Source organism: Artibeus jamaicensis, unplaced genomic scaffold, assembly GCF_021234435.1.
Source record: "Artibeus jamaicensis isolate MK-2021 breed Jamaican fruit bat unplaced genomic scaffold, CSHL_Jam_final contig_444, whole genome shotgun sequence".
In the NCBI taxonomy this organism is placed as follows: Eukaryota; Metazoa; Chordata; class Mammalia; order Chiroptera; family Phyllostomidae; genus Artibeus; species Artibeus jamaicensis.
In genome coordinates, this window is record NW_026521831.1 from 5,302,074 (window position 1) to 5,374,162 (window position 72,089).

A 72,089-nucleotide genomic window follows, 5' to 3' on the forward strand; every position below is an offset into this window, starting at 1 on the left:
GCAAGGGCCAGGTCTCTGTCCAGATGGTGTCTAGATTAGACATTCACGAAACCATTGCTGGCAAGTCTGAAAAGAAAACCGTTAAAACGAAGGCAATTCCATGGCTCTTTTTAAAATGTTTCCTATGATCTAATGGGCAGATGCGGCTGAGGAGGGACCCTTCCTTCCTGGTGCCCAAACCGCAGCAGCCACAGAAACGGATGAGAACACACTTCTGATCCACAGCCACTAGTTACTGAGGCAACACGTTTGTGTTTGTGTGCACACTATTTACACAAGTTCCTCTCCTTTTTCCCCTCTAACAAAACAAGAATTATTTTAATACATATCTTTCCAACTGGCACTAGAAGGCACAACATTTGACTAAGTAACTGCTACAGGGCCAGACACTTAGATTTTCCACATGGGAAGTTATTTAAAAATTTTATTTTTTAGATTATGGACACGCTCCATGTCTAGGTATCTTGATACTGGATATTAAAAGTAAATGTTCTGTTTTGACTTTTAGGGTATGGGAAGACCTTTACAATTTCAAAATGGGTATTAAAGGAAAGGACTTTTAAGTCAATATAGTCCAAAGGAAGGTAACTCAGATTTTATCAAAATCAAAAAAAATCAAAGCAGGGAAATTCAGCCTGGGCCTGCACGCAAACTTTCTGCTGTGTTTTTCAACTTTTTCTTTTTTGTTGACAAAGGACCACCTTGGAAAAGCCTGGCTCGAGCCATGTGGATGACAGAAGCAATGAGAGACTTTGGACCTTGTCAAGGAAGGTGGGCCACCGTGCTGGGGCGGAGTGGCCCCCTCTATTATAGAAGAACTTAAAGACGCAGGAAGAGGACAAAGTGATTATTTTAAAGGTCGTGGGTCTCGATGAGATAAGGCTCAAGTGGTGATGATCTGGCAGGGGCTGAATTAGATTATGGGACAATTTCGCTCAGGCCAATTCATCAAGGCTTGTCTAGATTAGACATTCACGAAACCATTGCTGGCAAGTCTGAAAAGAAAACCATTAAAACGAAGGCAATTCCATGGCTCTTTTTAAAATGTTTCCTGTGATCTAAAAATGCTATGTATCTATTAAGATTTGTATACCTGTGATTATATGTAATCTGAGAATATACAAATAACAATAAGCCTAGACTGGCATAAAAATCAAGGTTCCTATGGTAAAATCACTTATGGGTTTAGGTGCCTAAAGGGGACATAGCAAACAGCACCCTTTCCCCCATGAAATTGGGAAACCTATTGAGGATCCACCCAGAGTCAGCAGATAGAAGCCACATGACTCCTGGGTGACTATGTGAGCAGCTCCTGGAGAAGGAGCCTTCCCTCTGCAGAAGGTTGGGCTCTTCCTAACCCTCAGGTCCCAGAACGAGGTGACCACCAGCACCCTATGTGTGGGATCGGGCTCTGTGAAACTGGCAGCAACTAAGAATGAGCAGACTCACATTCTCCGGGAAGATGAGTCCCAACAGAAAAAGAGGGACCTGAGTTGAACATCCTCAGGCATTCCTTCTAGAATTCCCAACCAGAGAGTTCAGCGCTCTTGCCCAAGGCAAGAGAAGGGAGAGACACTGATTGGCTAGCAGAGTGATGCAAGTCTTATTTCCTCCACCTGGGAGAAAATCCCAGGCGTGGAGAAGGACCATCTTCCCCGCTTCCTCAACAGGTTAAAATCGGGGTACTAGCTTTCTCTAGAGTATGGAGATAAGACCAGTCCGGGAACCCAGCTTCAGATCAGGCTCTAGAGAGGACATCGGCCAAGAGGGTGTGTGGCTTACAGACCAGGTCCTCGGGAAGGCTGTGACAATACAGGGCCCCGTGGCCTGGAGGAGAGAGTCCACAGCAGTCAACATGCTTCAAAATTGTTTCTTGGGGTTTTTTTTGCTTGTTTGTTTGTTTGTTTGTTTCATTTTGTTTTTGTGGGGGAGCTGACTAGTTCTTTGGAATTCCAGATGGAAAGCTGGGAGCAGTGAAGAAGTGACAGGAGTCAGACCTCAGCTCAGTGCCAAGACGGACTTTGCCACAGTCGGAGTGCTCCTGGCAGAGGGTGGGGTCCTCGCCTCTGGAAGGGCACAGAAGATGGGGTCTTTCGGGGATGCTGTGGAGGGGCTTCCCCTCGTTGGGTGGTAGCGAGGGAGGACCAGATGGTTTGAGATTCCTCTGGGAGGCTGCACTTCTCTGTTTATGCCCTTTCCCAAGACAGACTTGGACTAGTTTGGTGCTTCCTGTGCTTTGAATATGAAACAGAGATGCTTCACAGCCAACTCTTAATAAATGCATTAAGCTCAGGAGCTGACTCCAGGGCCACCGCTCCCCAAGAAACACCCCAGGTCTTAGTGTAATCCAATCACCCTTCAACTTCCCCCCAAATCCCTGGTAACCACTGACCTTTCTCTTGTCTCTATAGTGTTGCTTTTTCCAGCATGTCATGTAGTTGGAATCCTACCATATGTAGCCTTTCAGACTGGCTTGTTAGCAATAGAAGATTCTTCCCCACCACATCTTTTCCTGGCTTGGTCGTTCATTTCTTCTGTCCACTCAATAGTATTCCATTGTCTGAATGGACCAGTTTGTTCATCCATTCACCCGTTGCAGAGCATCTTGGTTGCTCCTAGAGTCTGACAGTGATGAATACAGCCGCTGTAATAGTTCCCGTGTAGATTTTCACCGGGAGATTAGTTTTCTGTTTATTTGGGTAAATATTTAGGAGCATGATTGCTGGATCACAGGGGAAGAGGACATTCAGTTTTCTGATAAACTGCCAAACTCTCTTCCAGAAGAGCAAGGGCTGTGAGCTAAGGGTTAAAGACCTATGTGTCTGCTCACGGAGCAGCGACCCCGGGTCAGTAGGCCTGCCGCCAGCTGACCACGGTGAAACAGATGCCGACAGGAGGTGATGACGGCCACCGGGGGAGGCAACAGGACATGCCTCGGCATTTGAGAGCTCCATCTGCTTTGCATGTGGCCGTCCACGAACGGCTGTGATTGCAAATAGCTGCTGGGCTTCCAAAAGGCGACTGAGCCTCCCCTCCCCAGCGATCCTTGGGGTGGCTTCCAGGTCTGGGACCGGAGAAGGCCTGGTTCAAACAGCAAGCAAAATGTTGCAAAAGGCCCCTTTTCTTTCCAGAAGATGGTTCTGTACCGCATGTCAAACTAACAATTCAGTGGGATTTTCCTTTGGTGTAATTATTCTGGGGGAGTGTGTGCTTAGCTGGGAGAGAAGGAGGACATGGGAGAAGAAACCTGGGAGGGTTGGGAAGGTCAAGTGAGAACTAAACGACGCTATTGTAAGTGACACACACTCATCAAACCCAGGGTCACCTCACGGAGTATTGCTGGCTTCAGTTTGCAAATGAGCGATCTGAAGCTTGGCTCTCTAAACGATGTCTCAAGGAAGCGGGACTAGGAAGCAGACAGAGGTTCTGAAGGGGGTCTCTGAGCCTGGGCTTTATCCAGCAACCTGCCCTCTTTCCTGGACAGTCTGTGCACACTGTCGCTGCGTAGTCAGGGCTCCCAGGCAAGTGTCATCGGGTTTGAATGGAAGCTTTTCCAGCAAACGAATGATGAGCCCCCCTGTGCTGTGAGGCTGCTATGTGCAAAGAGACATTCTAGTTATAACAACCTCGCCGCTGCCCGCCTGTTGCCACTGGCCTCGTCTCGTCCACTCACATTTGTTTGGCTTGTGTTGCGGACTCTTTGGTCAGAGGTCAGCAGACTAAATTGGGCCTGGCACTGGGTGTTGTACAGTTTCATAGAAATGCAGACACACTCCTTCATTTCACACTACAAAGGGGGTGAGTCGTGTGACAAGGACTGAGTGGCCTGCAGCTTCACTGTCTGGCTTTGTGCAAAAAAAGTCCGCTGACCTCTGCCTCAGGGAACGGGAGGAGACGCTGTCACCCACACTGAGAGGAGTTTCCCAGGAGTGAGCGGTATTAACCAGGGCACCTCTCAGTGCGGGCGGTGTGAGGAAGGTGAGTGCTGAGGTCAGAGGGCAGGCCATTCTGCTCTGCACTATGACGCTGTGCGTGGGAGAGGGTCCCCGACCTCATCCGGCCCCTGGGTCTCCACCTTCAGGAGAGCAAAGCAGGTCCTCCCTCGAAGGACTGTGTGAGCATTAGATGAATCCGCAGGTGGCACCTAGAGCTCAAAAATAAGACCTATAACTACTGTCATTTTTCTAAATTGTATTATTTTGGGATCTGAATTTTTTCTGTTGGTCTTTAAGTCAGTGCAATTCACTCCAAGGACTCCAAAACAACAACCAATAAAAACACGTCTCTGGCATCCCTGCTTCCTGCCTGGTCTGTGCCTTTCCTCTTTCTGGGGCTTTCTCTGGGTGGGGTGGCAGGTTTAAGAACAGAAAACATAGGGTGTCCAGCTAAATCTGAATTTCAAATATACAACTACTTTTTTTAGGATAAGCATGCCCCATGCAATATTGGAAACTACTTGTTCAAAAATAAATTCACCTGTTTCTCGGAACTTCACATTCAGCTGGGCGCCCCACGTCCTGTCTCCCAGCTCTTCATGCGGAATCTCTAGATTCCAACTCTAGGACCGTCTTCCACTCCTAGTTCGGCTCCCTCTTTAGACTGGGAGGCGGACACAGGCCTCCTTGTCCAGGAACCCTTCCCGGCCACTGCATGCTCCTGTCACCCTGAGAGAAAAGGACCCCTCCTCTCTCACCACCAGCCACTCCCCTCCATCCCCAAGAGGGGCAAATGGGGCTTCTTCCAGTGGACCGTCCAGGCCCTGTGTTGGCCAAGTGTAAACAGGTGACCAGAGGTTCCAGGCCGTGCAGAAATGGGGCTAAACCAGGTCACGCAGCATCCCCAAAGCCACCAGCACATCCGTCTCTCCATCCCCAGGTAGTGCAGGGCTGCTGATGTGGGGGAGGGGGAAGCGCCACTCAGGCTTGTGCTGTTTACAGAAGTGCTCTCTCTGGTGTCCCCTGCTCAGTGCCCTAGGACCGGCTGGGCTGCAGCTTCCGGTTGCTCCCTGGCAGCCTGGGCAGGGAACGAGCCTTTCCCAACGGCGCCCCTGCCTCCTACCCTGGGCACCTGGCGGCCCAGCTCTGCCTGGACACTGCACACTGATCAACACCACCCGGCTGAGGAGCGGTGCCGGCCTGCCCAGGTCAGCCCTGTTAATACCAACAACGGGATTCTCAGCTTGGCTGAATGAAGTGGTTTGACCGGGACGCAGGCCGAGAGTGCAGGCTTCCTGTTCACTACCAAGGCCTGAGGGTGTCTCCCGGCTGCTTGTTGACATCGGTTCCTTGTGTGAATAAATAAATAAATAAATGAAAGGAGCTTAGAAATCACCCAGCTAGTGGTTACCAAATGTCAAGTCACAGACCTCGGAAAACCTGATGCAAGCTGCAGGCGTTCTATGTAGAGGAATATAAGTGCGCAGACGCGACACTGCATGTGACTTGGGGGTTTCGAGGTGCCCTGTGAAGGGCTGCAAAGGTCTAGGATCCAGATTAAGCACCTCTGATCCCATCCAACCCCCTTCAACATCTCCATGAAGACCCCCAGCCTCAGAGAGGTCAGGAGACGGGCCCAAGGTCACGCGGCTCCAGAGGGTCAGCCCTGGGGCTTGATTTTTCCGCCTCCCACCTCCCTCCCCGCCTCCTCTCCCTCGGTGGCCTCCCGAGTCCTTCACCTCCTCCTGAGCTCTCAATTTGGCTGGGTGGTCGATCATTCCATTCAATTTACATTAGAAGTTCCTATTTTAATTTTTCTAATATTCCCATTAATAATGTCTGTTTAAGCCCTCAGCTGGTTGCCCAATGTTAAAATGTCTTTGAAACAGAAAATGAATGCAAATAATTAAAAGGAAAAAAGTTCCGGTGGAAGCCATCCATTTGTCAGTTTGGGCTCCAAAGAGAAATGTCTTGGAATGCCGTATTTGGAATGGTAAAATATAGGAAGTTTTTTTTAATAAATGAATTCCAATAATAACCCTGTCAGTCTGTGTACAGTCCATCATCCTCTCTAGAGACACCTGATAAATCTCTCCTGCACACAGAAAGCTCTATCGAGCAGACTGGGCCCCATCCCCTCTGGGCAGGGTGACCGAGCACGTAGGTGACGGAGAGTCCCCAGCCCACAGAAGGGCAGGTCCTAGTTGAGGAAGAGTGGAAGAAAAGCTTGAGACCTCAGTGGGACATGGTTGGCACCATGCCAGAGGGCCACGGGGGAACCAGTGTGGGTAGCAGGGCTGGGCCAGCAGGCGACAGGTTGGGGTTGGGGCGCGGGCTGGCATCCCAGAGGGGTTCAGGTGGCTGGGGCTGTTGGGGGAGATGAGCGGAAGATTGAGCAGGGCCAGTTCACAGAGGGCTGCATGGGCGCAGCTGGACATTTCTCTAAGGGACAGGACAAGCAGAGTGCGTTTCAGATATGTCATTGTGGAGAGGCACCCATAAGGGAGAGGGTAGGTGCCCAAGGAGGATGAGTTTGGAAAGCAGGACAGCGGGCCTAGTCCTTGGGACAATGCTGGCAGAGTCAGAGGTAAGTCCCAGCAGCCCTCCATGATGCAGTTTCCCTTTGGGGCTGTGGATCTTTGTTTGGTGTGTCCATTCCCTTCCCAGTAGGCAGCTCTAAGCTCCTATTGCCCAATAAAAGGAGGACATGGTCAGCAACACGAGCCACTGTCCATCTGGCACAAGTGGGTAGGGCTAAGCTTCCAGCCCAGGTCCCTCTACTGCAAAGCCCCCACATGGAGGCCATGAGTCCCCCTCCCATGGGATTGAGATCTACCCAGAGGAAGAAGAAAGACCAGAGCAATGAGAGGGCGGTGTCTTCTCGGGACTCCCTTTGGGGCTTTTTGCAGGCTATGGAGACAGGAGGAAAGAGGCTGGGAGTGGAGAATGCATCCCTTGGGGAGTCAGGACTTACTGCACTCCAACTTTGGGGTGGGGTGAGAGGCAAGGCTGCCCATGAGATCTAAGGCCAGTGTTCAGGAAGTAGGAGTGGACAGCTGTTAAGAACCAGGTCCTCCTTTCTGTAGCAAGTAACAAATATTCAGGGGTTATTTTTGAGCTAATAAACTTCTAATGATTCAAAAAATTGTACAGTGGCCTAACAGACACTGCCGTTCCCTCCCTGGAATCCTAGAGTGGCCCCAAGTTGCCTCCACCAGCTACCGTGGCCATGGCTGTAGCAAGAGCAGAACTTGCCTCACTGTAGTCCTCACTGGAAGCCGGAGTTCCACATGTCCAGGAATTGAGGAGAAAACCAGGGAAAGCAGGACACTGTCCTCAGAAGGAAGAATGGAGAAGGGAGAGGATGGTGCACCAAGTCACCACCTGGTAGCATCACTTTAAAGATGAGCTCTGACATCTGTCTTGTCACTGGGGTCAGTCATTTCACCTCCCTGTTCTTCCAATTGCTCCCCTGTGAAACAAGGATGCTGATGACAATGATAATGATGATGATGGTGATGGTGATCAGTGGTCCCCAACCTTTTTGGCCCCAGGGATCAGTTTCATGGAAGACAATTTCTGCACAGATGAGGGGAGGGGGAAGGGAGATGGTTTGGGTATCATTCAAGCGCATCACATTTATTGTGCACTTTATTTCGATTATTATTACATTGTAATATATAATGAAAGAATTATACAACTCACCTTATTACAGAATCAGGGGGAGCCCTGAGCTTTTCTCTTATAACTAGACGGTCTTATCAGGAGGCGGTGGAAGACGGTGACCCCCGATGTGTGTTGCTTATGTCCAGTTTGCTCCATAATCTCGTTTGGGTTGCTGTCACTGCAGAAAACTCTGCTTCACAAAGACAGGATGTTAGCAATGGAAGCAGGCTCTTCAGGGCTTTCCTGGCAACCTCAGGATATTCTGCCTCGACTTTAATCCAGAGCACATGGAGATGTGAAGTTCTCTCAAACATACTTCTAAGGCCACGGTTGTTTGCGATCTCAAGCAGTCGATCCTCTTCTAGCACAGACAGTCAATTCACCTGGTTTGTTGAATGGGTCGTGGATCCACTCCTTCCCAGTTCGGGGGTCTTCTTTGGTTGGGGAGTAAATGCTCCAACTCTTCTGAAAGCTGAGACAAGTGCTCAGACGCCAGCTGGGAGAAAGAAAGTCCTGGCTCGGTCTCTTTCGAAATCTGCAAATGTTTGAAACGTGTCAAAAATCCCAGTGTCCACTCGTCGCCCTCATAATTCCAGTTTGGCTTTGAATGCAGCTCTTTCATCTGATGACTTGGATACAGTTGTCATTCTCCCCTGAAGTGGCAGAGTGAGTTTCTTGAGCAGGTTGAATAGGTCACACTGTGTCGCACAAGTAAGCAAGTTTTGTGACCCATCCTGTGTCACTGAAATGTTTTCCCAGTGGTGACTTCTTCTCTAAAAGAAATTCGTGAAGCGGCTCTCGTAACTCAGAAAGTCAGGCCAGTGATTTCCCTGTAGAAATCCGTCTCACCTGTGTGTGTAAGAGAAGACGTGTGTGCTCTGCATCCATCTCCTCACAGAGCTGCGTGCACAGATGTGAGTTAAGGGCATGCACTTTAATGTAATTGATCATTTTAATCACATCCTACAAAGCATTAAGTTCAAGTGACATTTTTGGCTAGCCAGCATTTCTCTGTGGGTGACACAGTGCACAGACTTGCATTCAGAAGTGACCTCTTTGGCCAGAGTAGTGAAACCAGAAAGCTGTCCAGTCCCGGCAGCTGCTCCGTCTGTGCACACACCGACACGGAATGACCAGTGCAGTTTTCCTGCTGCAGAATGACTCAGAGACGTGACTAGTTCTGCAGCAGAGGCGTTGGTGGGCAGCAAAAGCACTCATGACACATCCTCCTGAAAAATATACTGCATGAAAACAAGACGCGTCGACCTGGATCTCGGACCACGGTGCCTCATTAACCCTCTCCAACGGTTGTGCCTGAGCACCCTCCGCTGTTTCATCGACTCGTCTAGTGATGGCGCTGGCCGAACGTGGAGCACGTGCCACCTTCTGAACTGGAGCTTCTCCTAAGAGTTCACGACAAACGTCCTTAGCAGCGGCAGCATCAGGTCTTCACCGACAGTGAAGGGCTTCTTAGCTTCAGCAGTGCGGTCAGCCACTAAGAACAGTGCTCTCAGTGCAGATACATTCGAGGAGGGGGGCTCCAACAGTTGCTTCTGTTCTTCAAGGGCATGTTTTTTTCTTTTGAAAAGCTCCAAAGGCTTGTTTTTTAATGCAAGGTGCTTGGTGTCCATGTGGCGAATCAGTTGTGAAGGTTTTGTGACTTAATTGGATAGCCAGTCAGCACATGTTATATACAAAGCAGGCTTGGAGAAGGTGAGTCACCTGTTGCAATGAACCCATAATTTAGGTAAAACTCTTGGTATTTTCTTTTAAATGCAGCTTTCTTTTTGTTGGCAGTCTCGGAGTCTTCTGCTGTCTCATCCTTGGGTCTTTCCCCCTTTTCAGAGAAGCTCTCCAGCGACGTTTGTTTTTACTCGTTTGGGTTGGGCTTAGCTTGCGGGCTCACCAAAACCGTGACTGAGACAAGTGCATAGTGCAGGAAGGAGGAGCGGGTGGAAACGGTAAGTAACATAATGGGTGGACCACACGTGGACTGGAACAAGTGTCGGATTCCGACTTAAAGCCTGCCACCAGATGCAGCCTAACTGTTACTTGCCGCTCCCCGACGGGGCTTCCGTGAGTCTGCAAGCAGCTGACTTACCGCGGTCTCTGTGCGGTCAGACCTCTCTGCTGCTGATGGTCTGCACGTGCAGCCGCCCCCGGCACTGGCATCGCCGCCTCGGCTGCACCTCAGAGCACCAGGTGTTGGAGTCTCGGAAGGAGCGCAGAGCCTAGATCCCTCGCATGCGCAGTTCACAGTAGGATTTGCGTTCCTACGGGAAATGAATGGTGCTGCTGATCTGACGGGAGGGGGGGCTCAGGCGGTACCGTGAGAGATGGGGAGCAGCTGTAAATACAGATGAAGCTTCACTCGCTGGCCCTCTGTTCACTTCCTGCTGTGCAGCCTAGTTCCGCATGGGCCACGGTTGAGGACCCCTGGTGATGATGACGAGGAGGAGGAGGATGACCATGAGGATGATGGTCATGATGCTGACTATGGGTTTGCAGTGAGGATAGAACAAGCAAATGTTCATAGTATGCCCAGTACTTATTGGGTCCTGAATGAATGGGAGCTGTTGGTGACATGGTGAGGCTGCTTTGAAAGCCACCTCTTAAAGCTCTCACACCTTTTTGGTAGTCACCAGGCAACACGGGGGTGGGGTGCAATCTCAGTTCAGACACACAGCCCACCTGTAAGTTGTGGTTTGGTGGGGAAGAGAGAGGAGGGCCCACAGAGTGGGGCAACAATGGGTTTACAATTGTGAATATGCAAGACACAGAGTTTATTCTTGTATTATTATTTATTAATTATTGTATTTTTCCATATGAACAACTGCCAACCTACTTTTGCCCCCCCCCCATATATGAGGTCGACCCAAGGCAAAGCGCAGAGGTTCAATAGGAAAGGGAGAGACAGTGTTCTGCAGGAACAGAGTTCCGGGGCAGCTGTCCTCTGCAGCGATGGCACCTTTGTCCTTGGGGGCTGGAGGTATGACTAGACCCAGGCTGTCTGATTGGGAATCCCCGCTCCTCCCCTTGGGACTGTCTTGGGGAGATGCACTGAACTTCTCCATTCATTCACTTATCCCTTGAGTTGGTCACAGGATATATGGAGCACCTGCTATGGTCTGGGTGCTCTTATGGGGGCTGAAGACAAGACAGAGAGCAAGAGAGAGTCTTTGCCTCCTTGGACCTCATGCTGTCCATCCCATCATCAGCAAAGTAGGGCTAGTAACATTACCATCTCATAGGATGCATTCGGTATCATGAGGATCAAATAGGAGGTTTTATATACAGGTGATTGGCCATAGCCCCAAGGCACGTGCTTGGTAATGTTATAACAGGAGCCTTTGAAAGCACTGTCCAGAAGACTTGTCAGGGCCACTGTGCCAATGAGATGAGACTGCACTTGCCCATGATGCCCCTTCCATGTGCAAATGCCAATGGGCTCAGTTGTTGGTTAACAACCTAGCTATAGTTAAGACACATGTGTTTAGGCTAACTGTGTTTGAACAAATTGCAAGAGTAAGGCTAATAATAGCCGAGGCAATAAGAACAATAGAGTTATTCTTTCTCAGGTTTTTACCCTTTGTCTCACACTGAGCTCAGCATTTTGTGCACCCTCTTGTCTGGAATCCTCAAAGTCCCATGTCGTGAGTTTTACATCTGCTATTGCATTTTGCAGATCGATAAACAGAATTTCAGAGAACCTAAGCAGCATACCGGAGCGAAAACAATCAGCAAGTGCACATCTGAGATTCACAGTCTGTGATGTCTACTTTTATTCCACTTGCTCTTTCTGTAGAATATAATAATTACTAATATAATACTCATTTACTTGTACATGGCATGTTTTCAGTCTTCAGCATTCATTGGTAGCCCTGATTTTATTTGGATTCTCCAACAGTCCAGTAAGAATCCCACTGTACAGAAGAGAAAATTGGGGATCCCAGACTTGCCTGAGGCCTCCGCCCAAACCTAGAAAATCTTGCACCTGCATGAAGCCGGAGCCCCCCCATGTGCCCCCACAGTCCCCTCCTTTCTCTCGATGCCAGAAAATGAGAAACTATTAAAGAAATTGATAGTTTGTTTTTCATTAAAGTGTGTTTATCTTATCACAGTTCATTTGAAAAGAAGATCAAAGAAATTTAAATTTTTAAATGAGCTCACCTCAAGTGCGAAAATAATATAATAAGATAGATGGCCCCAGTTTAATGAAAACTCCCATCACTTGAGTTGCCAGCAAGCAGTAGAGAAGTAGTTAAAATTATATTTCTTAAAGAGAACATACGTATTTTAATAGCCCATCGAGTTTTGCAGGTAAAAATATATACAAGTCCAAAATTTAAATAAGACAAAACTGTCCAATGCCTTAGTCAGAGAAGGGTGACTGCTGGAGTTAGCTGCAGATTTTAGGGGCCATCCCATGGGTCTGGCTCCCTCAGTGTCCACTGCCCCCTCCAGGATTTCTCACCCTCCTCCCCTGTCCAGGGGACATTTGACAAGGTCCAGAGACAGGTTTGCTCAGAATAACTGGCATCTGACAGGTAAATGCCAGAAGTGCAACTAAACATCCTGCCACGCACAGCACAGGCCAGCGAGTCCAAGGGTGAGAAGCCACCCCAGCCCCAGGGGAGAACATGTGGGTGAACACCCTCAAAAAACGAAATCGGAGCTTGTCACGGGGCTTCACCATCTTCACCAGGGCAGGGGTCCCTCTTGAGTCCGTCCAGGCCTCCTTTCCATCCGGCCGACCCTGCAGGGCCTCCTGAACTGGGCCAACTCGCTCCCCAGTGGACTCACCCCTCCCTGCTCCTCCACGACAGCTGGTGGTCGTCAGTGTCCTCTGACTGGTCCTGTCTCTCACCATCCCCACTCCTGACTCTCCCCACGCACCTATGTCTGCCCCAGCCCAGGCTTTCCCAGCATGTCACACACTCACACACACTGGCATGTGCACTCACACCACATACACACACACAGAGTCACACGTAGGAACACGTACACACATGCACCTGCACAGACTCAGACACATCATCACACACACACTCACTCATGTAGCACACACCCATGCACTTGCACACATGCAGACTCACACTCTCTCACACACATGTGCAATCACACGCACACACACAAACACCCCCAACCCCTCTCCTATCCTTCACTCAGCCCACCCCTCCCTGATCCATCCTCTCCCACCGGCCTCTCACTCCCTGCTCCCTCTGGGTTTGGGGTCCTTCCTCTGAGCTCCCACCCCACTGTCTTTGCCCCGTCTGTGTGTCTGTCTCCCACATCCACTCCATTAAATGTAGACAAATAATCAGAGTCCATCAGTGATGCAGCATCAAGACTAAGGGAAGGACTGCTGGGACTTTTACCGGAGTACAAGGGGCTGCGGCATCCACCTCCCAGGGACACAGGGACACAGCACCGAGGGCGGGGCCGCCCAAGTGAAAGGCTCCTCAGTCACACAGGCAGCTCCTTACTGACGGGCGTGGTGCTACAGACCCCGTCCCTCGGGAACACCGACACGGCCGTTGTGTCGAATGGAGGAGACTTTCATGCTCCCTGGCATGTCTCCCCCGAGCCCTCAGCCCAGGATGGGCCCACGGGACCCTCAGTTACCCCTTCAGTCCTCACTCCTGTGTTCCACTTCCTTCCCCCTTGTGCACACAGTCCACATCCTAAAATGCAGGTGCAGCCGTCTCCCATGCCCAGGCCGCACCCTCCACCCAGGAGCTCACAGACCCATCTTCCCAGGCCCCCAGAGAGGCTCAGGTTCGCAAGAAAGTCAACATCATCAGGCTTGAAATAACCTGAAAGCACTTCATTTTCCCCTATCTCTCACCTTCACATTTGCATGGAACAGGCGAAGCTTTTAGTCTCAGTGATTCAGGCAAATGCATTAAAAAGATGAACATTTTAGTTAATGTTCTAAGAAGATTTCCAAAAGCAGTTCTGATTGTGTACTATTAGCATTAATTAATCTCCAGTCTAGGACCAGCCACTCTATTAGAAGAATGCATATTTTAATCAATTTCTCCACACTGCTCTGTGCTGGTTAAAGGTGGCTGGGTGGGCTTTGGCCCACCCCTTTCAATTCACCAATGCACCCCAGTAAACTATGCGGCTTGTGACCCAGGGTGCAGGCGCCCCACTGACCACCAGCCAGGGACTTGCCAGAGCTACTTAGCACTGAAGATCTCCTCCTGGGACCCAAGAACCTGCCTGTACACAGGCGCCCACATGGAGTGTCGCAGACAAGGTTCGTGACTGCTCTGCCCCCAGCACACAGGGCACCTTTGGGCATGTTAGAGAAAAAAACACTTCTCTTTTTTTATATTTTATTTCTTTTTTTTTTAAGAGAGGGGAAAGGAAGGAGAAAGAGAGGGAGAGAAACATCAATGTGTGGTTGCCTTTCACATGGCCCCCAGTGGGGACCTGCCCCCATACCCCAGGCATATCCCCTGACTGGGAATCGAACCATAACCCTTTGGTTCACAGCCCACGTTTAATCCACTGAGCTACACCAGCCAGGGCAGAAAAACACCTCTTTTTTGTTGGGTGCAGCCCCACAGCAAATGAATGGCTTGCAAAGTAGAGAATAGGTCTGCCACTGGCCTATGGCCCTGGCACAGTAAACATTCTGCACAACCGTATGTGGCAACCTTGATCGTGAACATAGCTTTTGTTCTTGCTCTCTGGTGGGGTGCTGGCCCAGGAAACCCCCGCCCACCTTGGCACTCAGGGTGGATGCTCATCAACGGCCTCGTGAAGTCCCTCAGCCCAGCTTGAGGGTCTTCCAGGTGATCGTGCAGACTGTCCCTTTTCCTTTCCTTGGAAACTGTAAACTTCTTGGGAACCAAAACCAGCATCTAACGTCACCCAGCACAGTTTCTCCCACAGAGCAGGTGAACTACGATCCCCGAGGATAAAGCCCAAATTGCCCCTCAGAGTTGACATTGTGTCCCCCGTGGAAACCAACCACTTCTTTCACTCACTGTGTGTACAAGGAGGGTGTTCACACGTAAGTGGAGATGCACTTGAGTGAGGCAAAGAGGAATGTCACTATATACATATACACGGAGCAAGCATATATGTTTAATACATGTGCATTGCATGTGTCGGCAGGTCTGTGGTGTTCATGTGCATGTGTGTACGTTTACATACACATGTGTGAATGAGGGTGTGTTCATGTGTTGAACGTAGTGCGTGTATATATCTAAATGTGTGTTACAAATATGCACAGGTCTGAGTTCATGAGAGAGTCTGCTGAGGGAGGGCACCGTGTCACTTTCCCTTGGGGGGAAGGAGCAAGCACAAGAGCAAAAGATGCACATGCCGGTTCAGCCAACCCATAGTAAGAAATATTAAGCCCTGGCTGGTGTGGCTCGGTGAATTGAGCACTGACCTGTGAACCCAAGGGTCACTGGTTCAATTCCCAGTCAGGGCACATGCCTGGGTTGCAGGCTGGGTCCCCATTTGGGGGCGTGTACAAGGCAACTGATTAATCGATGTATCTCTCACACATCAATGTTTCTCTCTCTTTCTGCCTCTCTTCCCCTCTTTCTAAAAATAAATAAATACAGTATTTTTCTTAAAAAGCCCCACACAGGAGCACCTACTTTGCCCCATTGGTCAGAACTGTTACATGACCTCTCACAAACACAAGTGAGGCCAGGAAAGGGAAGGCAGATCACTGTCCGTGCTCCTCTGAGAGGCTGGGCCCACTGCTGCCCCAAGTAAAATCAGCATTTCATCACAAAGGGAGATGAGAAGGGACATGGAGCAGTTCCGCCGCGCCTACTCCACGTCTCTCCGATGGGACAAAGCCAGCTACCCTAACGGCATCTATGTACCCAAGGTCCTCCGGGGTTTTCACATTGTCATTTCTCGCACTTTTTTGATGAGATTTGGGAAGGCAAGAGTATGATCTTGCATGCTCGGACAAGGACTTGGGTTCTCTACAATAATTTGTTTAGAAAGTGTTGCATTGGCGTCTTTCCACGGATGGTGTTTAATCAATTCATACAAATGTATTTTCTCTCTCCTACAACTAAAGAAAAGGCATTTGTCTCCCAAGCTCATCCACACTGTTCATTCACTCCCCTACCTCATCTGGGGCCAAAGGTTTTGGGAAGAGCAAACCTCCCACCTGGGTTCTCTGGTGTCTTCTACCCAACCCCAGCAAACCCCAAAGTCAGGGAGTAAAGTGAGAAAAGGAGAAGACAGGGAGAAAGACAGCCCAAACAAACAAACCAAAAGCAGAGGGAGATCTGCTTAATGATTTGTCTCACCAGTCCAGCTGCCCACACACATTTCCCGACCAGCCTCCACCATCAGAGACTGTTAGTTATCTCACAGATTCATTATTTAACAGTGTACTTAGGAGACATGGCGGGAGAGACAGGGAGAGTGAAGCCGAAATGTCTCCCAGGCTTCATTTGAAATGGTAAGCAAATGTAGTTCTTGGAAAGGTTGCCAGATGGGTGTCCAGAGACTGAACCCTTCAGCTTATCCACAAAAAAGAAAACGGCCAACAAAGCCATTTATGAATGGTGCCTCCCCCAACCACCCACGGAGAACGCCTGTGATCTGGGTCAACTTGGTTCAATCTGCAGACAGTTCCATCCTGGAGTAACTCACTTCACACCAGAAATAAGGCCGAGCACATAAATAGGTCACCTACAAAGAGGAGACAAAGAAAATGTCTCCCTTAGCATCGTAGTCCATTTTATGCATCAATGTGGGTGGACCACAATATCCAGAAATTTGGTCAAACATATTTTTTTTGGATTAGAATAACATTTGGTGGTCTTTGAATGAAGCAAATTCCCTTTCATAATATGGATAGGCCATACTCAGTCAGTTGAAGACCTTAACAAAACAAAGACGGACCTTCCCAGGGCAAAAAGGAATTTTGCCAGCAGGTAGACTTTAGACTCACACTGCAACTATTTCTTGAGCCTCCAGCTTTCCAGCCTGCCCTGCAGGTACTGCAGGTACCAGGCCTCCAAAATCACATGAGCCAATTCCTTAACTGGGTAGATAGGTAGAGATAGATGGATGGATAGATAGATAGATAGATAGATAGATAGATAGATAGATAGATAGATTTTCTTCTTGGTATTATTTCTCTGGAGAACTATGACTTCTACATCTGAAGACTAAGGCCAGAGTCAGAACTAATTCTAATTTCAATTGTCCATAGAGTGTGCCTACCAAGTTACTCAGGAAAATACAGAAATAAAAGGTGAAGTTTATGATTTTAAAGAGTCCCCAGTCTGTAGGGAAAGTAGGTTTGAAAAAAAGCCCAAAGACCATCTCATTGTGATCGCGGGATAACATGATTCTAAGAAGGGTGGACGGAGGACCTGAAACCCAGCCCTGGATCAATCACTGGGCTGAATCTAGGGAGAGATGTGGCAGGTGCCCAGGTTCAGACATGGCTGATGGTGAAGGGAAGGGCATGAGGAAATGCTTAGGAGTGTCATTTCTTCCATAAGACAAAGAGAAGACAGAGTGGAAGAGGGAAGAAGGAGCAGAGTCATCATGGCTTGGCTCTCAAAGGCATATGGCTCATTCTCAGGTAACTAGAGGGCCATCCCTATCATTGAGACAGTTGTCTGTGTGTTATCAGATGAACTGTTCCCCTCCTAAGTTCCTATGTTAAAGTCCTAACCCCCAGTTCCTCCAAATGTGAAGTATTTGGAGGCAGGGCCTTTAAACGGATAATGAAGATCAGATGAGGTCACATAGATGGGCTTAGTGCAGTAGAACTGGTGACCTTATAGAAGAGGAGATTAGGACACAGACACACACAGGAAAAAAAATGCAAAGACACAGGAAGTAGGTGGCCACCTACCCACCAGGGAGAAGGGGCTTAGAGGAAATCAATTCTGCTGACGCCTTGGTCTTGGGATTCTAGCCTGCAGACTGTGAAAAATAAATGCCTGTTGTTTATGCTACCCAGTCTGCAGGGCTTTGGTATGGCAGCCCTAGCCGACTAATTCCCTGAGTGAGCCCTGGGCGCCTGCCCTAACCAGCCATCCCTTCATGAGATGCAGTACCTACTTGGTGCCTGGTAATGAAGACTGGCAAGGCCCCTGGCTTCCAGGGCGTATGTTCTAACAGAGGGGAAAAACAGCAGAGAGGAAAAACAAGGTGTCCATACTACTCAAAGCAATACAGAGATTTAATGTAATCCTCATCCAAATCCCAGGGACATTTTTAAAGAAACAGAACAAAAAATTCCTCAGATCTGTATGGAACCACAAAAGGCCTTGAATGGCCAAAATAATTCTGAGAAAAAAAGAACATAGCCAGAGGTGTCACATTTCCTGACGTTGAATCATGCCACAAAGTGACAATTATCAAAACAGCATAGTATTGGCAGAAAAACAGACACACAGACCAATGAAACAGAATTGAAATCTCAGAAATAAACCCACAGGTATTCTATATCTATAGGCAAACAATTTTCAACAAAGAAGTCAAAAACATACAATGGAGACAAGAACATGGGAGATCAGATGCCACAGTGGCTGGGAAGAAAAGCAGGAGGTGATGGGAGACTGTGGGATGCTGGGAGGGAGGCTCCTCTACCTGGGGTCATCAGGAAGGGCTCCATGAGGAGAAGACCTTTGACCTGAGTCCTGGAAGACAAGAGAGACCAGCCACAGACAGAGAAGGTCCAGGGACAGAGAGTTCCCAGAAGATGGAAGGGGGTTGAAGGCAGGGGTGTGTCTGCTATGTTTGGGCTGGACGTGCAGGGTTGAAAGAGCACAGGGAGTCGGCAGTAGAGGCATCACTTAGAGACCATGAATCTCCTCCAGAGGAAAACCGGAGGTTCTGTCTCCATCCCTGGCATCTCTGTCCTCGGTTCAGTGAAGGAAAGAAGGAAAAAAGGGATGACAAAAGGGAAGGAGAGGAAGGAAGACAGGAAGAAAAGAAATGCACCTAAAGAACAAATGGAGTTACATTAGAGAATATTAAAGTCTTGAGATATGTTTGTTCTGTGGAGTTACAAAAAGCAGGAAAAAGCAAAAGAGAAAGAGCAATGAGACTTGACAAGAGAAACTTACAAGCATCTCCCTCTCAGTTCAGCTCAGGTTGTCTAATGAGGGCCCAGCCAATAGGATGCGTGCGCCAATACGGTGTTTATAAATAAAGCAAGTAGTGATGTTTAACAGATAATGGTGCACAGACTACTCCCCTCATTAATATAAGTGAAACCGGAGGCCTGGTGCCAAGGGCTTCAAGTGGGGACGGCCATAGACTGGAAGGTGCCATTAGTTGGAAAAACTTAGTCTATCAAAGAATTGGTCTGTGTCTAGAACAGTTAACCAAGTAGGAAGCAAACAGACACATATGTATCTAACGAGAACAGTCATGGCAGAAAGTCCTCTCAAGGTTCTTGTAATGTGGGCTTACACATGCAGCTCAGAACAAGTACCTAGGACCTTGTGCTAGGTCCTAATGTACAGTAGAGTCAACCTGTGTCCCAAAAGGGGTATATTCACCAATGCATTCTAACTCGCCTTCAGGAGCTGGGATCCCAGTCGTTGAGTGGTTCACAGGTAGTTCGGACGGTGGAGGGAGTACCTTTAACAGGTGCTGAGCAGACTATGCGCACGATGTTCTATACACACCACCATTTGTTCCTCCTCAGTGTTTGCCAAAGCCCAATTTATAGATGAGGAAACCAAGATTCCATGAGCTAAAGGGCCATGCTCGAGACCAGGTTTCAATTGCAGCAGTGCCTGTATGGAATGTGTGTCCTTTCATCCAGGCCACATGACCTCTGCCAAGACCCCTCAAGGGGAGACCTAAGGACCACCCCAGAGATGCTGCCATTGAAAGAGTCCTGGCCTCAGATCAGAGGACAAAACCCCAAGGGCTGGCATGGTCACTAATGGTTGTGTGACCGCATTTGCAAAGCAGGGCATTGACTGATTGAGTGCTTCCTATGGCCAGGGGCCCCTTCAAGCCTTCTACAAGCCTACAGTCATCTCCTGAGCTTGACCCCATGTGACAGCCACCAACACGAGCCTCATTTTACAGACGAGGAACCTGAGGTGAGCTCTGCTCTGGCTCCTACTGACTCATGAGTGCCAGATATCAAATTCTTAGAAATCTTACAATCCAGGTATTAAACACATATATTATTCAAAATCAAATTATATCAATTTATATTTAAATTAGTTGTATTAAAACCAAAGGTAATAAATACCGCAAACTTGTCACTTTGTACTATTCTATGTTTTACTATTAACTATGGCCTTGAGGTTATTTGCATGTGCCACTGCCCCTCTCTTCCCAAACCCTCATTCAGTGACATCACATTGGTGGCTTGAAATTGGCCACAATGGGAGTACTTACACCAGGGCAATCAGCAAATACCACAAATCAGAGAACTTGCGTTTGAAAGCCCATTGTCAAACACTAACCAGTACACCACTGAGCGGGAGTGGCCATGCAAGGCGAAGTTTCTAGAAGTGTGTTAGTCTGAGTAATTCAAGGATAGAGACACCCATGGGTCACCTCTGCAGAAGGGCACTTATTATGAAGATGCACAGAAAAGCAATAATACAATAAATATTACAGATTAAATAAAATAATAACCATGATTCTTTATAAATAAGAAATTTTATTCCAGAGTCAGGATGAACACAGCCAAGATGCACTGCCAGAACTTTGTTTTCTGTTACAACCAATTATATTGTATTTCTCATCCTGGGTATTTAACTTAATTTTTTTTACTAAAGGGATGGCTATGTCCTCTCTATTCCTGTGGACCTCTAACACTACTGGTCAAGACAGTGTCTTTATCACGAATGACTCCAAAGAGGACAAGGCCATGGTCACTGTCCACCATGCACTTTGAGCACCAGAGACACTGTTTGAAATGGCGAGACTCTGGCCAGGCACTCAGCCCAGGCTGGGGGAGGTGCACACTACTCTTTCTACCTGGCCATCTTGCCCCCATTTGGTGTGGCTGTAGTTGCAGAATTGCAACAGTTGTTGTTGGGCTGTCTGTGTTGGAGCTAATGGTGGCGGCTGGGTGTGGAGGGCAGGCTGTCCAGGTGGAATAGAGTTGGCCTCCCTTTAATGGCTGTCCATTTGCAGGTTTCCCTGTGGGGTTCCTACATGGAGTCAACCCTACATTCTAGGCCAGTTAACCCTCAGGAATTCATTTTCTGCACCACTCCCCTTAGGAAAGGTTCCTTCTAATGGTTTTATAAAAGCATTTTGGCATGTACACAAGGAATGGCATGGCGCCAATGTGTCATAGTGGGCAGAGTCTGTAATGAAAGCGTCTGGGAACAAGGCTCTGGATGATGGAGCACCAGCCGATCAGCCAAGGTCAGGTCCAAGAAGAACACATTATCATTCAGTCGGATCCAACAACCTACCTCACTCCGGAATGGATTTGAAGGCTGAGGAGTTCTTCTGATGCTTCAAGTTAATGCTCCCTCACTTGCCGCTCTTTTAGGAAACCACAAAACCAAGGTACAAAGAGAGGAAGCTGGGGGCAGTGGAAGGAGCCCTGGGCTGAAGTCAGGACATCTGGCTGCCAGCACCGTGCTGCAGCAGCTAACTCACTGGCAGGCGTTGCTCTAGGCCTCATTTCCTTCATTTGCTAACTGAGGTGATTGCACTAAAAGTTTCTGAATACTCTTTCAATTTTAACAAACTGTCATAAAGACTCATGACTATGCAAAAGATTTTTCCTCCCAAAATTAAAACATTGAGCTGAGCTTATAAATGCAATGTTTTAAGGAAAGTCAGACCAGCTGAGAACAAACCACCTTTCACTGACAGCTCTCTGATCCCCAACACCCACAGAGAAGGACCTCTGGCATCCTTGATTTTACCATCCTGACAACAGCTGATTGGCCCAGAGATGCACACCTGACTTTAACTCTGCCAATCAGATTATGTTTTCCTTGAGCAAGAGTGGGATCATGTGTTCATCTCTAAGCAAATCATGTGGATGGAATGAGGTAAAGTGCTCTGATTGGCTACTACTAGGTCATAAACCCACCCTTGGAGTCCTAGTGATGAACAAACCAAAAGTCAATGTCCCCAAACCACCTGATCTAAGCAAGAGGACTATAGAGTTGGGAGAGGGTAACTTACAGAGGAAAACCTAAAATGGGGAGGTAAGCAGCAAGGCAGGAATCAATGACTATTTGAAGTCTTTTTATAACAAATTCAGAGCCAGGGAGAAGGGAGGGCTGGACATGTAAGGGTGGGAGAACATGTACAAGCACACATGACTTTCAATGGTTTCCACCCCACATGTTACCAAAGGTCAGCTCCAAAACCAGCTATCAGGAATGGAGGAGGACTCATGCTGGAGGCATCTTTGTTAGGAAAAGAAATGGAATACAGAAAAAAGTCACAGCAAGGATACATATCGAGTCTGTTTGTCGAGATCTATACTGATAATTAATGCCGAAATATTTTACCTGATAGTGAAACTACCTTGTACCCATTCTTACGATGTCCAGTAGTGGCATCTTGGATTAGAACTTTCAGTGCTGCATTTGGTAGGATTTACTTTTCCTTTGTTTCTGAGATGTTATAAGTAGTAATCTGCATACAGAGGCTACAGAAAGAGATTAGGGCAGAAAATGAAAGATGACAGTCAGCACATTAAACTGGAAAGCCAAGAATTGGGGTTGAGGATGAGGATGAAAGGAACCTAAGATGCAGGAAGGATTATGAGCAAACGCAAGAGAGCTGAAGCCAAGTCATGGCTGCCCCCAGAACGGGAGGATGGGGGCAGGCTCAATTAATGAAGTCCTCCAGGATGGAGGAAGGAAGTCCTCCAGGATGGAGGAAGGAAGTCCTCCAGGATGGAGGAAGGAAGTCCTCCAGGAAGTCCAGTTGTCTGGTGGAAGCAAAGCAAGGGAATTGGTTCTGTGTTGTAGGATAGTGGCTTTTGACAGCCAATAAAGGCTATACCACATGGGGATTTTCTACCCATCTGGGTATCTGGGCTTGATGTGTATGTCTTATAGTCTGTAGGCTGGTCAGGGCTTGGGCATGGGCTTTCAAAGAGACTTTTTTAAATATAAACTGCACAATGTCTGATCAACTAAAGAAAATGTACCTAGCCAGTGGACCCTTTAGTGAGAGAGAGTGATAGAGAACACACCTGCCATTTTTTAGAAATGAAGACATACAGCTTCTTTCTTGATCAGTAAAGAAGAGAGCTGGGGAGGAGGGGCCCCAGGAAGTGAGGCAAGGCCTAATGAAATTCTGAGCGTCTTTAGAATGAGAGGTAAGTGTGGCTGTATCATGGCCAAAATGCTATAAAACATTTAATATCATCTCTGAGCACATCGCAAAGGCTCAGAATAGGATGCCAGAATTGCAAGCTCCCTCTCCGGAAACTCGGGCATCTGAGGCTCAGAGAGGCTCCCATACTGCAGACTTGGCACTCCCGAGATTCCTCCCCTTCGGAAGAAAGAAAGCTGTGGCTTCCGTCATCTGGGCTAGGGAAGGAGGAATCTGCAGGGGCAGCTTTGCCTCCTGAATCCCATCCCACCAGGATCTTGGAGGAGTGATTTCAACAGTTGTGTCAATACACAAACTTTGCTTCCAAGTCCTGAGGGCCCCGCTCATACATGACTCTCCTACCATAAACTGAGGGATCAGGGAAGTCACCCACTGCTCCCACCCACCTGTTAATGCAGGTCAGCTGATTATTTTCCAAGAGAATCGTATTCCAAATAATCATAATAAGTAAGGGTGTCCAGCTTTTCAGCTTCCTGACATGGAAGCTTTCCTTGGGGGCATGGCTAATGCCTACTCAGTTCTTACTACATGAAGCCCCTGTTTTAGGATTTCTGCTGACATTAATTCATTTAGTCCTCTCAACCACCATTATCAGTGGGGATGGCTTTGCCCCTATTCTAAAGACAAAGAAAGTGTGGGTGAAGAGGTAACATCTGCACTCAGCGGTGTCCAACCTGCCACATGCAGCCCAAGATGACTGTGAATTCGGCCCAACACAAAATCATAAATGTACTTAAAACATTGTGAAGTTTTTTTGTGATTACTGTCACAGTGTATTTAATGTGTGGCCCAAGACAACTCTCCTTCTTCCAGTGTGGCCCAGAGATGCCAAAAGGTTGGATACAGTAAAGCTTGGTAACTGTAGAAGGTAATGTTTGAGGGTGAAGATCATGGAGGTAAAGGGATTATAGGACACTCAGAAAGGCAAGTGAGGGTGTTGGCATTAGACAGTGTGCAAGAAGTTCTTCAATGCCTATAGACAAACAGAAGTACCTCAGGAATTTGTCAAAATCATTGTCTCCATGAGATTGGAAATAAGTTAATACCCAAGAGGAGAATTCTGGTTAAATAAGTTTTGTGGGGCCATTCAACAGGACACTCTACAGCTGTTAAAATGGGGCAGCTCCATTTGGACTGATGAGGATGTTCTTAAAGATGGATGACTCTGGACCAAGAGCAGGATGGAGAGCAATGAGAGTCCGGTGCTAGCACTGGGTTCAAATATCCACCTACCTACATTGCAGAGGGGGCTGTGTGTGTGTGATGCAGATACTAGGCCCCATGAGCAATTTCTGATTCTCAGTGTAAGGGGAAGAGGGAACCATATAAGGAGCAAGGAGGTAGATAAGAGTCTTCTGGGAAGAGGGGGTTGAAGGAGATAGGGCCCAATCCCGGAATAGGCAGCCATCTTCACGGCATTCAGGTGATGCATGAAAGGCCGGGAAGATGCCATGGTGCGGACAGTGGAGAACTCCAGGCAGATGTGGCCTGCTCCCTGGTGGAGCTGTGCCCTTCACTGAATAGTTTCAGTGCCCACCAGACCTGGGCGGACAGGTCACCTCTGCACACCCCGACAGCCACCCCAGGTTTGTGTTAGAGGCCAAGGCCATGCATTCCTTCTCCCTGGAGCTATCCTGGCTTGTCTGTCAGTTCCCAGAGTCTGACAGTCCCATGAAGTCACTCTTCAGCTGCCTCACCAGCTGGTATGTCAGTCCACCTGGGCCAGGTGGGCCTTTCTAACACCCACTCCGAGAAACCGTTCTAAAGGCTGCTTCTGTGAAGCCTCCACCACTTCTGAGTGGACAGAACACTTCTCCCTTAGCAACTTGCCCAGTCCTGGGAGGGGCTTATCACACTGTCTCCCAAGATGGTGCCTTGCCCCCCACAAGACTGTGAGCCCTTTGGGGACAGCATGGGTGTTTGATTTCTCTCTGAATCACCAGCCTCTAATATAATCCTTGTCACAGAGGAGTGGCCAGTAAATATTTGTTGAATGAATGAGTAAATGCAGAATGGAAAGAAGGAAAAAAGGAAAGACTAAACCAAGATATCGGACCTCTAAAATGGTCTCAGAAAGCTTACAAGAGGAAAAATTCAAATTAAAATATTCCCTGGGGTCATAGTATGAAATCCCAAGACAAGGAGACTTGCGCTGCCTTTTGTTCATATATGTTTTCATGGGACAAGACACTGAAGAGTTCGCTTGTTTAAAAAAAATTTCATCATCATATCCACTCTTAAGGTTTTCCGCCTTGTGGAATTTAAAATGTCAGGCAGAAAGGTGTGATGGTTAAAAATAATCTAAGAGGAAGGAGGTAGAAATGTGGATTTTGCCCGGCTGGGTGTCCTTGAACTTGCCATTGGACCTTCTGAGTTCAGTCTTCCATCTGAAGAATGGGAAGATCAGCTTTTTTCTTCCTTATATGATCGTTTGATATAAAAGCACCTTGCAAATGCCAACAGGATCTCCAAATGTGACAATATTTTTATTGTTCTGTTTAGGTCACAAAAGACTGTAAGCACACAGAAGGAAGAACCAGGCCATCTTGCTCACTGGCGCACCAGAGCCTAGCACAAAGTTCTGCCCAGAGCAGGTCCTCAGTGAGTGCCCAGTGAACCCAGCTGCGGCTCTGTGTGTGGGTGCACAGACGCTCTCAGACGATACAGCCGTGGACAGAGAAAAAGGCAGATGCAGACTCGGGACCCGGACACAGGCCTCTCAGAGCTATCCTGCGGTCATGACATTGATGCATGCCAGAATATAATCTGTTTTACATATGGCCTCAGGCGATGTGCCATAGACCTAGATGCTATCAAAATTGTCCCTACCGGTCACTGCCATGGTCTGAACGCAAGCATACTTATATAAGATTCCTAGTGCTTCAATTAGGCTTATCTCTAAATTCTAACTTGTGCAGAAAAATTTGTTAGAAGCTCTAGTGTCTTCCAAAGCTTCGTGGACCCCTTGCACTTGACTCTTTTCCCAAACTGGAGCATGCATATGAACAAAATTGAATTCTGCCCATTAATTTGAAGCCGTTCTGTACTGATATAACATTTCCACTCTGCCAAAACAGTTTCTATTTCTGAGTAATTCTTTATTCCAAATTCTTCAAATTGGCATTCTCTCGCAATACTGGGCTCCAGCTTCTGTAGAGTACTATAGGCTGCACATGTCCCTGAAACATCTTCACTTGCTTCAGAACTTTGCAAAGAACTCTCCAGGCATCATCCATGTGCCATCACACTCAGGAGATAACGTCTTCTGGATCCTCTTACTTCCGATTGGATTCTGGTATTTATCACTCTTGTTCAAAGTTAGCTTCACCACTGGAGGAAACAAAAATGTCACCTTGACCCATGCCAGGAGGGAAGGCAGAAGAATTGGAAGGCACCTAGCAAAGCCCACAATGAAAATAGTATCCTTGCAAATGGTCCACCCATGGCTTTTCCTGTAAAGTAGGTAATAAACAGAGGATGCTTATGGATGGCCCTTTGCTTCGCTCCTTAAAAATGCAGCCAGCACTTGCCACTCAACTAGAAAGTGAAGACTGGGTGTGATGAGCACTGTGGTTATTCCTACAGGACGGCATCTTCAGGGTTCTCCAGGACTTAGAGTCCCAGGAAGGGACTGGCCATAGAACAGACATCAGGGAAATAGCAGAACAGAGAGCATTCCCTTCCAGGAAACACCCTAAAGGCTGGGGGCCAAGGGGAGTGTTATGGATCGATCATCTTTGGAGCCGACCCTCTCTCATGGTCTGCCTGCATCTCTCTCTGCCTTCATCTGTCATCCCATCCTCACCTTCCTTCTGAGGACTGGGAAAACAGTCGTACACCTCTCTGTAACAAGTCCTTTGGTTCCTCTAGTCTTTTTAGCTTAACCTTTCTCCAGATATACAGTTTGCTCAGCCATTAGAAACTCTTGTATTGGCACGTGTGCCCTGAGTTGTATAACATAGAATTTATCATTCCAGCAGGATACTTCTGAGAATCAAGTTAAATGACATTAATAACTATACCATGACAACAACCATAGCAATAAGACTCCTGGGCAAATAAGAACATCTGGTTACCTAATCATAGGACCTTTTCAACTCCCAGTTACAAACACTCCATATAAAGTAACTTAAGGGGGAAAAAAGATATACTTAGTGTTTTATTGGTTCAGGATGATGCTGAATTCAGTCACATCAATATTCCATGTCATCAAACTCTTTCTTGTGGTCCCTTTCTCTTCCTTGCTCCTGCTCAGTCCTTTCCTTTCCTATTAAATACAGACTTCGGCCATGTGTCAGGGAAGATGGCTGTTCCATGACTCAAAAGATATAAACTCTTCTCCTCCAGGGTGATACAATCCTTGCAAGAATACTGATTGTCTGTCTTGCACCACACACTCTTCTCTGTGACTCAAGCATTAGTTAAGGGAAGAAGGTCCTATAATAAGATCTCTGCAATGTATGTTCATGGAATTAAGAATTTCAAAAATGTCCAAATAGGACTTCTGGCCAAGATGGAGGTGTAGGTGGAAATACTGTGCTTCCTCGCACAACCAAAATTAAGGACAACAAAGATTTAGAAACAAAAACACAGACAGAAAATTGAACTGTACGGAAGTCTGACAACCATTCCACCAGATCAGTAAGAGGGGCGGAGTCAGCGGCAGGAAGAGAGAGATCGCTGTGGGAAAAGGCAGTGGCAGCCAGACCCAGGAGGGCGAATGGCATGGGGCTGACCATGGTCGCACATTCATACTCAAATAAACTAGGCAAAAACAGGCAGCAAGACAGACCTCGCAACCCAGGGCCCCAGCGATAGGAAATAAAGCCTAAAACCACTGACTGAAAAGAAAGGTGCCAGCTTGTGGGAAGCAGCAGAGGGGACTGAAATTCAAGACAGAGGAACAAGTGCCATTATTCCCTCTGGAACCCCGCCCCCACATATAGCGTCACAACCCAGCAACTGGGTTGCCCTGCCCTGGTGAACACCTAAGGCTCTGCTCCTCATACATAACAGGTGTGACCTGACTAAAAATGGCTCAATCAGAAGAACAAATCAAAGCCCCAGAACCAATACTTTTAAGTGACCAAGAGATAGCCAGCCTATCACATGCACAGTTCAAAACACTAGTGATCAGGATGACCACAGAACTGGCTGATTTTTGTTGCAAATTAGATGGAAAAAAATGAAGGCTATGCTAAGTGAAATGAAGGAAAATTCACAGGGAACCAATAGTGATGGGAAGGAAACTGGGACTCAAATCCATGGAGTGGACCAGAAGGAAGAAAGAAACAACCAAACAGAAAAGAATGAACAAACAAGAATTCAAAAAATGAGGAGAGGCTTAGGAACCTCCAGGACATCTTTAAACATTCCAACATTAGAATTATACGGGTACCAGAAGGGGAAGAGGAAGAGCAACAAGTGGAAAACTTATTTGAACAAATAATAAAAGAGAACTTCCCCAATCTAGCCAAGGAAATAGACTTCCAGGAAATCCAGGAAGCTCCAAGAGTCCCAAAGAAGATGGACCCAAGGAGGAACACGCCAAGGCACATCATAGTTAGCCAAAATTAAAATGAAGAAGAGAATTCTAGAAGCAGCAAGAAATTAAGGATACAGTCACCTACAAAGAAGTTCCCATCAGACTGTCAGCTGATTTCTCAAAAGAGACCTTACAGGCAAGAAGGGGCTGGAAAGAAGTATTCCAAGTCATGAAATCCAAAGACCTACATCCAAGATTGCTCTATCCAGCAAAGCTTTCATTTAGAATGGAAGGGCAGATAAAGCACTTCTCAGATAAGGTCAAGTTCAAGGAGCTCATCATCACCAAGCCCTTAATGTATGAAATGTTAAAGGGACTTATCTAAGAAAAAAAGATTAAAAGTATGAACAGTGAAAGGACAGCAAACTACACCTAAAACAAAAGCAAACTAAGAGGACAGCTAGATCAGAAGCAGAACCATAGAAATGAAGATCACATGGAGGGTTAGCAACAGGGGAGTGGGAGGAGGAGAAGGGGGGAGAAGGTACAGAGAACAAGTAGCATAGACAGTAGGTAGAAAATAGATAGGGGGAGGGAAAGAATAGTATGGGAAATATAGAATCTAAAGAACTTGAGACACATGGACATGAACTAAAGGGTGGAAATGTGGGTGGGAGGGGGTGTTCAGGGTGGAGGGGAATGAAGGGGTAATGGGACAACTGTAATGGCATAGTCAATAAAATATATTAAATAAATAAATTAAAATGTGCAAATATAAATATGCAGTATGGGCTCAATAAATTGGCTTCAGGCAAGCTTTCTGGACACCGATTATGGGGAAGAAAAAAATAATGCCCATCTACAACCTTCAAATTCAGAAGGGATTTTATATCCTGAATTTTCTGTTCTGGAAATGAGCAAACTAAGGCCCAGAGGTCAAGTATCTTGCCCAAAACCACACAGATGACACATGGGGCCTCAGAGCACTAAGTAGAACTGCAGTCTATCTGAGGTGGGTGCTTACAGTTCATTCTCTTTCCCTGACTCACACTAACTCTTAGTCAAAACTGATTTTTTTTAAAGGAATGAAAACACAGCCAAGACAGTCTCAGGCAAAGTAGGGGGTCCGTGGCTCACATAACCTAACGGGAGGTCATCCCAGGGCACGAGCAGAATCGGGGATAAGAATGCCACCAGCATCCTGTCCCTTCATCTCTGATTCACTCCCTAAACTGGCGTCATGCTATCACTTTCCATCCCCATGAGCCAGCAACTGCTGGGCTCAGACCCTCTCTGTTTAGAGATGAAGATACCTCCCATTCTCTCCCCACCTTCCACCTGCTTATCCCTCACTCACCCACATTCAGCCTCATTTGAAGAAACCTCAAAGCAAGGCTCAGATTGGTCCAGTCTGGGCCACGTGTCCACATGCCACACAACTGATGGCCAAGGGTGTGTGGATCTATGATTGGTCCAACCTCGGTCAGGTGCTCACCACTTAGCCAATCACTGTGGCTAGAGTTAAAGAGTTCATGAAGGGAAGAGAAGTTCTATTAGATCATTGGAGAAAACAGAAGGGACTTATCCAGGGTCCAGTACAGATTCTCCATGGAGTTCATCACACTAGCTCCCAAAATAGAATGCAAAGACATTTTGTACACATTCTTATCACATGTTCTCTCTAAATGCATCTTTATCCTAATTCTGCAATTATTTCTCTTATTTCTCTTTTCAAGGCCAATGTTCAGGGAAGGCATCAGCCACGCCTGTGGTTTCATCATGAGTCTTAACTTTCTCACATGAGCCAGACCCTTGGACTCTGTTGCCCCATCAGAACTCTGAGTCTCGCGTCTAGCGACTAAAGGAGCTCTCCTGGAGACACTGGGACTGCATATTTTAAATGACAGCTGTGATGGACACCCTAGACGGAGCTTTAAGCAAAATGTGGCAGGTGATACCTCTGAAATGTGAATTAAAAAGTTCCACTCCCCAGCCCTGGAAATTCTCCCCCTCCACCCGCATCCCCTTTGAACAGCCAAACTTTTCTCGTATTTGCTGCTTCAGAGGGAGAAGCACCAAGGCAGACATAAAATATGCTGCTTGTGTTTCCCTGGCTTTTGTCTTCAGAAGCCCAGGCCCTCGGGGAGACCATGTGATACAGACAAAGGCAGGAAGGGTTGAAAAGTTACGGCTTTCCTCCTCTTGGCCTGCTCACCCCAGCCTAGGAGAGAAAGAAGGAAGATACAAAAAGGAGGTGAAGCTGCCAACTCGGGTGAATCCAGACAGAGGGCCCATGCCGCTCGCCCACAGGCAGGTTTGTGGGAGCTGAGGACAGAGACCGTGTGGGCCTCTTTTCTACATGGAGCCCCAGGGAATTGCTCGGACTCCAGAGGGTGAGTGGCTTCCTATGTTACTCGCTGCCCAGGTTCTCCCTTGGGGGCCCTGATCAGCCTCACTCACCCTGCACACAGCCTGACCACAGAGAGCTTCCCGTGAAACTGAGTGGGGCACAGGAGGAACCCATATATTCGTGTAGGACCCAAAGGGCTTACGAGACCCAAGATGGGGAAAAGGGACGTAGAGAAGGATTCAGCATGCACCAAGACTGTATTACCTGAAATAGAAATTAACTCAAGCCTTAGGAGGTATAATGCCCTGTGCCCCTACCCTTGAACTTCATATACTGAAGCCTTAACCCCCAGCACCTCAGCACGGGGCTGTATGTGGAAGCGTGTGCCCTTATGAGAGGAGGAAATGTGGACACAGGCAGGACCAAAGGGAAGACCACGTGAGGACGCAGAGAGAAGGTGGCCGTCTACAAGGCAAGGGAGGCCTCCGAAGAAACCATCCTGCCAACACCTTAATCTTGGGCATCCAGCCTCTCAACTGTGAAAAAATAAATTTACGTTGCCTAAGCCACGCCGTCTGTGATACTTCGCTGTGGTGGCCGTAGCAGACGCATGTAGGAGGGGAAATACAGCTGTATTTCATGTCCTTCTGGATTTGAGGACAGAGCTTTGTACTTTTTACAAACAAAGGAGGAAGAGGAGGACCGTACGAATAATTCATTGATGCCTCTTCTATAACAGACCACGTGTAAGCCCTTTATGTGTGTATTGATTTTCTATTGCTGCATAACCAATCATCACAGACATAGTGACTTCCAGCCTCCTTTACTCTGTCCAGGTGCCTGTAGGTGAGGATTCTGAGCACAGCGTAACTAAGTTCCCTGCTTACAGGCTGGTACCAAGGTGTCACCTGGGCTGAGGTCTCATCTGAGGCTTGTGAGGCTTGGGCTTCCCTTCCGAGCTCCTGTGGCTGTTGGTCGAACTCACTCCTCTTATCTGTGTGACTAGGGTTCTTGCTCTCTTGCTTGCCATCAGCCAGGGACTCTGCTTAGCTCACAGGGTCCACTCGCAGATCCTTGCCATGGGCAGGCCACACTGGGACTGTTTGCTTTTCTGGAGGCCAACAGAAGAGGGTCTGTGGCTGTTTCTTGGAGCATAAGGGCTCACCTGATCAGGTCAGGCCCACCTAAGGTAATCTCCCTCTTGATTAACTCAAACACGAGTGATGAGAGGCCTCTATTACATAAGCAAAATTCTTTTTGCCATATAATGTGATATAGTTGAAGTACCAACATCCATCATAGTTTCTGGCCTTGTGCACTTGGTGGGAGAGGAAATGTACCCCAGGGCAAGGAATCATGGGGGCTGTCTCAGATTTCTTCTCCTTTCATTAGTTTTCAGTGATTCTAGGAGCTCAATCTTTTCACCCTGGTTTATAAATAATTTGTGGGAAAAGAAGCATACGTTCATACCTCAGAAAGATTCATAATCCAGCTCAACTTTTTATGCATCACTGGACAACTTTTTATGCATCGCCGGCCAAACGCTGGCCCAAGATAGAGCCTGTGCCCCCAGGGTCTCCTAATCTACTGTTGTAGCAGCTACCAAACAATGATGGCTTGTATCAACCAACCTCCAGTAAGTCCTATCTTTCACTGACAAAGGGATGAAGTTGGAATCTCCTCTTCTTAGCTCCTGTTTTACATGTGAGTAAACTGAGGCTTAGAGAGCTGTTACAATGTTCTCAGGGTCTCCCATGTCTGAAATGTGGATGACGGGGACTTACACTCAGTAAGGGCGAGTGCATGGCCCTAACCTTGATGAACAGGGTGCACTAACTCCCAACACAGAAACTGCTGCCCCACACCTGGTGAGAACCCATACAAGGCAGACAGCAAGAAGGAAAACTCAGAGCAGGGAGCGTGCGGAAGCTGTGGCTGGCGGGGAGGGTGTTCTGGGGGAGGGCAGCCCGTCTCTCACTCCTGTCCCCATGTGAGGACTATCTGTCCCCAGGTTAGGAGCAGGTCACCTGACCCCACTGAGTAGCCTGCCCCGCCCCACAGGTTGGGCTGAGACCTGGAGGGTGTACCAGGCAACACAGGCCGCAGAGTGAGGGCAGCCTTCCTGCGCAGCTCAGGAAACACCCCGGAGCAGGGCTCCTCACTGTGGGACGGGAGGGAATGTCTGGAGACCACTTCGGTTGTCACAACTGGGAAGGTGACGCCACTGGCACCTACTGGGTAGGGACCAGGGATGTTGCTACATCTTACAATACAGCAGAGGGCAACCCCCACGACAAAGAATGATGCAGCCCAAAGGCCAGTGGGACCCAGGTTAAGGACCCCTGCCCTGGGAAACCCACATGAAGGCGTCTTAGCCAGCTGGCTCTTTGTAAGTCCAAGTATTATTTGAAAAATTATGTAATTAATTAGACTCAGTCCTTGGTTGGGGCGAGGTGAGCACACAGATGTGTATGATCTTAAAGTCAAACCCAAAACCCAGTTGCAGAATCGCCCTGCATGTCGTCACTGTTCCCCGCCCAGTACCGCTCGGGACAGAGAGGAGGTAAACAGACCAGAGGCCAAGGGGCACACACGCCTTAGTGTGACGGTAGGGAATGCGGGTCCTGTGGTGACAAACGCCCGCCCGCTTGCCATTGGCAATGCTGTCTGCTCCGCCTGAGTCCCATATTCATGCTGGGGGGGTGGCTGGAACGATGAATCCACCCTCTTGGGCTCTGGTCCCATCTGCGCCCCCCAACCCGCCAGTCCCAGGGAGGCCTGGAGCAGCCTGTCCCCACCGTACCAAGCACACGGGGGCTGGTGGAGTGATCCTGCAGAAGAAGCCCACAAGACGGCCCCTTGAAAGCCCAGTGAAGCAAGAAGCAGACACAGCGCCGGGGAGGAGGTCCTGGGAGCATGGGCCCAGCAAAGCTGGGGAGGCACCAGCCGGTGTGGGCGAGTCTGACCTGGGAGCTGGCAGAGCCCTCAGTCTCGGGTGCCAGCCAGAGACACCCATCGACCCAGGCCATCTTCCGCCAGGCCCTCAGTCCTGTTCCCACAGTCTGGGAGGCCTCGGGGGGAGGAGAAGAGTCATATAGCCTCAGCCCACCCCTCTCCCAGGGCTGTGTCTGGGACCCAGGGCTGTGTCTGGGACCCAGGGCCTGGGGGCAAGGTCGGGCAGCGACAACAGGCCGCACAGCCTGCCTGGGGCACTGGGTGGGATGCAGGCCAGCCGAGCCCCGCCCCGCCGAGCCCCGCCCCACCCCGTCTGCGAGTGCTTTCAGGACAGACAAACAAGTGGCTCATTGATTTCCAATTCGGGGTGAGGACTTCTCCAGCCTGGCTTCACGCTGCAACGCTGCTCAGTTGCGGGGTGTGAGATGGAGCAGAAGCACGCATGTCCTGCTCTGCTGGGGCTCACGATCCGAAGCCCCCGAGCCACGGGGCCAAACCCACTGTGGCAGAAAGTGGCCGCGGTTTGTCAGGAATTCTCTGGAGTGGGCACGCCCCCTCAGGACAAACGGGGAAAGGGGATCGGGAGGTTACCAGCCCAGGCAGCTCACGCGGGTACAGCTCACGCGGGCGCAGCACGTAAGTGGCAGAGCTGGGCTGTGAACTCAGGTTGGTCATTCGAGGCCACTGACCCCTCTAATAAATTCTGCTATGAATATTCTTCCTTCTTTCTTCCAAGTGAAATGAGTTCCTTGTGGGGGCAGAGCCACGAGGCGACGCGGAGGCCACCATCTCCGTGTTCTTTATGTTTAACCCCATCTCTTCCGGACACTTTCCCACACGCATGCACTGTACGCTCATTTCCTGCCGAAGCTGCACTGCGGTGGGTGCTGGGAGGGGCTGACAAGCGCCCTGCTCCGTGGTACTCAGCCTATTTGGGAAATGACTTTACACCAGTGCCAGGAACACAGGATGGATGGTGACATGCACACCTGAGAGGTACAGGTAAAGTCCGTTGGTCACTCAGGTGTGAGGAGGCCTGTGCACACAGGTGCAATCAGTGAGGGCTTCAAGAAGGAGGTACCCTGCGAACAGAGTGCTAAAGGGCGGTTCGGTCATTCACACCTGGAAGGGATATTAATGGGCCCTAAACCTGGGTGTACATTAGCTTTCAGTCACAAGAGCTGGGTGGGCAGGACACTTCTCACTTTCTGACCCTCCCAGACTCGCCTGTGAACTGGAAACAACTACTAGGCAGTCCAGACACCAGCCTCTGACTCTGGGACGCCCGGGTTCATCACCTAAGTTGTCCTTCCCCAGCCCCATCCAGGTCCCACATGTGGCCAGCAAAGTCCCTTTGCCCAACCCAGACTCCTAAAAGCATGGACAGGCATCAGGAATAAGGACCAGCTGGGCTGGTGACGGTGACTGTCAGAGCAGACAGCTGGGCCCTGTGCCTAGAGCCCTGAGCAAACCTGTCCAGGCTCCCAGGGCCGTGGCTCCCTCGCTGGGAGCAGACAGGGCACACTGCGTGGGCAGGTCCTTCCGGCAGCCTGACAGCGTGTGCTCACAGGGACACTGATTGATGGGCAGGATCCGGGCTTGCTGGCTGGCCTGGCTCCCCGCACCACTCTCTACCCACGCGGGCCTCACCCTCCAGCCTTGCCAAACGGATGAGCCTCCCCGCGAGTGTTCTCGGGACTGTGGGAGCTCAGGGGAAAACAAGGAACCAGGTGAAACCCCTCTGCCTCCACCCACACCACCCTTTCCCTTCCAAACGCGAGTGGGCAGGTAGGTCTGCCTGCCCTGGGCAACACACAGATGTGCAGGACCCCACCCAGCCTGTTTACGCAGCTCACACACCCAGAGCTGAAATAACACTCGTCTCCTTGTATTTTGTCTGCAGAATGAATGGGGTCAGGTCTAGGCCTGGGGCCAGCAAAGGATGGCCTGCAGGCCCCGCCCACTGCCTATTTCTATTACATAAAGTTTCATTGAAACACTGTCACTCCCCTTTGCTTACGTGTTTTCCCAAAACTGCTCTGAAGCTACAATGGCCAAGTTGGGTAGTTGCCACTCTCTGGTGGCCTGCAAAGCTTACAATATTTCCTATCTGTCCCTTCACAGAGAAAAGTGGCCAATGTCCCACTAAGGTAGATCAGGCTTAGTCACTTGCGTATTTGGTCATGAATGCATTTGCAATTGTCTGTCACTTCTCTGTTTCCCAGCAGCCCATGAGTGGTTTGAGAGGGACGGCTGTCTTACTAGCTTTGTATCCTCGATGCCAGACACAACGCCTCATACCTGTGAGTCCTTAGGAAACACTTGCTTGAATGAATCAATGAACGAAATAAATGCCCCATCTGGCCCCAGGGAACTCAGTCTGTGGGGAGAGATCTGCGTGGCTCAAACGTGAGCCAGTGTCCCCAAGGAGGGGGCTCCTGAGGGAGGCAGCCCCAGCTGCAAGAAGCTGAGGCCATTCCCCCATGAGTTCTAGAATCAGCAATCAAAGCCCAGAGGCGCTGGGCACCCACAGAGTCTCAGGGGAAAGTGAACTCACCACCTCCCCTGCCAACCTTTCCTGGGCACCGTGCAAGGTCCCAGCCCACGCCAGGCCCGGGAGACTCCTCAGTGGACACCGCAGGCCTCGGGGCTGCCCTCTGAACCTCCCATCCAGACAAGGTCATTCCGCAGATGGGCAGCACAGCTGGGAGAACCCAAACTGTCTCCCTCCCATCTGTCATCCAGCACCCTCCACAGGGGCCACACAGCCAGGGAAGAAGCAATGAGGGACCCCAACCCTATGTCTACCTCATAAGGAGCGTCCTGGGCAGGGTGGGCAGTGAACAAGGGCAGGATCCATGGTCACACAGGGCCATGTTTGATCCCCAGCCCTGTCGTGGGAAGCCGTGTAGCTCTGGGCGTCTGCTGACCTCTCCACACCTCCCTGCCCTCGAGTACCAGAGGAGGAGGATGGGCACCACGGTCGTCATCAGCATTCAATTAGCTCTTGCCTGCAATGTACTTGCCACGTGGCAGCACTCAGGAGCCAACTGAAAATAAGATACAAATTGTCAGTGTTCACGGCGCAAAGTGGTAACGTGGCTTCGCCTGCTGCAGTTCGAGTGTCCTGCATGGCCAAGGCTCTTCCCTCGCACAGGTCTCTTCTCTCTCAAAGGTCTCCTTCGTTGGGCCAGTGAGGGACACACAGGGTGACAATCCAAGGCACCGAGGTGGATAAGCGGAGTCATCTTCATTACAGCAGGACAGGATTTTACTGACAGCCTCTCCAGGCTGCGAACTTCCCCGGCATGCACACCGCACCTCCGCCCACAAACTGGCTCTTCTGCTTGCAAAGGGACCTTTCTTTTCTACTTCTCTGTCTTTCTTTTCCTAATGGAAGCATGTAAGAGTGACATTTGCATTCTGGAGGAATAAAATTGCACCCGCAGCAGAAGCTGCGGCTGTAGCTCGGATTTTAATGAACAGACACCTAGTGTAACAACTTTCCAAGCCCTTGTGTCAATTTCTACCTCTCGCCCCTCCTTCCCCTTCCTCCCTCCAGTTTCCCTTACTCACTCCTTTTCCCCCACTCTCTCCCCACTCCCCCCCTTCTCAGCACAAAAGTTGAAGGGGAAAAATTACAAAGTGTCAGGCGCTGCAATTGCCATGAGATCCAGTGCCATCTATCTTGTCAAAAAAATCAGCACGCGCGCTGAAAAAGAACGCAAAACCCGAGACACTCGCCCATATCCTCATTTATTTTTTTTTCTATTTAAATTTCACTAGGTTTCTTTTTTTAACCTCTCCTGCAGGTCTTTACATATAGGACACATACACACACACACACACACACACACACACACACACCTCACCTCCTCGATTCTGTCATTTAAAGGATGAGGGAAGTAGCAACGAGAAATCTATTTCCAGCTACCTCTCATTAGATGGCTTTTGCCACCACGATGGAAGAAGTGGATTTTGAAGAAAGTCAAGTCTCCGATGAAGAAGAACCAACACTTTGGACCAGCCATCTGCTCCGTCAGTTAAATTCTGCCCATATCCACGTAGCTGTTCTTACCTAACTCACATTTAAGGACTAAAGAGATACATGCACATGATATCTAGTAGAAGCACTTTTACAGGTTTAAAAAAAATTTAAAAACAGCCACCCTGAGCCTGCCCCACAGTCTAGAGATAATTCAAGCAGCGTCAGGGAGGGGCTCTAACCCCAAAACAGGATCTGGGCCTCGGAGAACAAAGATTCCCATCAGTTGCCTTTTTTTTTTCTCTCATGGTCCTCGTGCAGTAAAAATAAAGTCCAAACACTATAATTTTACTCACAGAAAAGTTACAAATCCTGTAGGTATCTTTAGAAACAGCTGCAAAAATGGTTTCACTTCTGACAAGATTGGTGTTAATTACCGGCAAGGACTTCAGTACAATACTATTTAAATCATTTTAAATTATCCCTCTCAAAAATTAATTTTTCATCAAAGATTACACACAAAAAAATCATGATATCATCTGTGCAGCTGCGATTTAGTAATAATTTCATCTATTATTACCAATGTCAGTTGGATAAAAGAAAAAATGGCACCCCACCGGGCCGATTCCAGCATAGGCCATATATAGAAATTTTTAACTATCACTTATAATTGCTTTGATGAGCTTAAACCTCCTCTCAATTAACACCCTAAATGACACTGAGACATCTTAATGGGGGATGTAAGTAAGAGAAAAGACTTTAATCAAAGAATAAAGAAAAAAGGGCCAAGAGAAAGGAGGACTCACTACCCCTCTCCGCGTCCAACCCAACGGAAGTCCTTTATCGCACTGCCAACCTTTTGTCACCCCACACAAAGCGACATGCGGCCGTGGCAGCCTGCGGTGCTCTCTCTGTAAAACTGAAGACCTTTCCTAGGGCCCCTCGTCTCACATCTAGACTAGCGGATGGGGACTTCACAACGCGTCACTTGAACCAGTGCAATGAAGGAAAAGAAAGACATCGTTCCCCGAAGACCATCTTCCGGGGCGCCCCAGGGCGGCTGTTTGGGGGATCCGAGTCACTCACGTGCAGGCACCCCGACTTGCTCTCGGGGAGGGGGGGGCCAGAGGAGACGATGCGTCCCTCCAGACGCGTCTGCTTCTGCAAATGCACACGGCCATGAGGGGCCTCCAGAAGGACATTTCTCAGGCCATTATTTTTTATCGGGAAACTGCTGTGCCTGGCCTTTGGGAGAGTTGAAAATAAAATGGAATAAAACAAAATCCAAATGAAAACTGACCAGCACGCTTTACTCCTGTTCACTCGTGTTTGTTGTCGCCATGGTGATTTTTGTTTCCAATTAAGATCCCCTAATGAACATGTGTTGGCACCCAAGCTCCCCCCCCAGGAAACAACACGCTGGGTAACTGACAGCCCGGCAGGTGCCCTCCTCTCTCGAGCCCTATATATACATGTATCCGGTCGAAAAGCAACAGTTTGCAAAGCCTTCAAGATTGTATTTATAAAATGGAGATAGGTAGGAGAGACCCGATTTCTAGATCTGACTCACCTCTAGCCGTCTCTCTGCACTTCCTTAGTCCCCAAAGACAATGGAGCCTTACTCTTTCCTGTTTGTGCCGAGGACTGGGAGAAAGGGCGGGGGAAGCACAAACTACGTGTAAAATGGACTGTTTCCTACCCGTGGCACGAAGAGCCCACGCGTACGCAGCATCCAGGGCACCGGCGCGGTGCAGGCACACTCGACATCCAAACCTCACAACTCGTTACTGTGGGTATGGCAGGTTTTACCACCCAGCATTTAGACACGAAAAATGAGGGATCAGAGAGTCTGAAAAACTTTCACAAAGGACACACAGCCGTGAATTAGAGATGCCAGGATTAGAGATTGGGCTTTCGGCGCGGTGGGCAAATCAGAATTAAGAACAGTACTTTTAGTTTAAGGTGTTATTTATTTTTAGAGAGGGGAAGGGAAGAAGAAAGAGGGAGAAAAACATGAATGTGTGGTTGCCTCTCACACGCCCCCTACTGGGGACCTGGCCCACAACCCAGGCATGGGCCCTGACTGGGTATTGAACCCGGACCCCTGGGTTCACAGGCTCACGCTCAATCCACTGAGCCACACCAACCAGGGCTAAGTACTTTTCCTCAGAATAAAAACTACTTGGGTGGTTTTTACCCTTCTATCACCTCGCTATTTTTCCTAAACCCCTTCCCTCCTCCGGTCTCCACAAACACCTGGGTGTTACACCAAATGTTGACTGCATTTATTATGTGGGGAACACATCTTATCTGGCTCTTTTTGGACATGGCTTTAAATGCACACATATACAAAGTGCACACACATGTATACACACACACAAGATAAAATGTGCAGTTACATACTCACCCAAAGTATCCATTTTTCTTAAAGTATTCTCCTACGGGTACCCTTCTTCCCAAAACGCTTTCATAGAGGGTATGTCTGGGAAGTAAATATCCTGAGGGCTTTTTTTGCTTCAGAATATCACTATAAATGTCATGGTACCACCACGATATTAAAAAGATAGGTCAGCTGGGTATAAAATTTAAAGACTTTTTAAAAGCTATTTTAGTCAACAATTCAAAACTAATTTTCTATTTCCTTCTCCATTGACTGGTGCTAATGAGCAATCAGATTTTAATCTGAAGGTGATTTCTGCATGTGATCTTTGTCTGTCTGTGAACACGTGGCTTTTTTTAAGCTTTTTATTTGGCATTTTAAAATATAATTATGTTCTTTAAGTATGATGTTCGCCATATATGCTGTTTGACATTCTACGAGAGCCTTTAATATAAATCTTTTTCTTTCTTTTATTTTGTCATTATTGTTTTTTACAGCATTTCCTCTCCTATTTTTTTCTCTCTACAACTACCTATTATATTTATACTGCCGTGTGCAGTCCTGGCCTCCATTTATTTTAACATTTGTACTTTTTAACTCTTTATTCCCGCTTGCTTCTTCCTCCGAGAATTCTTCAACAATCTGGTTCACTAATTTATTTTTCAACTATATTCATTGTGTTTTTTTTATTGTAGCTCTTCAATTCTTTATACCCAGTAGTATGTATTTCATGCCTAATATCTCCATTTCATTAAGCCTTGTAACTGCTTCTTTCTGCATTGTGGTCCCAATATCTGTGTGTGTTGGGATTAGAGTTTATCTTACCTTGTTCAGTTCACCTTACCAGTGTCGGGAGTAAGGCTGTGGTCAGCATAAACACTTTTGATAACAGAAACGAAGTCTGGGCTTGGCCCCCCCATTGACGTCATAACCTCAAAGCTCTAGACTAGCTTTCTGCCCACACCTCCAGGCTTGGCTCTTCTCAGAGATGTTTTCTCCCTCCCTCCGTGTGTTGAGGATGTGGAGGGAGTAGAGACAGAAACAAGCAACAGCCAGACTCTTGACCTTCACTGTGGATACCTGCATCCCAAACTTGTCCTTGGGGTAATATCTCCTCACTGACCCCCAATATCTCTGGGGGGGGTCAGAGATATTTTCTGCCTCAATGAAGTCACAGGTTAACAGAGATATGCCAAAGGTAATGTGAGGAAGACAAAAGATAAAACTATGCCATCTTTCCCTGGTTTATCTACCCCTCTAAAGATGGCACACGGGCACCTGTGATCCACACAAAGTCATGACCACCTTTAGTCGCCCATGGGGTGTCTCCTAATGTTTACACTATGTCTACAGGTCCATTCACTTCCTCCTTCGCTCTGTGCCCTGCTGGTGTTGAGTTCCCTAGAGGGGCCCACACCTGGCACTCACTGGTTCACCTGACCAGCAGGAATAAGATGAAGGACTGAGATTTTTCAGTGGTAGCTTGTGCACCGCAGAGTAAGCCACATACCGACAGAGCCCGCACCTCCGCACCCAACACTCATGCGGCTGAGACCCGCACTGGCCTTGCCCTGTTTTGACTCACTTTTATTTACTCTTCATTTTGAGGCTCTTGTCACTGCGTTCAGGTCTTTATCCGTGTCCACTCACGGCTGCCCCATGAGTGGCTGCCATGTCAAGGGGGAAAGGGCGGATTTGGTGAGGGGTCCCTTTGGAGCATCACCCCAAAGCTCAGCCACTGTGTTTGTTTCAGCCAAGGCACCGCTTCATCACCAACTCCTCCCAAAGGTAGGAAACAGAGCCCCTGAAACAAACATGCACTTTACATGGAATGATGCTTGGAATTCAGAAAGGAAGAAGAAAAAAGGGGAAACACGACATTTTGAGAGAGGAGGTTCGGGTGTCTAATTCAGCACATGGGGTCAGGGAAGCTGGGACCAGGGGAAGGGACGTGAGCTGGGCACAGCCTCACCCCAGCACCTGGAACAGCCATGGGCTGGCCCAGTGCCTCGGCTCCTACGTCCCTAGTTGCTTCTGTCTCTTGGCAGAACTTGCTTCAGGAACTAATGGTTTATATTTATAAGCTGTCTGTTCTCTATGAGTGAAAGTGACATTGAAACTGGCGTTAGAGCTATCCAAAGGGTATTTATTCTTTTAATCAGCGAATGGCACCAATTTCCTGAGAGTACAAGCAACTCTGGACTTGCAGTGAGAAGACTTGGCTGAAGGCCGGGCTCTGTTTGCAGTGCCCCAGACCGCACTGCCCCACCTCGCCTGACAGCTGTAAAGAGGGCGCAGACCTATGGAGGAGACCGGGTTTTCAGGCCCAGGGCCACTCCTTCCCGTCTGTGAAAGCATTTCTTAATCTCTCTGAGCGTCAATCTTCATGTTGTGCGACCGTTGGGCCATGCTGTTGTGCCTAAGCAGGCCACTCAAGGCTATGTACTCACCCCAGGCACAAGGTAGCAAGTTCATGACTATTGATCTCTGTCTTTCCAACAGCAGACAGTTCAGCACTGCAGGAACTGCATCATGGTGGGCCTTGTGGAAATAAATCTGACGTTCCCTTTCCTAGTCAAGCCCTTCTCAGTGGGCCCCAGACCTCTGTTCAAAACCGGAGCCAGAATGCTGTGCTGGAGAGGGCCTGGCGGGGGTCCAGCCCAGAGTTACACACGTGGGCACAGACTGTGGCTCCGAAGGGGCTCGTGCGAGCAGGCAAGTGCAGGCCAGGGCCAGGTGGCACGTAACTGGAGCGCTCTTCACGTGATCGGCGCGATGGAGGGAGTCTAAATTGGCCCAGAGTGCCCGTGCCCAGAACACCCCATTCAGTTCCAAAATGAAGTGCTCTTACAACTGTGAAGTGCTGAATTTGGAAAGGATCGAGGGTTTGGGCACACACAGTACAGAACAATTTAATATGTGAGCTCTTCAACTTCTTTTTTAATATAAGCACTTCACTTTGGAAGTAACTCCAAAATGCTCTGTTACTACGTTGAACACATGATGGACTTGAACAGGCAGAGCGAGGGCCCTACCCCGTTTGTGCCTGCGCCTGGGGTGCCTTCACTTCTCCTCTCCATCTCTCCAAGCGAGGTGCATTTTCAACCCCAGATTTCGGGGCTACCCTCCCCAATGCCATTCGATGCAGGTTTGCTGACATGCACTGAATGCCTACCTCAGCCAGCCAGTTTCTCATCTGTGAGGCCATTCAATCCTCCGAGCAACTCCAAGTCCTGTACATGGCCTTCATCCCCACCTGACCCCAGAGGAAACAGGAAGTCTGAGAATCCCACCTGGCCACAGAACGTTCCAGAACCCCAAAGAACACATGCGCTGTTTCGATACTCATTCAGAGAGAGGGAGCAGGGACCAGGCTTGACGAGCCAAAGAAGGGTAGACGCTGCCCAACACTGAAGACGTCACCAGCCAAGAATGTGACTGATTTGGACATTGTGCCTTTGAAGAGGTGATTCATTTAAACCAAGGCTTTGAGAGCAGGCCCTCACACACTCTGACGGTGTCCTTAGAAGAAGAGAGCACTCAGACACGTGGATGGGCACCAGAGTGGGGCACAGAGGAAAGACCGTGGGGGGCACCGTGAGAGGACGGCCATCCGTGAGCCAAGGAGACCAGCCTTGGGAAACTGAACTTGATGACAATTTGACCTTGGACTTCCAGCCTCTAGAACTGTAAGCAAATGTCTTGTTTAAGCCCCACATTCACTGATGTTTTGTTCTGGAAGCCCTAGGAATTAATCCAAGGTCTTCTCTTTTCCTCCATGACCACTTCACTCCCAGACGCCTGGTTGCCCCTGAGATACGAACGTGTACAGGTCACTGGCTTTGCCTGGTGCGGTGGTGTCCTGGAGGAAGTTCCTTCCAACCTCCTCGGGGTCGCTGCCCTGTTTCAGAAGGCTCTATCACCATTTCCTCAGCATGGACGTTATTGTTTATTGGCTTTGTGGGGTGGATTTCAGCATCAGCTCAGTAATGCTCATGTTGAAATCGGGCCTGATCTACAGAGATGGCCGGGAGAGGGGCTGATCCGGTTTGCAGGAATACTCTCGTTCCCAGCATCCAATATTCACCCAGCGGCATCTTCAGGAAGATACAAAATAGATCAAGAGATTTATTTATTATTTTGGAGTCGAGGGAGAGGACGTGACTTGCAAAACATTGAAGATTTCATGTATACACAGTTTAAAATGTTTGTAAATATTTAACAGAAACATCGAGCGGTAAACTCCGATTATTGCCGAGCGCAGGAAAGAACTGCAGGGTCCTTCCTCAGTGAGCAGGGAGCCATGGACACCCTGTTTTACTGGGGCCCATGTGCTCCATCACACTAACGGGGATTGTGTCCGTGAAGCGTTGACATGCACCGCATCATGGCCCAGTCCAAACGCCTGAGTCACGGCAGGCAGTTGAAAAAGAGAATATTTGAGAGTAATGTGAATTAAAAAGGCAAGTTAGTTTAAATTTCTGTTTGGTAAGCCCCCAGGCCTACAAGTGCAGTGTGAATGCACTCCAGCTCGGGCTTGATGAATGGCCTTAATGAAGTCGGACAACCTGGAATACATGCATAAAATGATTTTAAATATTGATACGATGTCATTGTGTGTCTGAAGGTATTGAAATGTTCATTCTCGGAGCCAGGCGGGCTCCGTCTAATGTATTGAAGGTAGAGATGATTATTTACATTGGAAAATGGAATGTGTGCCCAGATAGACACCAAGGCGATAAAATAATTATTGTAGTCAAAGAAACAGAGATAGTCCATCTTCTAGAAGGGGAGAAATCAAAGCCGGTCCTCATGCAAATGTCCTGGAGTTTGGGGAGGCTATTCCAAAAACAGCAATTTCCTTCAAGGCTATCATTTCAGGTTCCTGTAGTACTAGATGCAAATAGATCCTCTAAGAACAGTTCAATGAGGCTTAATCTGCTCACCTGGAGGAGGAGACCCGGTGGAAAGATTTCCGGGCGTGTCACCGGGGACTGCTCTGCTTTCCCCCACTGTGTCTATTAGGACATTTCCAGGACACCGCCTGGCATCTGCAGCCCGCTGTGACTCTCGCTGATGGAGGAAGGGGCGTGGCGTGGCGGGGGAAAGCTGAGTGGGGCTGTGATGCCAGAGTTTCGGCGGAGAATGCCTCCGGGCAGCTGTCTGCCTAGTGTGTTCGACATTAGGGCCACGTAGCAAGCCCGAGTAGAAGTGTATTAGAGCAGGCAGTGCACCCTCAGCTGGAGATTCCAAAGTGCTAACTAGGCCGATGAACCCAGGGCGGACCCGGGTATAAAAATAAAACCACCGCGAGCCTGTTTCATTTCCTGCCTATGCATCTTGGCTTGGACAGCTAATTGCACCTCACTGGATGTGAGGCATGCTCATGAGGAATGCCGCATAAATGCTCTACTCACCATCCCATTATGTCCTATTAATCTCCCGTCATTGTCGCTCTGGCTGCGCGTGTATGACAGGCAAGCCACTCTGCAGCACCCATCACCCGCTGCATCTCCATCCCTATTGCCACGGCCAAATCCAGCCAGCCAAGCCGCACAGCACCCAGACATGGTGATAGGAGCATGCACCAGACCTCAGTCAAGGTCACAGAGAGGTGTCAGGGCAAGCCGTTTGTTCATCCATTCAACCCTAAGCTAGGAGCTGGGCACACCTGTGCAACCTTGAGTAATCTATTTAACTTCTCTGTGCCCAGTTTCCTCATGGGAGGAGGAGAACAGCGGCGTCACAGGGCTTTGTAAGGATTCAGTGAGTTAGCGTGCGGAAAGCTCTTCGAAAAGGTAGGTGGTCAGTAAATGCTGGTGTTACAGCTGTTCCCGTTGTTTATGACACATGACGATGGACCTCGAAGCAGAGAACAAAACAGAGCCCCTGTCCTCAAGGAGCTCACAGTCACCTCCATAGCCAAAGAAGATCGCAGCGACATCGCCATCGTTACTGCTCACCCAGCGCCATCCGAGGCTTTGTTCCAGAGCTCTGTGGCACTTGACCTTGTCAGTATCCTCCTTTGGGCCAGAAATGGTTGTTTTCCAGGTGAGGAGATTCAGCTTCACAGAGGGCAAGTGACATTAGCACACCAAATGGCACAAGCAGAGTTCCAGGTGTCCCTTCCTCGAAGTGACTCATCGGGCTCAGAAGCCAGGAAAGGGGCGGGACTTGCCCCGGCTCATGGCTGGCTCATGGTAGAGCTGGTGGGGGGCCACCCCGGTCTACACACTTGCCTCTCCACTGTGCTCTCCTGTGGGGCCTGGGGCCTGGGAGTCGCCTGTAGGCAACCTCTGCAACCAGGAAAAGGGACAGTCAGTGACGGTTTTTCCCTGTGTCCTTGTCCAGTTGCAGGCTTTTTCTCCAGGGTGACTGGGGCAGGGTCTCTGGCAGAATGACGTTTAATCACCTTGGCACGGACGCTGGACAGGCTTCCTACCGATGGTCATATGTGCTAAGGACAAACTCACCAGCTACACGGCGTTCAGAGGACTGGGTCCCCCTTGAATGCAGGGCCCTCTGGACCTGGACAAAGGTCACGGGGCGCACACTGCATCTGCACAGCCCCTCAACCTCCTGTGTTGGCCAAGGCCAGTCTCTCACTTCTCAACTCCAATCAGCTCTGAACAAAAATCCCTCAAAAGCAACTCACCGAAGTACCAAGAAATCATCACTGTGAAAAGTGAAGTAGATTAATAATAACTACAAATGAACAATTAAACATCTCTGATGAGGCCAGCTCTCCACATACTAACTCACGTCACACTCCCCAGGCATACACACACAGACACACAGAACTGTCCCCATTCCTCGGACGCCGAGCCTCCCACGGGCCTGAGATGGTACGGCTCTGCCACGGCAGAGGGGAGTTTTCATTCAGTCTGTCTGAACCCAGAGCCTGAGTCCGAGGAACTCAAAAACACATCCAGGGTGAGTTGCCCCTCTCTGGGCCTCAGTTTCCCCTATGTACAAGTAGGGACTTGGTCTGTCCCCAGGGGCATGGCCGTGTGGAATACACAAGGAATGGGGGACACTGAGGAAAAACAGTTCAGAGGCTGACCTGGGAAGCAAGACAGGACTGAGTGACCAGCCACCTGAGTGTAGACATGGCCCTTCCCATCTCTAAGCCTAGTGACCTTGTCTGGATAATGGTAACACGATTCCCTGTTTCATCCGGTGTCATACCGTCAGGTGAGGGTCCCCGAAGAGAATAATTAATGCTTGGTAGTAGTGCTAGGAGCAATAAGTCCTTGGTGAGGAGAGACCAGTATAATTAAAAATGTTATTATGACCAGCTTCTCAAAAACATTTCTGGAGGATCACTGGACACCAGTCATGCCTCCACTTCAGGTTACTGCTTCCCTGAATAATTAAGTCTGCGCATCACCCTCAAAAAAAAGGCGTAGTCTTGCCAATAGATTAGGTGCATTTTATCCTTACTTTGATTATGTTGACAATAATTACCTTTAATCTTCATACATTCATTGCAGCATTCAGGGTGTCATGCTAAGTGGTAATGCGCAAAGGTACTTCTGTTTAAGAAGGGAAAATGTCTCAGATTGGCAACAAAAACTTCTTTCCTGGTTTTGCCTTTCAGATCCATACACAAAGTAGCTTATATAGTCACTCTTCCAAAATTCCAAAGAATAAAAAATGTTTTGAAGAAGAAAGAAGGATAAGAAAAAGAAAAACTATAAAAGGTCCTTGGATTGCATAATTTCAGGTGTGCACGAAAAGATAAGCCTTCTTTCCCAAGTGTGAATGAGAAGATATCCCAGAGGAGGAAAGAGTGAGGGTGTGGGGGAAAGAGAGAGAGAGAGAGAAAACTACCCTGACGAGCTTTGGCCACAGTCGGTGGGGATATTCTTGTTCACCTGTGAGCCATAACTAAATACACGTGGTACATCCAACCTGGTTCTTGGGTCAGGAAGGAATTCGAATGGCTCCTTCCTTCAACCATCATCTGCTGAGCATCTTTTCTCCCCACACACTGTCCTTGGGCTCTCTGGGATGAGGTAAGGACCAGCCTCTCTGCTCAGAGAGAGCACAAAGGGACCCTGCCTCCACTGAGTTGCCTAAACCCTGGGTTCCCTAATGTCCTCTACTAAGTGGGGAGTGGAGCTAACGACACCTGTCTTACAAGACTGTCAGGAGGTTGATAGAAACTCATAGGTCAAGATGTACAAAAAAGGTGAAATCTCTTTTTCCCATTTCCCATCATGATCTTTAACATTTAGAGTACCCGTCCCCTTCTCTCCTGTATTCTAGTCAGTGGATTCCTTTCTTGTAGTTTAGACCAGACTGACTTCCTGGGGACCATGTGAACACCTTGAGAGCTGCCCACCAGACGTACCCAGCAACACTTCTGGGATTGCACTCCCTGACCTTGCATGGGGCTGAGTGATCTATTTTGACCTACAATTTGAATGGAAGTTGCATGTTTCTTTTTTAATTGCTGGTGCCAGATTCTTCAGAACTCTTTTCCATAAAACCAAGAAATTAAAATAGTGGTTATTTCTTCATCCCAGATTCCATGGTGAGAAGATACAGAGCCAGCCCATGTGATGGCAACTTGAAGTAAAGCCTCTGGTTTAATAAATCAGTCAGATTTAGGGCATGTTTGTTACAGTCACACAATGTAGCTCATCCTGACTAATACACTCTACAATCAGTCATCATGTCTTAGAATCTGGTTCAGGCCTATCTAACAAGAAGATGAAAAAACAGAAAGATACCTAATAAAAACTTTAAAATTTAGAACACGGGTCTAATAAACTGCCAGGCTTAAAAATAGTGACACTAAAAAAGGAAAATTCGAACCTAACAGAAAGATGATTCCACTGTTTTCTAAAGACCATGCTGAGCATTTGGGACGCAAGTGACAGAGAGGACAGTCAGGGAGAACTATCAAATGGCAGAAAAGTCAGAATGGCAGAATAATCACTGGGAACATGTAAGGCAATAGAGAAAAATACATCCAGGAGTCGAGAAGATGAAATTCATGTGAATGCAGTCTTAGATCTGTTCATGCCAGACTGGCTGCCACCAACGCGTGTGACCTCTTTGGACCAGCAGATAATCATCTCGGCCAAGGGCCAGCCAGCTGAAGAGTGATGATGATAATGTTCTTCTGAATGCATCAGAATGACACCCCTGCCCCCGCACCAGAAGGCACGCTTTCAAATTACATTCCCTGTCTCAGGACAGGAGCTGGGGCAGGGATCACATGTGCTCAGTCTGACACTCTGACTGCCGAAGGCGTGGCCAGACTCATTTCCATTGGTATTGTTCCCAGGGAAAGTGCTCACATCCGCACTCACCCAGGCCGCATGGCGATAGCCCTGAAGAAGTGAGGAGTGGGGCCCAGGAGGAGGACTGGCTTGCTGGTGAGGAGGTTGAGCTCTAGATCCCTGGTTCGAATCTCGGTCCCATCTCTTACAGGCTGTGTGCCATTAGAGCAATTAATTGACTTTTACACACAGCAGCTTACTTATAATGAATGGAGGTACTAATAATAACGAACTGAGAGGATGCTCTAAAGCTTTAGGTAAATACATGGAAGACACTTAGACAACGCCACACATGTAGTAAGTGCTAATATACGTCAGCCGTTAGTACTGGTGTTATTATCGTATTCATCAGCATCGTCATCATCATTTTCTAAATCATTCAGCTGGTAAGTGGTAGGGATAGGATTTTGACACCCCATCTCTTGGTGGAACACCCCAGAGGACCAGGATAAGAAATGGAGGCTGTGGCCATGGTTACTAAGCAACTGGGGATAACCACAGGCCAAATAAAACCTACATTCTCTGTCCTGCGGGGTGACAAGTGGCATGAAGTGGGCCAACAATCTGTGGGCTCCTGACTCTTCTCCACGCCGGGCATCACCATGAAACGTCACGATTCTGACTTCGCAATGAAAGCGAGGCTTCTGTCCTATCCCAGCCAACCTCTTCCTTCCCCCAGGCTCATCCGGCCCTAATTAGTCCAAGGAATCATCTGGATGAGTTGAACATCAAACTCATCAACAAAACACAGGCTCTGATTGTAGGTTCTAAAGAAGCAGCCACAACAGCTCAGTTTCTCCTCAGGAACTCCATTGATGATGTGAGGTAACTGATGAAATAACAAGGAAAGGGAAGTGCTTCGCGTGCTCTTTGCTTTTTTCTTTCTGTCTTTCAGTGATTGCAAGGAAATGAAAGAAAAAATACCTGCTATATGTCACACACGCCAGCTCGTTCTTTCTGTCCTATCTGTCAAACGCGGAGATGCACACTGGGGAACCAAGGAGCCTCACAGCCTGGTGAGCGACCAGTGAGGATTTCTGAAAAGGAAGTAGTTAAAGACAGAGAGGATGTCTTTGGGGAGTCTGTGTCTACCATCCCCTTCTTTAAATTGCCAAACAATCAAAAGTTTCCTGAGGAAAGTTGGAGACTTTCCCCACTGACTAGGCGTACACACCATTTTCCTATAGACATCAAAAAAGCAGTTTCATTGATCCATTCCTAGCGATTTGGCTAAGGGATTTACACTCAATATAAATCATTGATTATTATGCCAATTTCTATTGACAAAGCGGTGTTTGGCCCTGACTTGGATCCCCCCCAATCGGCAGGTATTCACTTTCAATCACCCACAAATCAATGCTCACTTGCCACTCTCAAAGAAGTGCCATCTAATCACTTCATGATAAATTCCGAACCTTTGCAGGAGCCTTTCACAGCCATGGCTATAACAAGATGCAAGGCTGTGTTCCTTTCACGGTCAGTCCTTGGCCTGGGAAGCTCTTCTACTTTGTCTTTGGAAAACCAGGAATGTTTTAGGGCCCAGCTCCCAGAAGCCGTGGCAAAATCAGGTCTGTTTGACACTAGGCACCAGAAGAGACCAGGAACTGTTTAGATGCTTTAGACTGCGGGTTCTAGTAAAAACTTTAATTCCATTGACTCACTCAACAATGGTCCATTCATTCTTTCACTACCTACCGTATGCCAAGGGTTGTTCTGGGAGTTGGGGATGCATTATGAACATGACGGCTTGGAAGTATGGCCTTACATCTCTTCTAGAGGGGAAGACAGACAACGAAGTAGCAAGCAAACAAATGATGACGATGATTCAAAGGGTGATACACACAATAAAATGATCAAAATAGCGTGGGGGTCCAGAGAAAGATGAGACACTAGCATAGGCTCGGTCACAAGGAGCAGAAGTTCCTTTGACCTTGACAGTTCCTTGTTTACCTGTTTATTGATCCCACCTGCTACCACCTCTGCCCTCTGGTCACATGGCTTTGTTCCAAGAGACAACAAAGATATTTTGATACTGATTTTTTAAGGTAAATGAAAAAGCAAACTGGTGGCAGGGAGAAGCAGATCAGGCCAAGAAGAAATGAGTGATGAGCTCTGCTTGGTTTGAATTCTATGCTTCCTTCTCTTTCAGCATGAACACATTCGAACTGACTGCATGGCCTTTCGTCGCTTATTCTGCATCCAAATTATTTCATAATTACCATGTATTTCTCTATAATGAAGATCTTTCTTTCTCATGCCAAAGATAACCTTGACCAATAAAAAGAATCGATTAGACCCTGAGTGGCCTGTGGTGATGGGGAGCAACGCTGCAGCGAGTTAATAGCCAGGGCCTGTACCTTTGGAGCTTTGGAGTCAAGTACTTCTGAGGACACTGAACTCAAGAGTTGAGAGGTGCTGCTTCGGGTCCCAAATGTACATCTGATGGCACAGGAGAGTAACATAAAATACAGAACGTGCATTTCCGCTTTAGACAAATCTGGATTCAAATCCTGGCACTGTCCCTCTCTAGTGGCATCGTGACATTGGCCTTCATCTCTCAGACCTTTCATGTTCTCATCTGTCAAATCAGGTTATTGTGAAGATAGGAAATAATGCGTGAAGCGCCTGGCATAAACGGGAGCTAATGTTTTTGATAACAAATGGTCCGAGTCTCTTCACCCGTCTGTATCTTCACCGCTCCTCTTGAGAAATGGCAGGAGACAGAGGAGTTGAAACAGATAATATTTTTAAACCTAAAATTTGAGAGTGTAAGAATTCTATTCCCCCGGCTTCTTTCACATCTTATTATCCTCTGCTCTTAAATGTCCTTACCTTTATCTGCACACTGCATTTCTGAGGCTATCCATGTGGCAGTCTATTCAGTTAATATAATTTGGGGGCCCAGTGAGTCACGTTATTAATTCATGAACTAATGTTTAATGAGCAGCTTCCGGATGGCAGGTTTGGTGAATGGGGTGGGGTGAATTGATATGGAGGTGAATACGCTCTGACCTCAGCTCTCTAGAAGTTTCCTCTTGAGTAGATGAAATCCTATCTACTTACGGATATAGTGATTATTATCCAGGAGAACGTGCCTGCAATCATGAGAGGAAGGGGACGCACTGTGGGGAAAGACCACCAGGGGTGACTCTGCCGGGATGTCCTGGAAGCCTGGAGCCAGGGGACCCGGGTCTCTGCAGGAGACACAGGAGTAACAACAGTCTGGGGACAGGAACAGTTTGTGCAAACTTCAAGAGCCAGGGCAACGTGAACCTTCAGACAGGTCCAACGAAGCAGGAAGGAAGAGTGGACCCAGAAGCTGGAAGAGGCTGTGTGGTCCTGTCCTTGAGGCCCCCACAGCCAGTTAAAGAACTTGAACTGCCCCTCCTTAGGCAGCTGGCTCATGCAAGTCAGAGAAATGCAGGGCTGCCTTTAATTTAACGCCTTGAAGCTTCAGTGTCTTTTCCTCTAAAAAAAGTAAGACCAGACCTCACCTCATGGGCTGAGACGGACTGAGATGATGCCAATCCTAGCCTTACTCAGTGCCTACAACACTGCAGGTGCTAATTACTGGGACACACGCAGGAGGGACAAGAGGTTTCAGCTTCGAGGAGGGAAGCTCTGAGAAGCCGGCGAGCCTGTCTCCAGCACATGCCCGGTACAGAACAACGTCAGTGCAGAGGAAAGCAGTGATTAGTGAGGAGCAGGCGCATTCTAAAAGCACCGCTTGAGCACCTGCTTCCAGCTGTACCTGATGCCAGAACACCATAGACTTTTCAGTTTTGAGAATCATTACATTTTCTTTTGCTTAAGCCAATCTAAATTACTTTTCTGGCCCTGGTCAGCTACCTTGGCTGGTTAGAATGTGGTCCCGACACACCAAGGCTGCAGGTTCAATCCACGGTCGGGGCACATACAGGAAGAAACCGATGGGTGGGACATTAGGTGAAACAGCAAATCCTGCTGCCTCTCTCCCCACCTGCCTCTCTCCTCTCCTCTCTCTCCTCTCTCTCCCTTCCACTCTCTTGCTCTGAAATCAATAAATAAAAATGAAATAGAGAATAAATTAATTTTCTGCTACTTGCTACCGAGAGTCTTAAATAATATAGAAATATAGTCATTTTTCTCTCATTGGATCTTGAGTCCAGCTTGCTCACAAATGAGTTTATTCTTGTGACTGATGTGAAGGGAACAATGAGAAAGCTGAGCTCAGATTAGAAATTTTAGAGGCAGGGCTGTGTCCTGACTTGTGTGGGCCTGGGCACCTTTGCCTTGGAGTGTCCCTCCTCCATAAAAGCATTAAAATCATAATTCATAACTGGGTTGGTACAAAAGTGAATGTAATCCAGGCTGAATTCTTTACATTTGTTATTATTATATTTACGTTTTTCTTCTGACTAGCAAGGAAATTCAAACCCTTTGGTGGGCCCTTAAATGTCTCATTGGCCCCTGCCCTGCACCTGCTGTGCCTAAGGGGACATCAACCCTGGAGGGAGTTGACAGGGGACCCATCTCAAGGACTGAGTTCACGGAAGCCCTCAAATTTGTATCATCGTTTACTGCTGTGATCTATTTGCAGGACCATGTCTCCCTCCTGAGCACAAGTATCTAGTTTTACACCCAAGATCATCTTCCAACCTTGATCTTGCAACCTGCTGAAAGCCCGGGCTTTACATTCACAGCTGTTGCCAAGCAAGATGGCCCTTGGCCCTGCCGGGACCCCTTCCTTTCAGAGGCTCGTCATTTGCAAAGTAAAGGGACTGAGCTAAAGGATCTTCGACATCTCTTTCTAGGACCAAAGCTGTAAATCTCCCATCCGCTTCCATTTCCATTTTCAACTCAGAAGACAGTTCCCTGAGCCCAGGATGTACTCACCACCTGTGTACACGTGTGCAGCGATGCCTTCCTTAACAATGTGCAAGTGACCAGAGAATAAACTAAAAAGCAAGGAAAGAAAGAAAGAAGAAAAATGTCTGTGGCTTGAGCTGGAAAGAGTCAAATTAACACTTGGAGCCTTCTAATACTTGTATGTACCCTTCTTCACTCCTTCGGCTCCTGCCTCCTGTACCGAAGGGGGATGGTAACTCCCCTGGGCGAGCAAGCCATCTGCAATTCCCCAAGTGCCTTCTAAATAATCAGTAATCAAGAAATGCCAAGTCATCGTGATCTTCACTGCGCTTATCGAGGGTCGCTCTGAAACTGGGTGTCAGGGCTCTGTCTTAAAGAGCCACAGCTCCGTGGTTACGCCCTTCTGTGGATGTGCCCAGGCTACTGTGGATGCCCGCCCCCTTACACTAATGTCATGATCACTCTGTGTTTTTCTGATACGCTCACTGAAAGACAACCACGTTATGAATGTTAACTTTTTATAGGCCACGTTTGTAATGGCTTACGTGTAAAGAAGCAGCACTTTCTGGAACCAAAGTGGCACTAACGATTTAGCTGACATGCTTTCTTTCATCTCTGTGTTTACAGGCGTGTTATTTTGCCCCAGCATGCTCCAGGTTCTGAGTCACCCTAGTGATAAACCTTTCTTTGTTCTTCCTGTGGAAAGACACATCTGTCACCTGGGACAGACCTCACTCATTGGGTAAATATTCACAGTGCCTACCAGCGCCCAATCCTGTGTCGGGCCTCGGGGACAGAGCAGGGAGGTCAGGGAGGGAGAGGCACTTGGAAGCGTCATTTAGAAGGGACATACGGAGGGCCTCACCAGGGCTCCACGTGGGGACACCACAGCAATTCTCTGCCCCAGGGACATTTTTTTATTTTAAAAATCTAGAAAAGAGGAACTAGGAGGAAGAAAATAAAGGAATAAAAGAATACGTGATATGTCTGGTGTTAATCAAGATGCAGAGAAACTTTACACACCCACCGAGATGGCTAATACAAAATTTTAAAAAAGCCGTCTGGCTGTGTGGTTGTTGGCTGAGCAGCGGCCTACAAATCAAAGGGAAGTTCACCGGTTCGATTCCGGGTCAGGGCAGAGGCCTGACTGGGGGTCCAGGTCCCCACCTGGGGGTATGGGAGAGGCAACCAATCAAGTTTCTCTCCCTCTCTGTCTCCCTCCCTCGCTCTCCCTCTAAAAAATAAAATCAAACAAAAAAGTAACAAATGTTGGGGGGGCCTGTGGAGAAATTAAAATGCTTGTGCTTCGTTGATGGGAACATAAAACAACACAGCCATTGAGTAAAGTATAACATCTCCTCAAAGAAAAAGTAGACGGAGAGTCAGCCCACAACCCGACCAGCCCACCTCTGGGGGTGCAACCAAAACCAGCTGAAAGCCAGTGACTCAGACCGAGATTTGGATGTTTCATAACAGCCAAAGTGCAGAAGCAACCCGTGCCCTGTGATAGAACACGGGGTCAGTTAGGTCTGTACATACAAAGAAATACTATTCATCCTTAAAAAGGAAGGGAATTCTGACATATTCTACAACATAGATAAACCTCGAGGGCATTATGTGAAGCAAAATAAGTCGGTCACAAAGGGATAATAAATATTATAAGGCTCCACTTATACTAGGTGCCTGGAGTAGTCAAATTCTCAGAGGCAGAAAGTGGGATGGAGGTCGCCAGGGCCTGGGGAAGGGACAATGGGCCATCACTGTTTAATGGGCGTGGATTTCCCAGTTTGGACGGCAGTGATTCTTACACGACAGTATGAATGTTCTGACGGCCACTGAATTCTACACTTAAGAACAGTAAATTTGATGTTATGTATATGTAACCACAATTTTTTAAAGATTTTATTTACTTATTTATTTTTAGAGAGGAGAAGGGAGGGAGAGAAACATCAGTGTGTGGTTGCCTCTCGTGTGATCCCTTACTGGGGACCTGGCCCACAACTCAAGCACATTCCCTGACTGGGAATCAAACCAGCAACCCTTTAGTTCACAGGCTGGCGCTCAATCCACTGAGTCACACCAGCCTGGACCAACTTTTTAAAAAGATGCAGAAAATCCTAACTCCCCTCTTTACAAATCTGTGTTGCATCTGGCTGGGGACTCGAGGACACTCCGACTCCCGCCCATTTTCTAAAATACCATTCTCCCAGGAGCCACCACTATGTGTGTGTCAGCTTTATTTGTAAATACAATTAAAAATCCAACCACAAAATGCCATCATCCAAGAGGTAAATGTTCCCGGGCTCCGGAACGGAGCACTGTCATCCCATTAACGGTAATGAGAGTCCCACGGCTAAAGCTCTGTGCATGATGCTCAAAATTTACCCCCTAGAGTTTGCAGATGGAAAAAAAAAAAAGATTATCTTATGTACAAACAGAAAACAGAAAATAAAGCCCAAAACAGCATTCTGACCATGGAGATGCCACAGGGCAATTAGCAGGCAATCTGGTGAAGAGGGTTCCAGAAAGAATCCTGAAGAGGGCATATGGCAGAGAGACTGTGTCTTGTCAGAGTCTCCAGATTCAGCGGGCATTTCAGAGCCACCAGGGTCACTGCTGGCAGGGTCCCCAGATCAGGCAGGAGCCTGAGTTGTGACTCTGGCAAGGAAACCTACCTTTAAATGTAAGTGTCCTCTTTAAAATGGACAAAAACAAAGGTGGATCTACACTCCCCACGTCTTGCAAAAGTTCTTGTTTACTGAAAAGTTTACTCTTGGTGCATTCTCATAAAGACTTCTAGGTTTTAACTCCCTCTCCAGTTTGAATCTCCCCTAGAGCCTTGTCACGTTCTGTGTGGTTAGGAAACATGATCAAATCGGCATGAGTAAAAGGGGCTTTGCTAGAAGTCAGGTTCTCTCTCTCTCTCTTTCCATTCCTATCATCTATTTCTCTCTGCCTTTTCTGCTGGTCTCTCTGTGTCCCTTTATATCTTTCTCTAATTTCTCTCTCTCTTGATTTCTCATTCTCTCTCGATTCCTATTGTCTAGTCTATTTCTCTTTGTTTCTCTTGGTTTGTCTCTCTCTATTCCTTTATATCTTTGTCTGTTTTTCTCTAATCTCTATTTATCTCTTGATTTCTACCTCGATTCTTTCTCTTGATTCTTCTCTCTCTCTCTCTCTCTCTCAATTCTTCTCTCTCTTGATATCTCTCTCCCTTGATTTTTCTCCCTCCCTTTCTCTTTCTCTCCCTCTCTATGACATTTCATGGGCTTCCATCTCTACTCTTCTGTACCTTACTTAATTTTCCAGCTTCCTTTACTTCCCTGTCAGCATTGAGGTGAAGAACAATGGCTTCTGATCAGTATGACCACCCCCCCCCATTTCCCATGCCACTGCCTCCTGACTAGGTACATCTCAGTGACTTACTGAAATTCTCCTGAAGAGAACTTGAAGGGCCACCGCCTTGCCATGGATTAGATGTTTTGTAGTCAAGTTCTAAGCTTTCCTTGAATAAGTTTTGGCCAGCACTGAAAGGAGAGGAGAAACTATACAAATCTGCTATCCACACTTCGGAAACTGGGATCTGGGACAATTCTCGGAGATGGGCGTGTGAGCCCGACAGGTGAGCCAACCACCCGGCCAACCCCGGCCTTGAGCTAGAGCCTTGGTTCACAAAGGGGGATCTGCAGCGAAGATGCTGTCAAGGGCAACACTGTTTCCGTAGTATTTCTAAGACATCATCTGCCTCTGTTTTACTCTGTTGGCATACTCTGCGTAGTGACAGCATGGACGCTACACAGGGTGGAGCTGCTGGCGCTTCCCACAAATGAGGGCCACGACACCAACTCAGAGTCACTGGGTCAATGCCCTTAACATCCCCAAAGAATGTCCACAAGGAAGCAGTACAAATGCTTAATTTTATCATTTCTTGACTCTTATCAGCACTTCCTTTTATACTCTGCAGTGTGGAATGATGGAAAGTGTAGAAATGCGTGCAACATTTCTGTTGCACGTGCATGAGACTGCGGGAGTTGCCAGCTGAACTAGCCACTTTAGGGATGCAACATTATTTTTTCTTAGAACAGCAGATAGAAAGATTATGTTTATTCAGACCTGAGGCGTTAGCAGACGTTTCTCTCAATGATGTGTAAAAATGAGCCCGTCATTTCCAAGGAAAGAAGCTGACAGTACCAGGATGCAACTTAAGCTGTTTGAATTTTAGACAGCTCCTCCGTACTTACAACTTTTGCTGAAGAGATGGCTGGTGAAATCATTAATGTGATTTTTTAAAATACTTCAGACGTTTAAAGCATCGACATTTACTAAATTTGTGTAACTCGGCAAACCAGTATTAAAAAAAAACAGTGTATAATGTTGCCAAACCACACATGGGTTTACCAATAATTCTACCTAAAGTTCAAGACAGACAATGAATTTGCTATAACAAAGAATGAAAAGCTCATTGATATGGTTTCTGAGTTCACATTATAATGATGCTTTGAAAAACCACTTACTGACTTTTGGTGTAATATCAAAGAAGAATATCCAAAATTATGTGAAGAGGCTATTGAACTACTTCTCCATTTCCCAAAATATATATGTAAGAGGCCAGGGTCCCATATACTGCAAACAACCCAACATCTTTCCACAGACCGAATGAAGAATGTATATATTCTTCATTGACTTGTTGGACTCAATACTGATTTTGAAATCTATTTCTTTAAAACATGTAACATATATTTCACTGCATTCTAATATTTCATTGTAACAAACATAATGTACATTTTCTCATCCGGAGCATGAGCATTTACACTGTTTCCAATTTTTTCATGTGATGAGCAATGCTGCTGTGATCATTTTTCACATCTGTCTCATTAGGCATGTTTTCTTTGGTTTTATTTGTAGAAGTAGAATTGCCAGTCTGTAGGACAAAAGACCCTTTACCTTCACAAATGCTAGTGAGAGCTAATTCTTATTGAGCCCTAATGATTTGTCAAGGACTTTTCTAACAGTTTTATGCACACTAATTCAGGGAATTCTTAGCACAAGGCAACTGCACGTTACCTTATCCCCATTTCACAGATGAGAAGAGTGATGCAGAGATCCCTGCAGCCCATACAAGGGAAGAAGACTCAAGGGAGGTCTCTCACAGTGAGGCTGACAAGCCCAGCCCCTCTAGTGTTCCTTTCCAAATTTCTCTGCACTGTTCACCAAAGGAGGGCACTGATTTACACTCTCACCAGAACGTGTGACACATTCTCTCCAGCACATACCTAGGTTGCAGGTTCTGTCCCTGGTCTGGGTGCATGTTATCCCGTAACCTAGGTATGCGCCCTGACCTTCGGGTTGTGGGAGGGTGCTCCAGCCATCAGGGCCCACCAGCCAGGGCTCTCCCACGTTTCTGACGCAGTTATCTGGTTGCCCATCCATCCTGTCACCGAGATGTCCAACACAAGTGGCTGCCTGGCTTATCTCATCTCCACAGCCCAGAAAGCCTGCTGTGCTCGCAGCTGGCCCCTCTCTACCGATGGCATCTTCATGCTTCTAACACCTCCTCAGCCAATCTGCTTTGAGGTGCCTTTGCCTCCCTTTCCTGTTTATGCCCAGAGTCCAGCCCTATCACCCCAGGACCACCATGGTCTGGGCCCTCATCATCCCTGCCCTCGGTCATTGCAGGAGCCTCCTCCCTGGCTTCTAGCCAATGAACACTGGAATCACTTTTAAATCAAGGGTATCACTCCTGCCAAAAACCTGGCAAGAGGAAAGGAAGGAACTAGAAAATCACCACTAGAAAATGGTAAGACTGAACGCTAGGGGCCAGATCTACTGATGAATGCTGAAAGGAGCAGGCAAAGCTTTAACGGGAAATAGAATATTCTCCTACTCATAAAGCACCTCCTCCCCCAACTTTCTAAGTATGGTGGTGGTTTTCACACGTGATTACAAATTCTTTGGTCACCCTCCTTCCGAGACTCGGAGCTAATAAACCTCTCTTGCACATGGACTGACCTAGTCCAATGAATGGAGTGTGGAAAACTGACGGCAGTGACTTCATAGGAGAGAAACCTGGCAAACGCCACCTTCACCGAGTGATCAAGGTCAATGCCACAAGGGGTACCTGCTCTGTCCCACAACTGAAGGGGCACAAAGGGCACATCACCTCTGTGGTACTGTTCCCCAAAACCACGTCCTCAGGATACCCATGAGCAAACACCGGGCAAACCCAAATTGAAGCACCTTCAACAAAATACCTGACTTCTCTTCAAAAGTGTCATGGTCAAGAAACAATCACCAATCACAAGACATCAAGATACTGAACAAACTAATCTGGATCCCCAAAGAGAAAACAAAGTTGAAAAACTGGAAAAATTCTAATTGAGTGTGCTGTGCAGTTAGCAGTGTTGCACCCATGGTGGTTTCTCAGTTTTGGCCAATGTGCCATGGTTGTGTAAGGTGTGAACATGAGTGGAAGCTGGAAGAGAGGTGTAAGGGGCCCCTGTGCTCTCTGCGACTCCCCTGTCAATCAAATGCTAGTTCAACTAGAAAGTTAAAAATAATTAACACCGGGCAATGACTTCCCATTTCATTCAGAGGAGAGGTCCAAGAGCTCATCCAAAGAAGCCCACGTGATCTGTCCAACTCCCTCCTGCTCACCTGTCCCTTAGATCCCTCACACTGTTACCGAACAAGAGGAGGTCCAAGGGAGGGGCAATACAATATTTGGCCCACCTAGGGATGCCCAAAACTGCTGTACAACAGGGGCCCCTCCCAAAAACCAAAATACTAAAATCTACTGGGCCCTTCTGTCCGCCGCCAATTGGAAACACATCTCTTAAAGCCAGAGATTTGTGAAAAGGAAACGAAATGTTTATTTAATGCTATTCAGGCCTAATGCCACCACTAAAATATCAAAGTTCTTTAGGTTGTACACCTACACCCACACAGTGCTCCCTTCCCCCTGTCCCAATTCCCGGGTACCGTAAATCAGGAAAAGAGCACACGTCTGTGTTGCAGGCCGCTGGCACCGTCAGCTGTGTCACTGTGCAGGATCTCGAGTTAATCCAAAGTACTGTGGTACCCTCTCATGGTCCACTGGCAAGAGTCCTTTGTACCCAGTTCCAGTCAAAGTCTCTGTTGCTTTTCAGGCCCCGCGGCCAAAAGGGGGGCACCCAAAGCCGCGTGGGCCTCTTCTACCAAAGCTGCAGGAGTCCGCACTCCACCAAAAGCATGTGGCTTTCTTCTTCACCTGGCTGCAGGGATCTCCATTCTGGCAAAGCTGCGTGGTTTTTCCCTTTCACCTGGGAAAGAGGGGTTCCACACTCTGCCAAAACCACGTGGCTCCCTCTTTCACCTCACCAACAGGGGGTCCTCACTCTGCTGAAACCGCGTGGCTCTCTCAATGGCTGCCGTGCCTGGCTCTTAAATCCCAGCACCCATCTTCCTCTGTACCCCTATTTCCGACTCCTCCCAAAATCAGTTACACCTGCCAGTATTCTGTATTAATACAAGTTTACTGGGCTGCCATCGTTAGTCTGGGCAGTAATCATCCCATGTCCTCGAGCCAATCTTCTCCAAGCCCCTACGTACGCTGTAACTTGGGGGACCTGCCCCCCAGTTACATCTTGGGGGGAAGTGACTTCATCCCCCTAGCTCCAAGCCTGGCCACAGCCATTTAACATATCAAAGTGATCGCCAGAGGCTATAGATATGTTAAAAGACAATGCCATGGATTAGCTGCAAGGCTGTGGCTATGCAAAACTGTCCCTTCCCCCCAACTCACACCTGTGGGGGTGGGGTGAGGACATCTTATATGTCTCTCCATCATTCCCATACACTTTGAATTCTGGACACCATTCCAAATCTTTTTCTGGGGGGGCCCCCTTTGGCTGCACCCTGTATCAACACCCCCCACCTCATGGATACAGAACCCGCTTCTGTCTTAGGCTCTTTGCCCTTGGGGTTGGTTCTGCCTGGGCATCCTCGTGACCAGTAACAACCCTTCTTTCCAGTCTTTGCTCAGATGTAACCTACTCAGTGAGGTCTCACCTGAGCACAGTATTTAGACGGCAACTACCTCCCCAGCCAACGACTCCTTTTCTTCCGGATTCCACTTCCTGTTTAATTTCATGTCATGCACCCACTTTCTGACACTGCTGCCATTTCCTTCATTAGTGTCCTTGGTTATTGCTGACGGTCAGTCTTCCCACAGAATGTCAGTCCCATGAGGCAGTAACCTTGGTTTTGTTCTCTCTCTGTCCACAGTGCCCGGAACATGGGGCTCAGGAAAGTTTATTGGGTTACTAAGGCTTCCTCTGTCACCCCCTGCATTTAGCGTGACTGACTTACAGTCAGTGTCTAGGATTCACCGAGCAGTGGGGAGGATCAAGTCCTTTCCTGCAGAGAAAACGTAGGTGAAGGATTCCGACTGGTGTGCCCTGCAGCTGGAGCCAAGGGGCGGTCAGGAGACCCTCCACATCTGCACAGGAATAGCCCTGAGCTTCCTTGTTCCAGAAGGTGGGGTGTGCTTAGTAATGCAGAGATGGAAAGAAAGGTAAGCTGCATCCAAGGCAACATGTAAGCCAAGCAGAAAGTTATAAAAGATTTAAGTAAGCTCCTTTCTAAGTACCTTCAAAATTCCCAGAGGGCCTTTCTTATGTGGTAGGTATTATAATGAAAAAAGAGCCAGACATGACAAGAGACACATGGATAAAGACAGCTATTAAAGCAAGAGTGATTGATTTCATCACATTCTAAGGTAGCACTCTCGAACTCCAGATACAGCCACCTCCCAGTGGCGAGCTCCCTAATTTGCATAGGTAATTGACAGCTTGTTAACAGCTCATTAGGAACACTGAAAACCATGTGACAACTACAAACGTGTGTGTAAATGGGGACAGAATCTGTGAATTGCAAGATATTGAGAACTCAATCAGATCTCAGATTATAGGTCAGAAAACAAGTTATAGGTTCTTCAGATGAAAAAGCAGAGGCACCAACCAACTTGGGGTGTTTTAGAACGTCATTCAACAGTCCGTTGTCCATGGGGTCGCTCAGTTCTCACAGATGCCAAGGGGTGGGTACCAGTTTGATGTAAACATCAACGGCAGGGCAGGTCGATTCGGTTTCTAAAAACACCCATTCAACTGCTTATGCAGTTTTAAATTCTGTTCTTAAAATTCACCTTTTTCATAAACACAAGCCATTTAGACACTGCTATCTAATATTCTGCAAGTGAGAAAAATGTAAAGAATGATTTGATTTTAGCCTATAAAAAGGAGATAAGTTTCCTGATTTACACACAGTTACTATCAGTAAATTTGGATGCTGCATTTTTTTAAAAGAACATTTGAATATAAATAGTGCAAATAATTGTTACATCAGCAAATCTCTGAGTGTCAGACAGCTGAGCAGAAAATCTGCTTTTGTGAACTCTCTCCCCTGGATGGAAAAAGGACTCCAGAGGCCACATGGCCCCATCTGGAGCTCTGAGCTCAGGGCTCACCCGTGACCGCGGGCGCACCCTCTCGTGCCCACAGAGCCGGCGGATTCTGATTTTGACCCCTTTTCCCTGGGTCCACAGGCAGCGCATGTATCGTGGGTAAGGACTGGGGGGTCCTGGAAAGGTTGCCTCTTGCTCAGTCCTTGCAATTCTAAATCCATTCCCAGGGGTGCAGGCCAGCCTGGTCCCCCATGCTTCCCGGTGCTGGACAGTTGGACCAAACTCACTCTGCACCTTTCTGTCTCCCTCCACCCCCGTGTTTTTAACTCTGAGGGACTTTCTAACCTGGTTTGTTTTCCCATCCTCTACCTGGTTTGTGAGGATACTTCCTCATCATCCAATCAGACCCAGCCCAAAGGATCCTACCCAGACAGTGGTGACAAGGGGAAAGGAGGCCGAATCAGGATTTAGGGACATCCAAGAACAGCCACCCAACCGTCTTGCCTCAGCACCATTAGCGAAGGGGCCCATCCTGGGTTACAGACTCAGCCCCTCAAGCTCTGGGCCTCTTCCGCTATGAAACAGAGAGGATCCCATCCACTTCGATGTCTTGGCCCTGTCAACTCACGGAGCTAAAGTGAGGGTACAGGATAAAATATCAACAAGATTAAGAAGGAGAACTGGTTCTAATCACTCAGTCCCGATAGCAAGGCCACCCTAGAGATGTCAGTGGCTCGGGTCACGGGGGCCACTTGACCTAGAAAAGCCAACACAAGGCTGAACAGAGACATCTATTGTGGTTTGAAGAGAAGAGAGGAACGGGGCAAGCACGGTCCTGCCGTCTGGGCACCTAGAAAAACGAGTCTTCAACTGCACACTTCGATGTCGCTGTGAAAGCATGTCCTACTGGCAGAATTGAAGGTGGGGGACAGGACAACGGCGACAAAATGAATGGCACCTGCCTCGGGGACACACCGGGAACCCAATACAGGCAGAAAGCCCAACCGCGCCCGGCCTGGGGCGGGAGCTCAAGGGACAGATTTATTTATTATTATGAATCTGGGCCCCCTCTTGGCCAACAGAGAACACGAGGCAGGTTAGTGCAGCAATGCATTGAGTAAAATAACGGCAGCCTGGGAAGGAGGGTCATGGATCAGGGCAGAGAGTGTTGCAAGAGAGCCACCTCCTTTGCATATATTTGGGGAGGAAGGTAAACTGCATTGAATAACTGTAGATGGGAGTGTATCTGCCCTTAGTAATAAGGACCTTGACGTAAGAAAAAAATGGTTATCCACGCACAGACTGGTGCACGACATACGAGAAGGAAAACGTGGTGCCCCAGTGAGCAGGGCCAGCAGGCTGAACGAATGAAGCAGAGAGCCCAGGGCTGGCCAGCCCGGAGATGATTCCCTTCCATGGAGAATCTTAGCGAGATAGTATCAGACGTGAATGTCAGAATCCCACTGCATATAATTTATGATGCAAGGTATATAATTACCCTTAAATTAAGAGTGCAATAAATTCCACATAGAACCCATACTGCGGGTTCAATTACTAGCCCGTAATTGTTCCGTGCCGCTCAGTACAACACGTGTTGATGAAGCACTTCCCACACGGCCCTGTGCATTGTGAGCTTTTCCTCCTGGCCACGCCACTGTGGGGTGAGGGAGCGGCCAGCACAGGGGCCGACAGAGAGTGACCGTAAGCACTGGAGAGGCCAAAGGTCACACAGCCCCTGGGGAAGGCCTCATTTGGACCCAGGACAGATGCTCACCCAAGGTCACCCTGCTCACACCCCACCAGGCTGGACCACGCCGAGTTCTCTCTTCCCTGGAGGACTCATCACAAAGTTCCGCCTGTGCGTTTTCAAACAGACTGAAGATGGAGAGACCGTTCCTCTGGAGGCTGATGTACACAGGGGAGGGTGGCGGAGATGCAGACAGGTTTCCTCTGCCTCAGACTCCGCCTATCAGTGGGCCTCGGGGCAGACTTGGTGGCAAAAAGATAAAAGGCCGACCTCTCTCACCGCCAACACTCTATTGCTACCCACTGACTGCCTTACTCTTAAACACCAGGGAGGGTTTTTTTTCAGATTTTAGAAAACGAAATTTCTACGCTCAAACCAATATGTTGTATTTTATAGCCAAATTATATATTTATGGTTAAGAGTCTCTGTGTAATCACTTCCTAGATGAAAGTTAATCTCATCTGAGACCCCAAAGTTTATTTTTCACACAGGTCCCAGGACTGGGCTCCTAACGTGCAGACCAAACACTGGCTTAGGGCATGAACAGGAGACGCCCTCCCCAAAGACAGAAGCAATTTCTGCAATTTAGGAAAACACATCAGAGTTAGTAAATAGGCCCTTCCTGCTATTCTGGTTGTGTGTGAACCTGAGTTTAAATTTTATATGGATAAATTTTACCCAGACTACCTTCAGTGCTCAGGGTCCAAATATCTCAGGAACCGCTAGGCCCCTGTGCTCAAGGTTGCCCCTGCCCACTGCCTGGAGGGCAGACACAGAGGAGCGGCTGTGGAACCCCCCTCGCCCCACCTCCGGCTGTTCCCATCTAGCCTTTCTGCCTGCACCCCAGCCAGGGTCCAGTCCATATGCTGAACAACCCAATGTTGACAAGAAAGGCAAAGTCAGTTGCTAGAAAACCAGGAGGCCCATGCCTTCTTTCGGAACTGTCATCAGTGCCACCACAATCTGTCCCCCGATGAAAACAGGTAAGTAAACCTTTACATCAAAGAGACGTGGGTGCTCACACACGTACACACACACTCCCGCATGAGCGCACACACACACTCAACTCAGGGTGGCCATTCACGCAGCCAATGTCTCCTCTCTCAAACACTGGAAAAGACCTTTCCAGTCCTCCTCTCTCTCGCCAGCCTCTCTGCCCTGCCTCTCCCCCGAGCTCCCTGGTTTATTAGTGTTATCATTCTCTAAGTGGTACACGGAGCTCCACTCCCTACTCCACCAGAGTCCGGGAAGAGCTCGGCGCTCGCCCTGACATCTGTCTTGGTGGCAGCTTCCTCCTGCGGCTCTCTTGGCAGCCACCAGGCCTGTCGGTGGCTCCACAGATGACGGGCTGTCTCCGCCGCCGCCGCCGCCGCATCTCGTGGGCTGCCATTTTCTTTTGATTCACCTTTTGATTCAGAGGCATTTTGCATGCTTTCATCACTAGCTGGACAAAGTCTCCCGCAAGTCCCCCAGGGCGGCCTTCTGTGTAGGCAGCCAGCAAAGAGGGAGATCCCAACGCACTTCACTTTGAGGTGTAAATGGGGCCGGGCTGGCCTGTGCCAGGCGGAGCCCAGAGCTGGGAGTGACTGTCATTTCCCCGCTCCCCGGAGATGCTGTTTTGTTGGTCCTCTCTTCCACTCGCAGGCCACGTCGCCAATGACAAGTGTCCCTTCATGTCAATTAGTTTATTAATCACCCAGCTGGACAACCTGGAAACATGGTGATTTGGGGGTGAGAATGCACTGAGCCCCTCCTTGCCTGCTGGGCACAGAGCTCATTAACGCACCTCCCGTCCAAAACTGCGGCTCCTCTTCCCCCCGCGGCGGGCAGGGCGCGACAGGGTTAAATTGCTAATCGAGGTTCCGTGAGGTCTGCCAGAGCCCAGTCTCCAACACTTACATCTGTTCAACAATTATTACAGCATTTTTGTCATAAAAAATTCAACACCCTGAGTGTCGTGCTAGCAAAACCTGAAAATTTATGCAGTGAATAGAATAGCTAATTTCTCTGAGGAAATGCAAGGGGAAAATTACAGATTTTACTTAAATTCCAAAAACCAGAGCACACACATCTGACACTCTCCTTGGGTTTTGTCACAGTGCCAGACCGAAGGGGGACTTTCCAGCCATCATGGGGCCGGGGTGGCTCTCAACGCATGTTCCCACCTTTGAAGAAACCACCCCGTGGCACTCCAGACGCGTCTGTACACCCACCCTGGGTGTCTTTCAAAGGCCTGTCCCCCAGGTACACTTGTGCGTGGTAAGGAATCAGAAGACGCGTTCGGGAGTGAGGGTGGCGGGACTGGTTCCCCCTTTTTCCACTGCCTTTTTGTGATTTGCCCCCTGCCTTTAGAGCAGCTCCTCGGAGAAAACGGGTGGGGCAAGATTCCCGCCGCTCCGGGGTCTTTAATCTCCTTACTTCATCCTAAGGCTGGTGGAGGCCCAGGAGCCAGCGCTGGAGTTTGCCTCTCTCCTCCAGGTCTGCAACACAGATTTCATGCTAGAACTAAAGCGGTCTAGTTAGGATGCTGGTGGAGCGGGAAAACATGCTACAGGCGATCGTCAACTATTCTCCAGGGCCAGAGCCGGACTCCCCGACGGGGTGTTCGCCACGGTGATAATCACCATAACCCAGAGGAACAGGGATTTCTGGCCATGTCACCATGGTGGCAGCATCAACATTATTGCACATATTCAGGAATCCACCCGCAAGGCGACACATGTCCTCTAAAGACCGCTCTAGGGCCTCTGATCTGTGTGCCCTGGAACGTGACGGTCAAAGGCATCGTCTGCCCTTGGCACGCGACCCTGGCCTCCTCCACACTCCACCCGGGCCTGCTAGCCGTCTTCACTGCTGCACTGAGCGTCTGCTCCTCACCCCGCACAGGGCTGGGGGCACCAGCCAGGGGACACATGGGGTGTCCTGAAGAAGCCACCACGGCCACTCGTGTCTCAACAAAAAGCCAGTGGAGTTTTCAGATAAAATAAACTCACACCTTGCCCCTCGGGGTGTTTTTTTTCCTCTTCCCCTGCCTCATGCCCTTCATGAAGGTACAAGTTTGTCTTCAGAAAAGGCTGGGACTGCGGGTTCCCGGATTCGCTCTTGGGTGAATATACAGACAGGGCTGACCAGGCTCCTGGGACAAGCGGTGAGAGCCGCTCCCCTGCAGGCGGCTGCACCTCATGCACAGAGAGCCCAGTGGGAGCAGGGCTGCCTCTCCCTGGATACACCCGACAACCCGACTCTGCCTCTGGCTGTCACACAGCAAGGCCTCCCAGTGGGTCCACCTGCCTGACTTCCCCCGTGAGTCTGTCCCGGGGCTGGACACGTGGGTTGAGCCCCAGCCCTGAGGTGGGAGCTTGTGAGAACAGTGTTCGTTGGCCACAGGGGACCAGACTGACCCCACATGCACCTGCTTCGGGCCCTGTGCGGAGGTGGATAAAATTAATACAGGCACGCGTGGCAAGCACACTGCTAATGAGAGCGAACAGTTAGCACCTCCCAGGCTCTTTGGCTGACACTTTGTCTTGTTTAATTGCCAGAGCAACCCAGTGAAGTAAGTACCGCCATCCCCCTTCTCCAGCAGAGGACTCTGGGGCTCTAAAGAGTAAACCAGCTCCCGGGGACTGCCCAGCACATGGCCCCAAGACCAGGACCAGACCCTACAACCAGGCTGGTCAGACACCAAGCACCTCTCTCTCTCCACCACAAGCCACAGCCCCTGAGGCCTCATCCAAATTGAGAATCAAGTTTAGCACATGAAATGGAATGCAAAGGGTAAAAGGGCAGACCTACGGAATCAGGCCTGTGTCCATGCAGGGCAAGGACAGCTAGACGGCTGTCTTTCAAAGGAGGTGGGCAACTGACCCCCCAGAGAACTCGGAAGGAGACAGGAAGTCAGCCTAACTGGAGATCCTCCTGCTGTCAAAGGCACCATTGCCACGAGGAGTTTCTGTGGGTCCCTACTCCGTACCTGTGACACTCCCAGTGTGTGTCCCAGAGGGGGAGTGTTTCAGGTGAAAGGGGGTCACAAAGCTCGGGGGTCCTCACTTAGGCTGCTGCTGATCTGTTCTTATCTACTTTACACGCCGAATCTTAAAATCCAGACCCCAGGAACAGCCAGTTAGCAAGATCCCCTTTTTCAGCCACCACCAGCTGTGGGCCAGACCCGTCTCTGCCGACAGCAAGGTCTCAATGCCACTCTTTACCCTGCTGTCTCTACACAAGATGCTCTAAACCTCAACATCAGCACAAAGGAATAATTTCACTGGTTTTTACAGAGACTTTGTATTAGTCATCTATAGCTGCGTAACAAATTACCCCAAACCATAGTGGCGTGAGACAACAATATTCATTATCTTACAGTTTCTATGGATCAAGAATAGACATATCTCCCTTGGGTCTACCACTCCAGGGTCTCTCCAGGGGGTAGCAGGTTCTGCTGTTGTCTCGGGCTCAGTGAGGCGAAGCATCACTTGCAAGCTGACTCCCGTAGTCACCGGCAGGAACCAGAGCCTTGCAGGTTGTAGGACTGAAGACCTCACTGCTTCACTGGCTGTTGGGTGGAGGTGGCCCCAGGTCCTTGCCCAGGTCTGTGGCGTCTTTATCAGGCAGCTCCCAGCATAGAAGTTTGGTCCTGATGAGTAAGCAGGTGAGAAGACAAGAGGAGAGACTGTAAGTGTCACAAAGGTCAGTCTCCAGTAACCCCACCCCAGCAGTGATATCCCATCACTCTTGTCATCCTCTGTTTCCTAGAAGCGAGTCATCAGTCCAGCCCACACCCAGTGGGAGGAGCTTGCACTGGGACATGAACAGGGGGACAAGTAGATCGTGGGAATCACCTTAAAAGCCACTTACCACACACCTCAATGCCACTCCTATCGAATGGATGGTCGAAGAATGTCATGATTTCACCAGTAACAGCGGAGCCTGGACCTCTCGTTGGGTTGCCAAGCCATGGGCACCAATTTTTCTCACCTGGTGGGTGGCTTCTAAGGACACTTAAAAGCCAGCTCCTCTTTCTCTGCAAAGCCCTTGTCCTTACAACAACAAAATCAGGCACACTAGACAGTCATCACCACTTACTGAGTCCCTGCTACAGGCAAGGCGTTCAACAAGGGCTTCGCACATCGTGATTCACTCAGTCCTCAGACTAAGCTGAAGTGAGAAATGTAGCGAGGACTCAGAAGTTCAGCAACGCTAAGGAACCGTCCAGCATGGCTCAGTCACTTAAGTGGCGGGGTCTCCATTCGAGTGTAAGTTGTGTTTTGTCCACTCAGTCATGAACTCCCAGGAATGTCTGCAGCTTCACTTTACAGGAGTTATGCAAACTCAAGTATCCAAACTGGTCCCTACTATGGATCCCAAAACCAAGTTATCACAGATGAGACATACGGAGTGGTCTGAGGTCCAGCGTAACCATGTAGTCCAAGTCAGCGAATGAATCGGGTTATTTTATTCATTCACTGAGGCAGTTCCAGAAACGCACAGTTACAGACGACCTAGTTACCTTTGTTTGAACCACAGGACATTAACATGGTTAACGGTCAATATGAGCAGATACGAGCAATTCTACATAGTTTCACCTAATATATTCTTGAGAGTGTTCTTATCTAAACAAGTGATCTTTACATGTGAGCGAATGATGATTTTGTATTATGCATGATCCTTATCTACACCACAACTTCTGTAGATTAAAAAACAAAGAAATGAACACACTATCCCTCTATCTGCAGACACTAGCATTCTGCAGAAGAAGTAGCCATCTTGAGAGTATCTAGTGAGCATCTCTGCATGGGCCCTTTTGCACATAATATTTTATTAAATCTTAATAATAACTCTAGTGTAGATATTGTTCTTTCAGCTTTTATACGTGAAAAGAATCATTCTGTTGAATGGCCCAAAGCCGCACAGCAAGATGGTCACACCAGCATCCTAACCTGTACCTGTTTCATTCTATAGCTCATGCTCTTTCCATTTGACTTTGTGTCTTATCAAAAATCACATTCAAAGGACTTCCAAGTATTTGTAGAGCCATACCCGATTAAGCCCAGCCCTACCTGCTACCAAAATATGCATAAAAACAAACCAGAATGATAGCTGATGCCTGCTAAATGTTCACAGTATCACTGGAAACAAAGGTATTGAAAAGACAAATTGCCTGCTCTCTACATTAGAGGTGACTGAGGAAAGGCTGGACAGTGACTCACGTCTTAACTCTGAAAAATGCAGGATGAGCAGCAGGAGACGAGAAAATACTCCCAGTTGAACAGTCTGCAGATCTGACCGTCAGCATCTGGGAGGCTGTACCATTGAATAGAAGACCCGGCATTGACCCCTATGTTTTTGAGCACTTTCTGAGACACTCAGAACCACCCCCACTGACTCTCATTTCTGCTCAGTTGTATCTTTCTCATCTGTAGCCATTAGGAAGGCTAACCCCCCCAACACCAATTAATGCGCAGGAAGAAGAAACAGAGGTGAGAAGATAGCCCACGCAGAGACAGGAAGAAAGCAGGAGCTCAGGAAGTCAGGACACACACTAGGGATAGTGGAGTTGAAATGGTGTCATTCTGTGTCCGTCAAAATAAGAAGAGATATAGATTTCTCCAAAAGTCCCAGAATAAAATGTCATCCAAAAGCGGGTGCAGGGAGCAGGGGAAATCTTAACGAGGCCAGCAGAGCCTGGGTAAATCAT